At 40.1% G+C, this 68,509-nt stretch overlaps 4 protein-coding genes and 1 long non-coding RNA gene across 13 annotated transcripts; 1 reads left to right on the forward strand and 4 right to left on the reverse strand.

Moving 5' to 3' along the window:
* Window positions 1-8,411: 8,411 nt before the first annotated feature.
* LOC120806438 lies at window positions 8,412-20,369 on the reverse strand. The gene is made up of 3 exons (XR_005709702.1): window positions 20,154-20,369; window positions 8,582-8,666; window positions 8,412-8,506 (listed from the first exon to the last, which is right to left on the reverse strand). It is a non-coding gene; the product is annotated as an uncharacterized LOC120806438 (long non-coding RNA).
* A 3,305-nt stretch (window positions 20,370-23,674) lies between these two features.
* On the reverse strand, window positions 23,675-40,118 carry smad2 (SMAD family member 2). 2 transcript variants are annotated; one of them, XM_040157342.1, is made up of 11 exons: window positions 39,993-40,118; window positions 36,803-37,340; window positions 31,413-31,502; window positions 30,450-30,643; window positions 29,961-30,095; window positions 29,607-29,669; window positions 29,254-29,307; window positions 28,760-28,972; window positions 28,226-28,363; window positions 27,215-27,359; window positions 23,675-25,525 (listed from the first exon to the last, which is right to left on the reverse strand). In XM_040157342.1, exons 2-11 carry the CDS (start codon window positions 37,057-37,059, stop codon window positions 25,402-25,404), a joined length of 1,413 nt encoding a protein of 470 aa, XP_040013276.1. In that variant the 5' UTR covers window positions 37,060-37,340; window positions 39,993-40,118; the 3' UTR covers window positions 23,675-25,401. The 2 variants fall into 2 exon arrangements, with proteins under 2 accessions (XP_040013276.1, XP_040013275.1); XM_040157341.1 differs by having other exon boundaries at window positions 29,595-29,669.
* A 921-nt stretch (window positions 40,119-41,039) lies between these two features.
* Window positions 41,040-46,804, forward strand: LOC120806532 (heat shock protein 30). Of its 8 annotated transcripts, none has more exons than XM_040157811.1 (4): window positions 41,222-41,332; window positions 41,922-43,283; window positions 43,400-43,480; window positions 45,600-45,854. In XM_040157811.1, the coding sequence occupies exons 2-3, from the start codon at window positions 41,951-41,953 to the stop codon at window positions 43,447-43,449; spliced, it is 1,383 nt and encodes a 460-aa protein (XP_040013745.1). In that variant the 5' UTR covers window positions 41,222-41,332; window positions 41,922-41,950; the 3' UTR covers window positions 43,450-43,480; window positions 45,600-45,854. The 8 variants fall into 8 exon arrangements, 6 of the variants coding, with proteins under 6 accessions (XP_040013746.1, XP_040013748.1, XP_040013745.1 ...); XM_040157810.1 differs by lacking the exon at window positions 45,600-45,854 and adding an exon at window positions 43,986-44,569; XM_040157812.1 differs by lacking the exon at window positions 45,600-45,854 and having other exon boundaries at window positions 41,040-41,332; window positions 42,105-43,283; window positions 43,400-43,721.
* Window positions 46,674-48,388, reverse strand: LOC120806533 (heat shock protein 30-like). The gene has a single exon (XM_040157815.1). The coding sequence runs from the start codon at window positions 48,386-48,388 to the stop codon at window positions 47,765-47,767; it is 624 nt and encodes a 207-aa protein (XP_040013749.1). The 3' UTR covers window positions 46,674-47,764.
* A 1,561-nt stretch (window positions 48,389-49,949) lies between these two features.
* On the reverse strand, window positions 49,950-50,845 carry LOC120806493 (heat shock protein 30-like). Its single transcript, XM_040157720.1, has one exon. The coding sequence runs from the start codon at window positions 50,648-50,650 to the stop codon at window positions 50,027-50,029; it is 624 nt and encodes a 207-aa protein (XP_040013654.1). The 5' UTR covers window positions 50,651-50,845; the 3' UTR covers window positions 49,950-50,026.
* Window positions 50,846-68,509: the final 17,664 nt, after the last annotated feature.

The following is a 68,509-nucleotide window of genomic DNA, read 5'->3' on the forward strand; positions in this document are numbered from 1 at the left end:
CTTCTCTTATTAAACTGGTACAATCTGTCTCACTATGTGTAACTAATACCACTTATTTTTGAATACAGAATTCAAAATAAAAAGCGGAAGTGGACCGGAGATATAATCAAAGGTAAATGGTTGCTGTGTTTTTCTATATATTGTACAGTAAAGTGTACTGGTGATGTCCCTCCGGCTCATTTGGCTTCCAGCTCTGTCTGTCTTGTTACATATGTAACTGTACACCACAAAACCACATATACCGCAATCTCAAAACACAGGTACATTTTTAAAATCAATATGTAAATGTCCATGAACTCCTGTAAAGCCCTGGGAGGATAGTGGGCTCATATTCTTGTGAAATCTAAAGAGTAAAAGACATATCAGACTCCCGTGTCTGTGTGTGTCTGCAGAAGGTCATTGATTTCTGACAAAAATAAGATAAAAAAGACCAAGTTTCATCCATAAAAGAGGGATCAAGTATTGGATACTGAAAAGCAAGAAAAGCAAGAGAGGAGATGGTGGAGGATGCATTGGTATCTCCTGTTTGAGCATCTTGCATTTTTTGACCCTTTTATCCTTTTCCCTCTTCTTCTTCTTTCCCTATTTCTTTAACACTTGCTCCATTCTTGCCCCGTCTTTCCTCTTCTCCTTTCTCCCTTCCTCCCATTTCATGTTTCCCCTATTCCTCCCTTTTCTCACCTCCCTTCTCCTTGATCCTTCATATCCTCCTGCTTGCTTTCCTCCCTTCACCCTTCCATCTTTTAGCGACCGTAGGAAGTTAGGTGACGTTGTTACGTAGCGACAAAGTCAATGTAGGGAGGAGGTTGGAGAACAGAACACCGGACTTTGACACAGGAGAATGCTGTTCATTTCCTGTGTAAAACTGACTGAGTAATATTGTTTCTTTTATCCATGACTGTTCGACAACCTTAACCGCATGTTTACTTTTGTAACAATGATGACAAAGGTCCTCTAAACTTAAGGAGGTCCTTATCTGAACCCAAACCACGATCTTTTCCTAAACCTGACCAAGTAGTTTTTGTGTCTAAACCTAAACAAATCGTGACCATTCCATTAGCTTGACTGCATGTTTGTTGTTGTTACCATGACGACAAAGGTCTGGTATGATTGCCGCTGGTAAGCTCCACTGAGGGTAGGGACAAGCAACCCGTATGGTCATTTAGGTTGCAGGACTTGTTGCCTCCTCCTTATTTAACCCTGTCTCCTAATAGTCACATTTATATACAAGTACAACACAACAGCGTCATTATGTTTTCTATTAACATAATGAGGATAAATAGCAAATTCATTGATACGGAACATATCAGTAAATTATTCACACACGATGTATTTGTTTTCCACCAAAATATCTAATGCTTGCAGTACAATATCCACATGGAGTGACTATGGCATTATTACAATTTTTTTATGGTTGTGTTTAGACACTCACAGCACTTTACATTAAATTTAATCAAAAGCAAAATCTTTGCTTAATCTTAACCGAAGTGCTTTTGTTGCCTAAACCTGACCACAGACGGGACCTGTGGATGTGTATCCCGGTCTCTGGTGTGACAGTGGTGTGCCTATGTACACCTGTCATCCACCCAAACCACCTTCTGTTGACTCCACTGTCATTAATAACTGTAGCGCTTCATTCATTCATTTATTAAAAACAAAAGTTGGTTTTGAATGTAGTCCTACCAGGGATTACATTTCCTACAAAAACATATTTGTTGCTGTAGTTTAGTTGCATATAAACGTAATTTATAAGATACAGGGTTGCCCACCCCCCTCCCTTTTTTTTTTTTAAATCTCCTCTCCAACTAATCTGCATCCCTCTCCTTACCTTTCTCATCCTTACACCTCCCTTCTTATAGTCTTTTTAGTTTCTCTCTTCCCTCTCCTCTCCTTCCTTAGTCATGTCTCCTCACCCTCTTCCGTTCCTCCCATCCTTTCCCTCCTCCTCTTTCCCTCCTCTCTTCCTCTGTATCGACAGAAGAGGCATGCATTTGGCTGATGAATCATTGATGTTGCTGTTGAGGTTTCAGTGGCGCAGGGGCAGCCGGATGTAAATAAGTGAGGACTAGGTATGAGGTATAGCTGGCTGATATTCAGCCCTCCCTCTGAAACATTGATGAGACATGCTTGTGTGTGCGCGCATCTGCACACACACACACACTGGTGCAACTGTGAAGGCTATTTAAGAAGGCCAGATATGACAGTTGTTTAAAACTTGAGCCAGACATTGAAGAACTAAAGGAGAAAGGAAGGGCTGATGAGAGAAAGGGGTGAAAGATAGATCAATGTTAGAAAATCAGGAATGGGGGAAGGTAAGGAGGGCGGGAGAGGAAATGGAAGAAAAGAAGCAAGGAAGGAAAAAAGGACGAAAAGAAGTGACGGAAATGAGGGGGTTGTAGATAATGTTACTCGTCTAGGGTACAAGCGTCAGACTACAATGACATGAAGCAGACAGACGTGTCAGGATAACAGACAGCGTGCGCACACACGCACGCACTATTCAACCATACACAATACGCATGCCCATACATACTCCAACATTAATGCAACACACATACCCAAGCAAAGCATTAGCAAAGCAAATATATTTGTAAATTGTACAAGAATTTCATAAGCAATGAGGAGAGGGTTACAGGGACAACAGCATACACAAGCAATTTTACACATAAAGGAGGAACCATCCATGTGACTCTTATATGTTAGTACAAATGTAGGCTCAAGCAAAGACACAAAGTACTGTACATAGACATTTTATGTAAGGGTACTGGTTAGGTTGTAGGAACATTCAAGTATCACTTACAAAATGAAAGCTACTATAGCTTTTACTTGAACCTTTCACCAAAGGAGTAAAGAAGATTCCTATTATGCCTTCAGTTACTGCCAAGACCACAACCGTATTATATGAAGAAATTTATTACAAAAATTAGTGATGTAAAATCAGCCCTTTTGCCTCTGACGGATACAAAATACCTTTGATTTGATTTGACACTGTAGTACTTTCCTTTATAGAAGACCTGAGAGGCCTTGAAAATTGTCCTCACTTGTGATGGATTCCCTGATTGTTCTTCCCATTTTGCCCTCACAAGTAAAGAAATTCAAAAACCCACACAGACACAAACACACACACACACACACACACACACACACACAAACACAAACACACACACACACAATCACTGTTACACACATTCACTTAAAGCACTTTTCGGGGCCTCTTAGTGCATTCCTCCCTCCCTGCATTGAAAACCATTAATACATTCATTTAGTCCTCTAATACATCAGTGTGGTCAGTGCTGTTACATTATGCATCAGTTGGGGTCAGTGCACACTGAACTGTGCTGGTCTTGACTCTAACCACACATTGTAAAGTCATTATCTGTTTCCCACAGAAAACAACACCGACACAGTGGTGAGTGATTTAAGAAGACCTATGCATAGATGTGCCAGTATGTGTGTAGACACACACACACACACACACACACACACACACACACACACACACACCCAGACAGAAACAGACAGAGAGAGAGAGAGAAATGTAAATATGCAGAATTGAGCATTCACACCGATAAATAACAGCATATAAGAGTAAGAGTTTGGGCAACCCTGGGCAAATCGCATATTATTTCTACATTCTTTAAGTGAAAGTAGTAAATACAAGCCCAAATCTTAATGCACTGTTACTTTTTATTTCATCTAACTATAAATGAAGGAAGCTATCCATCTGTATTTCAATTTTCTCAACAACCGTTCATCCGATCAACTTCAAACTTTGATCGACAGGACCCAAGTGCAGTATTGATTGTGAAGATTGGAAAATGCTCTCAAGAAAGCTGCAAGCTGGATTAACACAGGTCCAGCAATCAGCCCCTCCCGTCAAGCACATTTTTAACATGTAGTGAACTTAAAAAAATTTTTTTTTTAAATGGTCGTTAAATGTCTGAAGTATGCAAAGCAACATCTGGATAAGCCAGAAAGTCATTGTGGAGACAAGTGCTATGGACACATTAAGTTAAAATTGAGCTCATTAGCCACAATCACCAAAGCTTCGTTTGGAGAAAAAAAAGGGAGCAGTATTTGATGAAAAGAACGCCTACTGTAACTACTAAGCATGGCAGCAGAAATATCCGCTTTGGTGCTGTGTAGCAGCCACTGGGACAGGAAACACTGCATGGACAGAGGGAAGAGTGGATTCCACTAAACATCAGCAAATTCTGCGTAGAGGCTTCTACAACAGGACAATGATCCAAAGCATACCTCAGAACTCACCATGAACTACTACTACTATAGTGTCAACCCAGGTCGACTGGTCAATATGCTCTCATCGAACCAAATTCAAGTTGTTCAGACAATCGCCAGTGTTACTTTCATATGGAGAAAACTGCTGCATCAATAGCCTTCCAGGATTAATCTAGTATTTTCAGCTGTAGAAGGGACATACTACCTGTGAAGAGGGGGGGTTTACAAATCTAAGGCATTATTATGAATTTATTAAATAGCAACTCAGTATGAGTATGTAAAATTTTCTGCAGTTCAAATGAAATCCCTGCTGGCACTAATACTAAGCATGTAGCGCACACACACACACACACACACACACACACACACACACACACACACACACACACACACACGCCTCTTAACCACATAGTAAAGCCCCATTATATTATAACCACAGAATACAAAAGCACCTTAAGGTTAAAAAACCAAACTCTCTAATGCCCATTAGCTATTCACCGCTGAGCAGAGCACTTTAGACTGGTGTTTTACACTTAACCACTGTTTCTGTAGCACATTACCTACCTACCGCAGTGTGTGTGTGTGTGTCTCCTGTACAGTATGTGTTTGTATCTCATGTTGGCCATGCGCATTGGAACATCTATGTGAGTCCCTGAGTATCTAAGTGTGATTGCATGTTAATGTTTCCTGACTGTGTGTGCGTATGCACACAGGTAATATGACACTTCAATGAAGGGAGAAAAACAGTAGAGTGAAAGAGACAGAGGCATGAGAGAAGAGAGATGACAGAGGAGAACAATACTGAGCAACATAAGCAGGAAAAAACTGCTGATTATAAAACACACACAACAAATGCAGACATCCCGAGACAATACCAAGACTGTGTTACAGTGAGTGATGGAGGGATCAAAAAAGAGAGAAAGGTAGGGAGACTGAAACATATACAGAGATAGTGAGGAAACAAAGGGGAATGAAGAAATACTGATGTTTAGATGTAAGCAAGAAAAAAGAAAGAAAATGAGAGAGGATAGCGGGAAAAGGTAGAAAGAGATACTACACAGGGATATGGAAATATACTGTATATATAACATTGAGATAACAGACAGAAAAGCAGAACAAGAGAACAAAAAATAGGGAAAAGTATTAGGAAAAAAGAGGAGTAGACAGAAGGACTGCAAAATTGAAAGAATGGAAAACAGCAGTTGTGGAGAGGGAGCAGAGTGTGAGAGAAGATTTAAAAAATTTAGGAATTTAAAAAAAAACAAAAAAAAAGAAAAACCTAACCATATTAGATAGATACCTATTTTAATTTTAGCATTTTTAACTGTACATTTGTCCCTCTTTTTTTACTAATATTAGGAATATCATTGTATAGCTTACTTCTTTCGCCTTTTCCATTATTTTTTCTTCTATTACCTCATTATTTAAAAATGATTTCTTTATTACAGCTGCAAAAAATGTCTAATGTAATTACAATAAGTACCACTGAAAATGGAAAGATTGAAAAAAAAGAGGGCAAGAGTGGAATTCAAATGCAAATGAAATAAAACATGGTGAGGGAGACAAACAGAGAGAAAGAGAAGGAAAAGTGAAGGAGAGAGAGTTAACAGTGAAATTCTAATAGAGAAACTGTGAAGAGGCGGCAGCAGTACATCTTGATCAACAGATGACTGATCATATCAGCGCTGGCCATCTTTCACCAGCCGCCGTTTGACGACACAACGTGACCTCATGTACACACACACAATCATACACAAGCACACTTCAACACACATGCACACATCCATTTCCCCCGACGTACCCCGAGGCAGGAGCATCAATAACGTATGGCCTGGCCAGGGGCCTCCATTCTCTCTCTCTCTCTCTCACACACACACACACACACACACACACATTCATTCATTCACACAAATGCACACAAGCATGTGCACAAATACACTCCAATATGTGACAATCTTTCACATATTCATGCATTCATTTGAACACACACGTGTACACACACCCACAAAAGGTGGTAAGGCTTGAGAAGAATAAAAGTGAACACACACACACACACACACACACACACACACACACACACACACACACACACACACACACACACACACACACACCCCACAATATGGCTCTGTGCCCTCAGGCCTGAGGTCTTACCCCCACCCCTGGACCCCGTGTTTTCCTGCTGCCCTAGTGTAGCACCTCTGTGTTTAGTGACAGCCAAAATGAGGAAACAAGAGGTGAATTAACAGGAAAGATAAATGTTTCTATGATGGAAAAAGTGAAATGGAGAGAAGATGAGAGGGGAGCAATAAAAACATATGGAGGGAGTAACAGATATAGGGACAGCAACAAAGAGAGGAATTAGAAAGAAAGACAGAAGCTTGCCTAATATGTTCATGAAAATTTTTGAAAAAATTTGGAAATGTTAGGAAAAAATGTAAAATCAGAAACAGGAAAATACATTTCCTGTATTAAGAAAACAAAATCCACAAGGGGAAAAATCAATTAAAAAATATGTATGAATAAATTTCATGTCTATAAGATTTTTAACATTTTTAACTAATGTGCCATGTTTATTTTGTATATTAGACAGTAAGGTTATATCACAGTGTATAATTCCATCAATAACAATTTCAAAATTATAAAATTTAAATGCAAAATAACTACTGTACTTTTAAATTAAATGATAAGTAGAAAAAATTCCTACTTTCAACTTTATTGTTAACTGGCAAAGTTATTGCCACCTAACATTAATTGCCTTAAGGCTCTCTCTGTCAGTCTGGATGGCTGTCATATCTTTATATGAAACAGAAACACAGTAATGGCGTATGTAATATCTTTCAATGACTTGTTTCATCATGTGACACATCTGTGACTTTAGCAGCACCGCCTGCATTGTGGTTTTTAGTTTCACATAAGTGTTAGAACAGTAACAGTGATTTAACACAATTCACTGAATGCTTTTCAACAGTCCAGAGAGACACGCTGAGAACTTGTTACATTCACCTGTGGGTTATTTGTGTTGTAAAGTACAAACTACATGGCGAAACTTCAAGAAAAGAAAGGGTCACCCCATAATACAAAACACACAAAACATGCCTTATGTTTGTCATGCAATCTGTTTTTTATTCTATTTGTGTGTGTCGAAAATTGCTACATCTTCCCTTTTTTATGGATTTCTCTATTTATGAATGTCGAAGAATACACTTAACACTTCAATATTGTGGTTTGTCAAGACATGACAAAAGTTACTTGGCATCATCAGCATGGACTAAATTTACTTTGCAATTGGAGCAGTCCTCTCACACAGTCATCAACTGAAAGACTCTAAATTGCTGACACATGCACATGAACCCTCCCTACACTTGACTGGAAAAGTGTTTTACTTGTTTGGCTTATTGCTGGTCTTTGTTTCTTATATATTAACTGGAAAAACATGGCACTGTTCTAGAAATGTCACATTAATCCTATAAAGTATCCAACCAATTTGCAGCAAATTAATTAAGATTTATAAGCTGGTGTTTTTCTACCATCAAATTCCTTATCAAATTCCACTCAGCTGCAGTGGGGTCAGGACTGACATACCAAAACGTCTCTGTCCATCTATCTGCAGGAATAAGAAATTTAAACTGTCAAATAGCAAAATTTAAAAAAAAACAAATACCATCTCACAGTGAAAAAAGTTGCAAATTTGTGAGTATCATCAAACTACAGCAGAATTTATTACAATTACTTATTATGAATTTTTGATATAGAATGGATGGAGTCCAAAAAGGAGCATGGGAAGGTTAGAGCTGAAGGCGGATTTAAAAGGGAAGTTAATGAAAGAGCATGAAATTAGATCAGCAGAGGAGAGGAGGTCAGAGGGTGGGAGGACCAAGGATTGGAATTGATAAGATTGACGCCATTGTTTTGCAGTGGGAAAGTGTCAGAAGAACGTGCCGGCATCGATAGAAGGAACTGGTAAGCTTGGAGGTATACAACTCCAATGGGTCAGACAATTTGGAACCCGTTCTCGATTCCCATTCGTAGAGAGCAGGGTGGCTCTGTCTCTGGCCTCGTTTCTGACAACTCCTGAGTCCACCAAATGAAAGCAGACACATATTCATATGAGGTTTTTCACCGTTTATTCTCTCTCTTTCATCTTTTAATTATATTACAGTCTCTGTCTTTTGTTTTGTTATCATTTTTCCGTATTCATTTAAGGTTATTAAACAAACACACCTGATGTCTAGTTACTTGAGGCCACACATGGGTTCTGTGCACTCTTCAAACACAAGAACAGCACTAGATAAATACTTCACAGCACACATCCAATCATCTTACATCTCTCTCTTCTTACCTCTGTGTATGTCTCTTTGTTCAGTGTTTCTCCATGTCCACTTCACTTATAACACTGTTGTCCAGAATGTACAATCAAAGCGGGTCTGGAAAAGAATAGAGAATCAAAGAGAAGAAGGTCACATCTAACTCTGCAAGCGGATGTTGTCATAAACACAAGTAAGTAAATGAATAACAGCCAATCGGAAATTTAGCGGATAAATTATTTTGTGGAATTATTCTTTAATTTAGAGTGCATATACACTGAAATGTATAGGGTTTATATATTTAGCACATGCTAAAAACAACAAATGTCATGTGTACTTATCCTTTTTGAGAATATTTATAAAGTTACTGTTTTAAAAAATTTCCACGGAAAGTATTCTGAAGTGCAAAAATATCACCCTGGCACACTTTCTGGTGATAGATGATCTTATAAGCTACCTCACCACTGCACACCCAAGCCTTTGATACCCACCTTTGTAGCCTGATGTTAATAAAGCTGCTAGCCAGACCTTATGTTTACTAAAACCACACAAAGGTGGGCTTGGTTGCCAAACCTAAACCGACACCTTCAATGGAGTTGTTTTTACTTGCCAATATTTGACCATTATTATCTTTAACACTGTGCTGTGCTTTATTAAGGCTGTAGTCTCCCGGTCCACCAGTCAATTGGTCAATATGCTCTCGTCCGACCAAATTCTCATTGGTCGGACAATCGCTTTGGTGTTACCTTAATAAGGAGAAAAGGGCTACATCAATGGCTTTCCAGGATTATGCCATTATTTTCGGCAGTGGGAGGGACAGACAACCTGTGAAAAGGTGGGGGAGGCCTTACAAATTTAAGGCATTATTATGAATGTATCAAATAGCAACTCAGCATGAGCATGTAAACAGCAGTTTGCATATCACGACTCAACAACCATCATGGCATATCATCTAAAAACAGTAGACTGATTTGTCTGCGTTAGGATGCTTTGACAACTTTTTTTAACATTTGGGGCTTCGTGTTTGAACATATCAGAATTGGCATATTTCGATATGTTCTGCTGCAAATACTAGCTATTCGGGTTTATTTATAATTCATATAAACTAATAAGGCTACCAGGTAGAGTAAGCTCAGTGCACTGTGGCCGCAGTTAATCTACAGTTAACATGCAGATTTTTTCCCCCCGCGACCAATCAATTCGTTGAAGAGTAGGTACGATTTCAGTCGATCTAGATCTTTGGTTGACTACAGCCCTAGATTTTATATTTGGAGTGATGAGTGCTTAGTTGGCATCAGTGTCTACTCTAACATATGGGATTTTTAGATTTCTTGTTTCCAATTATCATTAATACTGTAACACTACCTGATTTACAGCTGTCAATCTAACTGGGAGTTGGAAGTCAGACAAAAGATCTGCACACTGTAGCATAAACCCCCAGTAAATTTAATGTTGTAACATTTCATTCAAATCCAGCATTTTTATCACCACAGAACAGAAAAAAAAAAAAAAAACTTACAGTATACACACAAAGTCACTCTTCACACAGGTGGTTGTGGTCTGCATAATTGAAGGTCAATCTGTTTCCAGACTGGACCAACAGGCCTTGACCACCGCAGACATTTTGACCTGTCAACAGTGCCATCGTTAATAAAAATGTGTTTCAAATATGCTTTTCTAAACGATGGCACTGTTCCATCAAGTGTCCAACTAACCCTTCACAGTAAGCCAGCACGCACAACACCTGGACCGTGGAACTTGCTCACCTAAATCAAATGCAGTCATTTTGAATGTTCACAATAGCCCTTGTGCTTTTCCTGCTATGATATGCCAAAATGTCCGTCTGCTGTGAGAAAGGTCTACAGAAGGTCTATATAACTTTTTCACATTCATCATACCGTATTAGAAAAAGCACAGGTGTTATTAGTAACATTAACGATGGCTCCTTTCTATTCAAGGGTCTCAGTAAGCCACAGCGGGGTAACAGTCCGGCATACACAGTACCAGGACACTGAAAATGAATTAGCTAAATGACGTTAAGTCCTCATCGATTTTATTATTTACAACTGGTCTTTTCCTACTGTGACATATCAAAATATCTTAAGTGAAAGTGCAGTGCTGAAAAAAAAAATCTGATACTCTCCTAGAGTATAAAGAGTGCCTCTATCAAAAGGTCTAAAACGAATAGATAGGAAACAACAGAAAAACAGAATATGAAAATTATTGTGCAAAATACAGAAGATATTGAATCAAAAAACTTCAGTAATCAATGAAATACATGAGGCAAATAAATTATTCAAAAGGAAAGCAACTACCATAAAAAAGGTACACTCGACATTCAAAAACCATGTGATTTGTGATTTATCTGAACTAGTGTAAGGCAGCCAAGTGTAGAAGCGATCGGTAAGTGTGGAGGTTGACCCAGTGTCTCTAAACAGAATGCGCATGTAACTATTTGTACTTGGCATTTACCAAATTTATCACTGATACAGAAACAAATTAAACTGATCTATAGTAGGTCAGGCGCAGGTTCCACTGGGAAGCATGGACCACCCATGACTATTTAATAACAGAAACAAATTTGCTGCACATAAAGCAGTCTCTGCTTCTTAATTGGACTTCTTAGTTATTCCTCTTAATGTTAAATACTGGCAGAGAGAGAGAGTTTAAAGACTCATTAACACACACAGACTCACACTTACACACACCTTAAGGTTGTATGGCTGGGTGAACTATGCACACAGACACAGATACACACACAAAAAACGATGCTGTAGATGAGCTGCTACCACCCACACCCACACACAGGATAATTATTACCTTCATATGCAGACGCCTGCAGTGCCCGCCTGGCAGCCTGACGTTTTTTTAAAGTGTGTACTTTTCTTATTTAATTAATTAAAACAATCATCAATGAACTTTAAATTAGTCCGGCATAAAATAATCATTTTCACCACGTGTGTGTACTGTATGTGTGTGTGAGTGAGTGTGTGTGCATGCGTGTATGTGTTAATAATTAGCAGGCAGTAAAGCGGCTATGTTAATTGCATTTAGGATCCTGCCTGGGGAGAGAGAGATGGGAGGAACAGAGCAAGAGCGAGAGAGTGAGAGAGAGAGAGAGAGAGAGAGAGAGAGAGAGAGAGAGAGAGAGAGAGAGAGAGAGAGAGAGAGAGAGAGAGAGTGAGCGAGAGAGAGAGCGAAAATCTCTCATCTCTTGTTCCTGAAATAGAGAATTCCCATGTATTCTGAGATATAAAATGGAACGTGGAGCCCTGAGGAGCAGAAAAACACACACAGACACACACAGACACACACACAGACACACACACACACACACACACACACACACACACACACACACACACACACACACACACACACACACACACAGCCCCTGGGAGGATGGAGCTAACCTTAATTAGCCTAACACTGTGGTGAAATTGATTGAAATGCAGAACATCAATTATTAAGCCTAACTGTTTTCATAACCCCACATACACCCGCCATGTAGCACATGTAGGGGGAGGGGAGGGATAACAAGGAGGTGGAGGTATGTGTGATGATAAGAAAGGACAGGTGTGAATATACATTTGTGTCTGTGCATGTGTGTGTGTGTGTGTGTGTGTGTGTGTGTATGGGTGTACAAGATAAGGCATTAAAACTTACAATGTATATAGATTTTACGCTGCGTAACAACATCAAGGCAAGCCTCCAGCACATGTTATCAGGATGCAAGGTGATGCTGATCCAGGGACGCTTCAGGTGGCATCATGATCAAGTCCTGGCTAACTTGGTCAAGGTCCTGGGGAGATGCAGGGTAGCAGTAAACAACACCCCAGAAACAGCAAAGCCTACCCCTAAGAGTATTCTTCAAGCCAGGCAGCAAACTCCAAGCACCTGCACAAGAGAGGAACACCATACTCAGACCTGGCAAAAAGTGGCAAATGTTGGCGAACATCAGGCAGGTCTTCCCGAGAGAGATCACTACAACCACTCTCCAGCCAGACATCGTCATATGTTCTGCAGTGGAGAAAAGGGTCCTCATGATCAAGCTTACCATTCCCTGGGAAGAAGGCATGACAGCAGTCCATGAAAGGAAGCAACTCAAGTACTCAGAGCTGGCAGCGGAGTGCCAAGAAGCTGGTTGGAAAGCTAGGATTTACCCCATGGAGGTTGGATGCCGGGGCTTTGTCAGCTAAGCAGTAGTCCAACTGCTTCGTGGTGCTGCGAAAAGCTGTGAAGGAACTGGGATAGGACACAGAGAAAGCCAACTACTGGCTTTGGCTCTGGAGGAAAACCAATGGTTGGGGGCCAACACCCCTGTAAAGTCAGCTGCAGGGGGTTGCGGGGAGACATCCCAATACGGCACTGCCCCCCCCCGCCGGGAGATGTAGTGGTATAGGGGAAACATCAGTGAATGGCGGCCTACAGCTGACCTAATGGCACCGGCAGAGGTGTGACAGGCTGAAATGCCAAAGCAGGAAACATCACCTCACCTGTATAACGATCTACACAGCATAATGTAGTGACACAGACGCACACATGTAACTCTCTTTGCAATAAATCACAAAAATTATTGAATCGACCAATGTCGTCACATGCACTTTTGTGTTTCAGGGAGAGGGATAAAGAAAGGAAAAGGAAAGAAATGAATGAGAGAGCAGAAGATACAACAGAGTAAAGATTAAGGATTACAAAGTTAGTAAGTCCATTAGGGGAAAAAGAAACTAAGGGTTAAAAAAACTAAAAAAGAAAGTTTGTGGAACAAGAATAGGTTGAAGGAAACTACTTCATCTTAAAGGGTAACTGCATAAGGTGCAGTCAAGATGCTCTTTGAGAGGGTTCATGACAAAAGTCTAGTTAATAAGTTTAGATGGTTCTGCAATGGCTGAAATGCATCAGGAGCGTCACTGACACCCACAATCTTGATTTGACTTATGAGTTTAAAGATAAAAAAAATCTTTGTATTATTAAAGTATTATTTAAGCAACACAGGAGGGAGTACTACCATGCCATTTTGCTAATCTATGACTTTTGACCCTGAGCTAATGACTTGAGTGCATTATTGATAAAGCTTTTTCACAACCGACATTTTGGAAATTTCATTTCAAGGAAAGCATGGACTAAACATTAAAGATGGCCACATTCTATTAAAGTGTCCGGGTTCGATGGCCCTAGTGCTGCGCTTGCTGGCTCCCTAGAATTGCCTATTGGAAGATGGCTCTTGGAGAAAAGCCATCATTGATGTTGTTAGTTACACCTTTGCTTTTCCTGCTATCACCAGTCAAAATATCTGCCATGAAAAAGGGCCTCTCATACCACAGTAAACTTGACATGTGTGATAAGACTAGAAGAACTATGGCATAAAAAGTGAGAAAGTGAATTTAGATTTTGCAAAGCGAAGTGCTTCCATATTTCTAGCCAAGTCATCCACATAGTGAGCTGACATAAAAAGATCAAACTTACTACTGTACAACCTCTTCTAAGAGTGGCCTGATCTCCCTAAAGATCCCTGCTGTTATCCAGTGACCTTTTGAACCCAACCTGAGTGCAGATCACGAGCGTGTGGCCGTGATGTCATTTCAACCACAAACACACTTCCTGCTGGTTAATCTTAATGGCTGTGGGTTGTTGAATAATTTTAGGTAAAATATAGTACTCACAGGTGACCAATTAAAAAGAAAAGCGTTTGCACTCCACTGCTCGAATTGATTTGTGGCAAACTCATCTCAAACTATATGAGCTTTTAAAAAAACAAAAAAACAATGCCACAACAATTTGACCATTAGCGTCACAGGCCTGAGGATGTTTGAGTAGTGAGAAGCTTGACTGTTTTTGATTCATCCATTTAGAACTTTGAAGGAGCTGAATGTCACTGAAGTGACAGTGAGTTGTGAGTTACTTAATTGCTTTAATAGTGACACCTCCAGTCCTAAGCCACTGAGTATAGTCCTTTAATATTTTACGATTAATCTCAGAAGCTTAATTTGCAAGTAGGGACAAACAGGCTTGTTTTGAGTGTGACAGCATTGATCTTAACCCTATACTGTTTGCTCCTGTGAGACAAACCTCATTGGTAACTTCAAAAATCGGCTTAATGGGTATAATTACCAGAGTTGGAAGACATACTCTGCACAGATATAGACGCACAACTGCTCTAACAACAGCTGGGGCCTCAGCCTCCCCACCTTTCACAAAAAAAGCCCCTTGTATGAAATTGGGAAAGAGCCTCTGAATCCAACAGTTCTAAGTCATTTGCCATAGACTTTATTCCCACTGTGGATATTTTGAATTGACATCGCTTATGGGAAGTGAATCTTAGATACATATTTCATCCAACCCGCAGTATGTGGCATTTTATAGATTACCTACAGGTTAAACATAGTACAAATTAATACAATCCAAGTTTGGGTTTAAATAACTTGGCCTGATCTCAGCCCCACCCAACACCTTTTGGATCAATTTAAACACTGGCTATGAGGCAGGCCCTGTCAGCTAACATCAGCGCACGACTTTACTAATGTTGTCATGGCTGGGAGTAAATCCCCTGAGCCAGGGTCAAAAATCTTGTGGAAAGCCTTCCCAAAAGAGTGGAGGTTTTTTAGCTGCATATTAATAACAGCTGTATATATAACTGTATAACTTTCAACTTTGGAACACCACTGCTAGACTACTAAACACACTAGCTTCCATAGCTTATGCTTACAATCCTGCCCACGTTTCCTTTTTCCTGTACCTTCTCCTTTTTGTCTCAATAAATGAGTAAATTTCACCAGGCGAAATCCAGGCTGACCGCGTCTCCTTAATTTGCAACCTCTCCCTCCAGTTGTTTTTCTACAAAATCAGCAAACAGACAGACAGTGAATTTTTGGAATGTCCCCTGCTGAAGTACAAGGCACAGCCTGTTGCACTTTTAGACTGAGAATTTTGAAACTGAACAGACTGCTGAATGCTCAGATTTTAATCCTACCGGTCAAACAGTAGTTCAAACAGGCCTTTTTCACAGCAAACATTTTTATTTTTCACAGCAGGAAAAGCACAGGTGTTACTAGTAACATTAATAATGGCTCAATTCTACTCGTGAGTCCAAGTTAGCCATGACAGTGTGACAATTAACCAGCATGCATAGTACCAAGATTCTGAAACCAAAGCAGCTAATTCAGCCATCCTTAATTTTATTGTATACACCTGTGTGCTTTTCCTACCGTGATCTGTCAAAATATCTATCATGAAAAAGGCCAATTAGGAATAAAAAGTGACATCCATGGTACATGTCCAAATAGCCCTGATAAGAACTCTAATCAGCTGCAATAAGTGAAATCAGTTGTGTAGGTGTACCGTGGATGTGCAGAGCATTTAATTGAGAGAGTTATGGAAAGTTTTTCTCCGCAGCTCCACACAAAATAAAGCTGGTAAGATGGATGTTTCATTCACATACAATATCTATTTGTACAGCTCTAACAACAGTAATAAAACTGGTATTGTGCATTTCCCATGAAAACCTTCGGTTCCCTTACTGTGCCTCCTCTCTTCTTTTGACCACATGCCCTGACTCCCTGACTCAATGACTCCCTGACCTCCAGTCTATCTTTGCCCCAGTGCTGCATCGCCACGACCCACTGACTCAGTGGAAAACTCATTTAGGCCTAATTACATGGGCCAGGCTTCTGCCTCGCTTTTACTTTCTTTCACTGAAGAGGCACTTTCTTTCTTTCACCCCTTCTCTTTTCTCCTTCGCTTTCTCACTGTCCTTTTCTCTCTGCTCTCTCGTTTCTTCTTTCCTCATGCTCCAGTTACCAGATCATGGTAGCCCTGCACTACCAGCCAGCCAGAACACACACACACACACACACACACACACACACACACACACACACACACACACACACACACACACACACACACACACACACACACACACACAGGACATCCAACACTCTACTGTGGCCAAGAGGCCACAGGTACACAGCTACAAAGGCTTTTAGATGGTGCATTGTTATTTCCTCGGGGTCAGCCATAGGTTAGGGACCAGTCTTAATTAGTTGACATAACTTATACATGATAACCCCTCTTTAGGTCCTATGGCCCCCAAACACACACACACACACACACACACACACACACACACACACACACACACACACACACACACACACACACACAGTCTAAGACCTAAAGCCAAGTAGTAAAAAGGGTTTGTCCACACATATCTTCTCACATATCTCATGATCCACTTAACCCTGTCTTGGAACACACAAACAGGAGAGAGTTAAAAAAAAAACAAAAAAAAAAAAAAACACACACGCACGCACGCACATACACCTGTCTAAGGTTTAGAATCAAGGGGTCTGGTAGATGAAATATAAGGAATCTTACCCCAGGACGTCAGACAGCACAAAAAAACGTCAGAAATGAAAGTCATTAATGATAGATGACCGTCAGGGTCAGCACTCAGGTCGTATGTCAGAACCTACGTTGCTATGTCACTGGGAATCAAAAATAGCAGACAGAGAGAGTTCGATGTGTTTTTAAAACCGTGTGTGACATGTAGGATTTTTGCCTTTTAGAAAAGACAATAATGATAGATAGAGAGATGAGTTGCAATAGATAACACCAACACATTACAAATAAAGCAAAGAATTGTAATCTATTTACTGAAATGTGTGATATAAGATGATCAGTAAAGCTTCGTAAAAATCGGAAAACTACTGGCAAAAAACTGAAAAAAAAAAAAAAAAAAAAAAAAATATATATATATATATATATATATATATATATATATATATATATATATATATATATATATATATATATATATATATATATATATATATATATGTGTGTGTGCAAAATGATAAACCAAAAAAGTTAACAGCAATTCCTAAGAATGTATCTTCTGAAAATGTTGCAGTCTTATTTCTTTAACACAGACAGCAATGAAATCCCATAATTACACTCTACTAATCTATTGTTCATGCGATATGGTATTGACAGGTTCTAATCTCTTTACTGGTAAGCATCTGCTCCTGAAGGAGAGAATTTTTCTGCCATCACTCCTCTGGTCCAGACAGCCTCATGTTCATATGAAATCCATAATAAACTGTAGCCCAGCAGGCTCATGTATGCTCAGTGCTGCAAAATGTACGCTCTTGACTGTAATTTAACAACCTGAACTACTCTCACAGTTATTGGAAAGCATTTTGCATTTGCAGCCATTGCACGAGACGGAATGGTTACAGCACGTCCGATCGATACCTAGCCCATAAAGTAGACGCCACAGTCACAGGAATTAACATGCTTGTGTCTACAAACCATTCAGAAACATAAAGATAAACTGAAATCCGTTCTGCAACCACAAGAGATAAAAATGACTGCAACCATTACCAGTCTATATTACACTTCCAGAAAGTTTAGGTACACTCAGGATATGGTATTAATTTGTTTGGGAAATGCTTACTGCTCTGTACTGTAATAGTTCTCAGGGGAACGGATGAGATCCAAGGCCAAACCATAAGGAAGGAGGGCAAGCATCAACAACAACAACTTAATGGTGCTCTGGTAATGGAGCACAAGTGAGTCACTTAGAAAGAGTACTCACTCTGGCAGGCAAAAACACACTTTGTACACACATGGCAGTATGTATACTAACACAGAGGAGTGAAGACACAGTGAAGACCCAGTAGGTACCAAGGATTTGTACATACAACAAGCATATGCCTAAAATATGTAAGTGCAGGAGCACATCCAGACTGACAATCCAGGGACTGCAGATGAAAATGAGCAATTTTGCTAAATTTGGTACATTTACATCATAATGACATCAATTAATGTGCCTGTTCCTGAAAGTGAATGAACGACACCCATACACCCATACACCCACACACACACACAGTCTCTTCAATTTCAAAGACCGTTCACTCTAAGTACACCAAACCTTTTAACTGCAAAGGTTTTAATGTGTTTTAATGTCTCTGAGATGTTTAACTATGAGGCTGTCATTTCGCTAAGTAGCCTGCTGCAATGTGAACAGAAGGGAGGAGTTAAAGGTTTCACTTGCTGACAGTAAACAAATCTAAATAATTCAGAAGGAGAAATTAAGATTTTATTTGTTTGTTATTTATCAATTGCTTTTTCAGGGTTGTGATCCAATGTCAGTGTATGTATGCACGTTAGTGTGGGCATATATAGGAGGGTAAATTCAACAATAATTGACTGACAAATACGTTTCAATTAAAGGTGGAATTACAGCAAGATTGGATTTTTCAGATCCCTGTTATTTATCTTTGCTGAATCTGCTTTTAACGTGATTTCTGCTTTTTACAAAAGCAACCTAACCTAATTGGTTCAGGATGTGACCCCCCCCCCCCCAAAAAAAACCCCTTATAAACAGACTTTTTAAATCCAGATTACGATTGCTCAAGCGTGTTAGTCTGCCATAGAGGAACTGAAAAGATTTTGTCACAAAAGGAGAACTCTCTCTCCTCAACAAAAATTTACCACACTGAACAAAAAGATGGATATTGCTAAAGTGAAAAAATTTAAAACAGTAGGAGTTAATGTAGAGAGATAACACTGACAACATATAGAAACAGGATACACCCCTTAAACATTCTTGAGAGATTTTAGGATTTAAAGTTATGTTTTCAACACATCTGAAAAATATAATATAGGATAAATATTACACAACATTTAAGGAAAAGCTTTGTTAGACAATCTGAAATGTGGGTTTAGAAAAAAAAAAGTTCCAAATCAACACATTTACAGATTAATAATCATGCAGACTGTTTGAATTAAGAGTATGAACACTCCCCGAACTGTGTAGGCTTTTAAACTTTATGGATACAGGGCTGCTTATGCAGAGGCCTTTCATTGGTGTGCTTCTACCTCCCTCTACCGTCTATTGAAATGTATTACATTTAGCACCACGAATACAACAGTACACGCAGTGCCACCGCTGCCACCGATTGTGGTTCTCCTGTTGTGGGTGTATAGATTGGATTCAACTGTATAACTTGGAGCTTCTTTTGTGTTTTTAAAACGAAAGGATAGGCCGTCATAATAATTCCTAAACTGTGCATCTATTCATGGGATTCGGCTGTTACACGTAGAGCAAGGCACTGACACTTAACACTTTTTCTTTTTTTTTTGCTTATCTCTACACCAAACATGTGAAGAGAGCTGAAGTACCCTTGCAGGACTTTGTGAATAAAACGGGCGTTTCCCCTTGTGCTGTTTAGAATAGAATTGCGAATGAAACCGTAATGATGAGTGCGCGATCCCAGCTTGGTAATGTAGACATCTGAGGTCCTAGCCCCGGACAGTCTGGCCCCTCCTGTAGCAGTTATGCCGATAGGTGACAGGCACAAACTGCGGTTGCTAAAGTCCAGTGGATATAATACACAGCTCTGGGAATTAACCTATTAAGAGCATAGTGTCATTTTTAGTGAAGAAGTGTAATTATTATTATTATTATTATTATTTTGTAGTGTAATAGTCTGCTGTATCCACTCATGTCGTGTTAGGTTGTTTGTTAACATAAACCCTGCGTGTATCTCGTGTGGCTCTGTTGTTTATGGAGGGAGGCTGGAAGGTTGTTTTTGGGCTCACCTCGATCTGTGGACCCCAACAGACAGCCAAACCCCGCAGGGTGTGTGTGTGTGTCGTCCTTCAAGTTTGCTGTTGTTGAACTCACTCCAAAAGAAGAAACAAACTTTTGGTCAATGCTCGAACAAAAAAAGTCCACCACAAATCGGAGGCGGACAGTGGTGGCTCCAGTTAAGGTTGCCCGCTAGCTTAAGCCAGGTGTCAGCCCAAAGTGCGCGCGAAAGGCGCCCTCGCGTTCTTCTCTACCGCACCTGGTTCCTGCCGAATTGATCGAGAAGCCCCGCCCTCTACAGGTCCGCCATTAGTAGATCTAAGAGAAGAGGGGAAAAACGTGAGAACAGTAACAGCGACATGGACACATTTAAATGTGGCTACAGTGACACGTGGACGCATATTTAAAAGGACCCTCTGCTTTTTAAAATCCCGTCAGCTTCAATGGGGAAGAATTCCTAATTCACTGATTAAAAAAAAAAAAAAAAAAGTAAGAGAAAAATTTCCACGTAAAAAGGATGAGGTAAATTAAAAAGAGTTGTTACATGAAAGTATTTCAACTGTTCCTCTGTCAGAAGAACAATGGGAATGTTTCTATTCTAAATCCTTGCTAGAGAAGTTCATCTGCTACCACTTACAACCGTTATAGTCTTGCAATGAGTGTCTTAACAACACTCAGGATAGAGGCTGGTTAACATAGGACTTATGATGGCTCAATAAAAATAGGAAAGGTGCTGTTCTGTCTTTTCCAAGATAAACAAACTGGATTAGGCCTATGTGCTGATCACTCAACCTAATGACTGCAAAAGTGATTTTCAGGTTCGGACGTGCAACACAAACATGAGACAATTTTCAGTTGAATTAAAACAGCTTTATTAGTGTACACTGTAAGAAGTTGTATGTATATGTAGAATAGTTGGAAAGCCTATGAAGATCATCATCAGTGTTTGAAAAAGACAGAAATCCTAACAGCTTGTTGTCTAATGGAATATGCTCTGCTGATAGCAAGAAAAAGCATGTATGGTAAAATCAAAGTAAAACTATACAATAACACTACTAGTGACATGTAGGAACTTCACTTTCTCCAAAAAGCTACCTTCTTGTAAATTCATCAGAAAGAGGCTTTTTTTGGGGTTACACAATTGTGATCACAATTTTAAAAAAGAAAAAAAGAAAAAAAGTGATCTGTAAATAGGAATGTGGACACTCAGAATGTGTAGATGTAGCCTAAATGAAACCTCATTTTGTCTTATGTTCCATCTGCAGAACACAGAGTCTTCATAATGTGAGAAGAGGCGGTTGCTTTGAGGGTAAGATTTTAGGTGGCAATCATTTAAAGAAAAAAAGTAGATACAAAGGCTTTAGCTGGACCCTGGCAATATATTTAGAACAGTATGTCTAGCCATTAGAAAGTACACTATGTATATAATGGGGAAATGTGTGTGAGAATACAGTCCAAACAATTTGACTGCATAGAAGAGAACAAAAATGTGAGTTAGCAATGATACAACAACCTGAAAGGAACCACTACATTTTCATTTAAGCATTTGTGCACTGACCTTTGCAAAGTAAAGTCAACTTTTTCCCTAATAAATGCTGAAAAAGGAGAAGAAAAAAAAAAAAAAAGAATAAAACCACCAGCAAAAAGACAGGACAGACAGGTGGACAGATACATACACATACAGAGACAAACATCATTGCATTTGGCTGGTTTTGTTTGGTTACAAGTGAGTATGGTAGGGTCTTCAAAAAAAAAAAAAAAAAAAAAAAAAAAGTACATTTCATAATTTGCCTGGGTCAATCCAACATGAAAACACCTTGTCCTGCAGGACCATAGTTTCCTTTCGAGATTTTTCAAAAGTGTCAATCTTTCGCTTTGGTCAGAGTACATCACCCTGTAGGAAAGGATGTCATCTAACAAGTGTGTATCAAATGCAAATTTTGTCTTCTTAACTCTCTGCAGGATCTACAATGTCTGATTAAAGTTCAGCATTTCTGGACTGTTCTACATCTGATTTTCAAACGTACATTTTCCCCACATGTTGCAGTAGTGAGCAGTTGAGATAGAAAAGGTGAACATGTTTACATGCGCCAGCATCACTGTGCACCAAGTTAAGACCTTTGCAAGTTTTTTGTCACAGTTTGGAGAAAGTAAAACAAGTTATCTGGAATGTGACAGTATGAGCCAAGATGATGGCGCAAGTATACACCTAGTCCCATTTACTGTACATATATTTACATGTCCCATTTACAATCCCATTTTTCATGGTAACATTCTGCTTATGTATTCATTGCTGGGATACACATGAGGAATACACTTACAGTAAAGAGGCCTCAACTGGGATATAATATAATACCGGTGTGCATGTAAACACGCTCATTGTAAATTGACAGTTTCCAACCATAGTGAGAATCAAACAGCTACAGTGCTGAAATTGGCGGCAGCTTTTACACTGTGTACTGGAATGTCCTAGGTTGCTTAAATAAGACAGATTTCAACAAATTCGACTTCCAAAGTCAGAGATTTTGAAATTAATACCCACCGCTGTGAAACGTAAAATGGATACTATATTGTCCAGCTGCTGGATTAATTTATAATATCTCCAAAAAGTCAGAATTTTTGTTATTTAAACAGCTTCATTTTCTAATAACTCTGGTATACTGAAACTAAGCATGTTTTTAAGAAAGTATCTTCGTTTGTAGAGCTATGCAACTAACCAAACCTCATAAGGACATTGGCAAGTTTAAATATGAACGTCGAGCCAATAAAATGCAAGACCTGAAGAGTGGTACTATTAGGTTTTCATTAGCAGTTAGGTTTTTGACACAGTGGATGTGCAGTGTACAGGACAGACTGTAAATACATGCATTCAGTCTTTGGGACAGCACTATCATAATTTGGATCACACCCAAAGAGCTGAAAAAGTAGTATTAGTAAGGCAAGAAATTTCTTTTTCAACAGCTATAACAGCTGACAGATTCCAAAACTCAAAAGCCACTTTTACCATTTAAGCAGCCAAATGAGGTTTTGAAGAAAGGAGAATGGTAATCATGATGACTCTCGGCCATTCAGCACACAACTGGCATGGGGGAACTGTTTTCAGCGGTAAATGTTATATCCTATGCTACATACTTCACAAATCATCATCAAGCTGTGATCATTTCAAACAGAGGGCATATTCTAAAAAAATATTGAATTCTAATAAAAAGGAAGAAAGCTTTGAAGATCTTAAATAGATTTATATATAAAAAAATACATGAAAATACAAAAATGTAGCTAAAAGAATGTGTAAAGAAAATAATAACTGTGTAGTATAACTAGCTTGTCAAATACTTAAAGCTTAAATACTTTGAGTTGAAAAGATTTGGACTCTAAAATACCAATGTAGGTACCAGCTGGCTTTTAGATCAGAGCAAGAAATCTCATTAAAATCGAATGAATGCTCCAGACACTTACAATTGGCCAATTCAGACAATATAAGGACAAAATCTTAATAGTGAATATTCTAAAAATATGAAAGATCTTATTGTAATTTTTTTTTTTTTTTTTTTTTTTTTTTACTTCAAATGGGATTTTCAACATTCCTATCTGTACATTTCAAAGCATATTTTGCTGTATTTTACATCAAAGGCATCTTTCTTATGGGTGCTTGATTTGGGGCAGTGCAAGTACAGTTCAGGGGCAATATTTAAAGTCCCACACTGCAGGACTTTTCCTATAAATAAAATGTCAATGGAGAAAACCGCGCATCAGTCCAAGTATATAATAAAGAGAGACTTGCACATTTTCTGCATCAGTGAAACGTTAAGTGATGACCGTTTATCTTTTTGTCTTCTAAACAGCAGGGGGCGACACTGAAGTTTTGACTCTTGGGTTTACACTGAGTCCTGATCCTGACTAAGGCTGACATAGGACTCCCCTCCATATACAAGATGAGATAATTGGAAAAATGGAGACAATGGGAGAGAGAGAGCAAAAACATGCAGGAGAGAAAGAGAGATAGTGTATCCTTTTGGGCCCAGAAAACTATCTGTGGATAACTCCTTCTGCATGTATTAGTTTCTAAAAGTTGAAAGATTTAAGCTGGAGTTCCACAAGGGTGACATGTCATACGCTCTTACTCTGATGATTCCTTAGCTTAATCATTCCAGTTATCTGTGCTGGTTAGCAAATGTCCACACTTTAAAATTAAAAATTCCTCACAGAAGAATAAAAGTCATAGTCCTTTTGTTTCAGCTCTGATCCACGCTCAAACATCTGCCCAACTGCACACTTTTAGTTGAATAGCACCAATCGACATTTAGCACAAAGAGGAAATTCATTTTTGTTATGTCAAAACAATCGTGTTAAAATAGCTAGTTAAGTGATGTATGAACTGCAAAAGTGTCTGTTACAGTATGTGTGTGCACGTGAACATGTGAAGGCGGGGTACGTGATATTAATTACAGACATAAACTTGTTGTCCCAGTGGACACCCCTCTAAGAACTGAAGACCGTGCAGTCCGTCGTAGTCAGATCTGTGGTCACGACAACCTACGACTGATTGGGAGAGAAGCAAGAAAAGTGGATATAAGAATGGACAGGAAGTTTGGTCACCAAAACCGAGAAATGCTAAGAAATTCATGATTCAGGTGTGAAGTTGACTTTGGTTGAACGCGACCCTGGAGTGGCAGTACTTCTTTTAGTCAAACTTGTGTGAGCGGAAATATTGATGCCGAGTCAAAGCTTGTGCTATGGTAGGTGTGAAGAGGCAAGGTGGACTAGTGGTTCGAGACACTGTCCTGTAACTAAAAAGGTCACATGGTCAATCCCAGAAACAGCCTTTGATGTGTCATTGAGGAGGACACTAGAGCCCGGCCCTGCTTTGTGTTTCTGAATCAGAGCCTCGGTCAAATAATTAAAACATCAATGCAGTCCGGTCCGTTACGACATGACTCTCGTCATTTTGATACTGCAGGGTGATTTCAATTATTATTAGGTCCATGATTACTGGAATGTCAGCCTGACGTTGATCCAACAGAGCCAAAGGTAATCAGGTCCAGTGTGACATCACTCTTAACATTCCACTATTGTCCATTAGTCCTGTCATTCACTCATCTCCCGGTCCATTGTGTAATCATTTTTTGTTTGTTTTTGTTTTGTTTTCAAAATGCTGTTAGTACATCAGTTTAAGACCGCATGGTTGTCTCCTTTAGGACATACTGTTCAAACATTGTGAAATGTCAGTCTGACTTTCCGTCCGCATCAGCAGGACCCTGTTTATGACATGCTGGAGCAGCGCACTGAAGGTGAGCCCATCTGGGTCAGCACTTTATCCAACCACTGGAGGGGGCCATTAAGATGCAGCTCAATCCAACAAGGGGTGCTGGTTACTGTCTGACGTCTGTGGGGATAAAATACAGCATAAGGGTAAAGACAAACTTTCCATTAGTTCTGTTTTGTCCAACTGTGGCTACAAGTGGATTGGTATGTCGTATGAGATGGGCCTTTATTAATTATAATGATATCAGTAACATTTAAAGATAATAACAGGATATCCCTATTTCATATTGGTATTAATTACTTAATAGAAACAGTCGCAGCCTAATGCAAGAAGAAGTAGTATGTTAAATGTGTGAGTAGTAGCAGAGCACTTTTCCTAAAGCGATTAACAACAAATAAATAAAACGTTAATGGGAGCTTGCATTGCCCAGGTCTGAACAGATGATCAAACACAGCTGACTGCTCTGTGGTCCTGCCAGGCTTGGCATGGGCTCTACAAACAGCAGAGACACTGACTGTTAACCAGACAGGCTACACAGCAGCTTAACCGTGGCCAGTGAGGACAAGCCAAAACGCCCACACAAACACTGCTGTTTAGCTCCTGGGACGGTACAGCGCAAACCCGAGCCAGGAAAAGAGCCAGATGTTTGCTGAATGGATGGTTGGACGGCCACAGAGACAGAGCGATAAAGATAAATGCCCTGTAATCGCTCACATTTTGCAACACAAGGAGGAATATAATAGAGATTAGGTTAAGTTTTATCTGTTCAAAGGAAGTGATGATTCAGAATCTTAATTGTCTCTTTAGCATCACAGATCATGTAATCTATACCTGACCCTTATGGGATCCTGCCAAGGCCTAAGGATTCAGCTTGATTTGGATGTTGAGTAACTTCTCATCACTTTCTCTAAATTGATTTTAAAACCGTCTACAAATAGAGTTTTGTGAGTGTATTTATTTAGGTTTAAGCAGTTGTTCCCTTTTCTCAAAGATGCTGCTAATATATTTGTAGTCCTACTTGAGTTCAGTCCATTAAGCTGAAGGCTTATGACATCGGCCTGTGAGTCAGTGTTCAGGGCAGATGATACAGTTTCTCTATGCACCAAGCTGCATTAGGCGAGTCTCCAGGCATTGCTGTGATCTAGCCACAGCGACTTAAGCTCGGCCAGTCCAGGATTTAATATTATGATGACAGTTTCAAAAGTTGCCTTTTGCTGCCATTTAGAGCTGCCAGCAAACCTGTTTTCTTCACAAGCATGTTGCAGTAACTAAAAGACTTAAATAATCTTTGTTTCCTTTCACACAAAAGTTACAACTTAACAAAGAAAGGATGCAGTTCCCATACACAGATAAATGCTATTAAGCCTCAGTCACACCAGGATTCATAACAGCAACAGTTTGGAACACAGTCAATCAATTTCAAAGGAATTGCCATGATCACTGGTTTTGTACACAGAGGCAACTAAATCTGAGTTGTATCCAAACAGGGGGGAAGGTCATATTGCCTGTTTTGCACCATCCAATTTTATATAAGTCTACTTTGCCAAAGGAGAAGACATAGATCAGGTGATTTATATTTCATATCAATTTTGCCGAACAAAAAACAAACAAAACTAGATACAACCAACACTAGCCACTGCAGAGACAGCAAGAAGTCATTATGTCACCAAGCTTCTAGCACAACCCTTTCACAAGGATGCGCAAATGAATTTCTCTGTACCACCTTCTGGTCTAATCGGACCACTACAACCCTCCATTAATCACGGTTGATAGTAAAGGAGGGAATGATGTGCTTAGAGTGCAACACACCTGTACTCTGCTCCCCAGCCCTTGACGAAGCTCATCCTGATGGTGCACATCCTGGTTAGCTGGTAGACTGCCTCGAACCCCTGATTGACTGACTGAGCCAGGAGTGCAGCAAACTCTTGGTTGTTAAAAATCTTCAGATTACAGCCTAAAAAAAGAAATAATAGGTGAGAGTCATAGACTGGTCATCACCACCAGAGAGAGTTAACTCAGACATTTAAAAAAAAAAAAAAAAAAACAAACAAAAAAAAAACTTTCTTAATCTTGGTAGTGGAAGGGGGACTATGAAAACACCAAGGACAATAATGGAGATACTTGCAGGTCTCTGATCAAAACTGATATGTTTGTATTTTATACATTTATTAAAAGGGTTGTTCGAACACTAAACCCAAAAGTTAACTATGAATTATCGTACAACAACGTATATTTTCAAAACCTAACTGACAGATTTACTTCCGATGTCTTTGAAGATAACTTAAAAGCATCAAGCAGAGGCGTTGTGAATCTTGAGGTGTGGGTGTATTGTATGTTGTTGATTATTCTTCACACAGCTGACAAGTCCAACCCCTGAATGTCTACAAGATCCTTGTGTTTCTTTTCAGTACAATTCTGTGTCTCAGTAATGATACGTTTCACATTGCTCATTTTGCCAGAAATGAAATGTTCAAAGCTACATGGGTACAGATGAGTCAGTGTGTGTGTGGTTGAGACTCTGAGAAAAACCGTCACATTGTGGAGGGCATTAGTTCTCTCCAAAATGTAGTCCTCAGTCAGGACTATTTTCTTCATAAAGGTAAGCCTTTATGCACCAAGAGTTTTGAAATTTGGTTTGGTGGTACTGACTCTGAAGTTTCCAGATAAAAGTCTCAGTAGGAACTCAATCTACTTTGACAATAAACGTCAACATTGCAAATATATCTTGGTGGCAAACCAGACAGGAGGCTTTTTGTCAGATGTATAGCATTCATCTGGCCCAAGAGAAAAAGGAAGAAAATACTATTTATTTGTATTAACCTGGTGGTATCTTGCAGACTGTGGCAGGATGCCATCCGTATCGCTGGTTGCAGTTAGGACTCTGGACAAAAATGGCACTGTCGCTCAGGCACTCGGCGAACACCTCCCCTCCGATGTAATACAACCTCACACCGCGACCTGCAGAGTGTGAGGAAAGATTGTGAAGATAACGGGACCAAAAAGGAAGGGAGAAAGCCATAAATCATGAACAAGGCTTACAGGTAGGGTCGGAACATGTATGAATGAAAATCATTTGTCATTTATCCAGCAGTATGTCTGTAATAAATTGATTTTAGAAAGCTGTTATTGTGACAAGAACTGTATTTCTAATAAGCTTGACACCCCAGAGCCCTGGCCTTGATCCCAAAACCTTCTTTTATCTCTACAAGTTTTGTCCTCTAAGGAATCAGAAAAATCTTTATGCTGAAAAAGAGAGCTATAACATCTTCCCTGTGAAAATCTGTGAATCTTTTGTATTGATAATAACTGATTAATTGCACCTTTATGTACGTGTAGAAGTGTGTGTGCTTGTACCTATATGTCTCCTTGTCATTTCAACAGTTGCGTTCCTGTTCACATTGCTGAGAAGCCCTAAACAGAAGCGTTCAGAGTTGGAGGGGTCGGTGAAACCATCGACTGTCAGAGATGGCTGTGAGGCATGGAATGTCTCTCCAACCCGCTGGTTTAGCTCATAGTAGGCTATAGAGCACCAGAATGCTGGTTCACTGTAGGTGACCGGCTGAAGGTCTGAGAAAAAAAAACAACAAAAAACAGGGAGGAAACATTTTACATGTCGTACTTTTGAAATCCTTGGCTGTTTCTATTTTTTTTATTTCCCAAATTCTTAGCTTTTTCCGGCCTTAATTTCTGGACAGAATTTTAGATTTTACACTATCACTACCTTCTACAATTAATCAATCAATTTATCACATTTTTTTCTTTTTTTAAACTTTCAAGGGCTATATATTGTCTTACATAAGTTTAAAGAAAACCGATAAAAGATACATGTACATATAAAGCAGTCTCACCCAGGCCATGACTGACAGGCGACAGGGTGCTTGGTGACATTTCTGCTGGTGAGCCTGAAAAAAAAGATACACCAAATAACATCTTTTTGTCATCTGTATTACATCTGATATAGAATGTGTAAACAGTGCTTTCTAATGTGTCTGATACTGTTTGTAGTTAATATGTTCACTGCTGCAATGATGCACGTGTCTTTGTCAACACAAGAAAATACTCCACAAGTGTGGCACTGAGTATCAGTTTAAGTTGTCGAAACTTATCTACTGACCGTTGTAGTGCGTCTTTCTCTGAGTAGTGAGATACACAACAGCATGTACACTACCATAACACTAAACTAGTCTACCTGATTCCATACTTTGATTCATCTGCTGGTCGCTGGTCTCTCCATCCTCACTGATGTAGCCAGGTGGAGGAGTCTCTGTACACACAAACATGAAATAAGATTACATTTTACACAACGCATTGTTGTATATACGAGACAGAACTGTTGTCTTTGTGTGTTCTTGAAAATCAATGAGGGTTAAAAGCGTGTATGATCATATGTAAAGGGGAAAATAATGGCCACGGTGGTAATCTTACCTTTAATTAACAATCTTCTATTAAAAATAAATCTAGCTGGCTTGTATGACAGAAAACCCAATAATTGAATGAAAAGTGAAAATTAAAAAAAAAAAAAAAAAACCTTTTCCTTCCTGCCCTGCATACAGACCTGGTATATAGTTATTAGGAGGGTCTATACCAGCAGGAAAGTTGGTATTTTCAGGGATGGAGTTTGTAAAGTCATCTAGAGGCGGAAGCTCTGTCAGAATCTCTGTATGGCGTGGCACCAACACTGGAGGCAGAACTAGAGAGAGAAGGAGTGTAATTGGCAAAGGCAAATATCATTTGGTATACATATCAAAATTGTATAATTAAATGCACTTCTTCCCAAGCAATTGTGCGCAACAAGGTTCTGCTTCTTATACACACATGAAACACATAAAATAAATAAACACATCTAGACTGATTTCCACAGCACAAACTGAGTGAAAGTGATAATGAAGCCGAAATCGTTTGTTAGAGGGCCATTTGAAGATCACAGCCAGCAGTGCTCAGAGTAAAAGCATTTCTCTCACTCACAAACGAACGCACGGATGCAGATGCACGTGCACACACACACGTGCAGATGCACGCACACACAGTTCCAAAGGATCATTACCAGGCGTCTCCACTCTCTGGTAATGGTACGGATTGACACAGACTTCATCCTTCTTGAGATTGAAGGCGTACTGGCAGGTGTCAATGGCCCTCAGCTCATGGTGGCTGTGAAGGTCAGGCCATCTCCACAGGCGGCAGTAGATGACGTGTGGCAGGCCCTTACGATGGGACACCTGAAGACGCCCGTCCAGTGACCTGAGAGGGTTTGGAGAGATAATGGCTAACAGCTCAGTGATGCGCACAAGTCTTGACAGCAGGCTGTAATTTAAGGGGAGAGGTGCTTTTGCTTTCTTTTGTATGTGGTTTGGTACTGTAATAGGTAGGCAATATCCAAATACATACAAACAAGAAGGACCACTAGCTCACCATCCACTGGAGTGCAGGATGATAACAATGTCTTATGGCTAAACCTTGTTTTTTGAGACTTTTCAGCACAATGAGACACTGCACAGTCAGAATGATCTCTAAAACTAGTACCTTGCAAAAAACAAAAACACGTTAATCTTTTATGTTATTTGTAAATCTAAGTTATAATTGACCAGCCTTGTTTTACAGAAAAACTTATTTTTAATATCGTAAAATAGAAAGCATCTCTATTAAAATCACCATGAAACTGATCTTTATTGAAGTATTTTTGTCACTTGATCTGATAGCACAGCCAGTGAGCATCACTCATAATGTGTGTTAAATGTAATAGATTTTTCTTATTGCAACTATTTCTACCAGGTGAATCCACTTATTACATTTACATTTTGTTATATGGCTCAAATATGTTCTTATTGCCTGTATCATATTATGCAGTAATACAATGTTGCCCATGATACAGCTGTATTATGAATGGCAATAAACAGAAATGCCCAGACAAATGCATTACCGTTTTCAGTGTGTAACTCTTGCAGCAATGAAGAGATGTATCAACAGTTGTTGACTCACTGTGTGTTTGTGTGCATGTGAGTGTATTCACCTGCTGTGGTCAGGGTATCCGTACATGCCTGCAGAGTCCCACTGCTCTATCGTGTGGCCTGAGCCTAGACCCCATAGATCTGAGCAATTGCTACAGACATACAAACACACAAACACACAAACACACACACACGCACACACACACACAGACACACAGACACACACACAAACACACACACACACACACACACAAAAGACATGCATACACATGTACACATACAAACACAGACACAGGACAAGTGCAAAAAGGATAAAAATAAAAGCAAACAGATGGTAAACATGAGATGTTTCATTCCAAATTAGTAGGATGAAATCACAAGTATTTACAGTTGGTCTCTTATTGATATGAAGGAAGGCAAAAAAGATGCACCCCTTCTCTCTTCAATAAGAGACTATAACTGGATGATAGGTGATCATATGAAAAATCCAAATCTGACAGTGACGTGGTGTAATCAGGTGATGCAGGGGGCTAGACAGGATTAAATTGCCGCGGCCTGTTAAAACTTTTAGATGAAAGGTGATACCAGGATGAAATAATCTTTGATGCTCACATGTGATCTTACTCACACTTTAGAAAGATATGAAAACGAATAAAAGTCTAATTATTCTACTTGTTTTTGAGGGGCTTTAAGGTTAAGCAAGCTCCTGCAATGCCTGACTGCACATATCTGAACTACACATACATTCATGATTCATATTTCTGCGTATTATTTCTAAGCGTGATGTGAAGCAACAAGTCACACAGGAAATATATGCATCTGAACAACAATATGTGAATGAAGAAAGAAATTCAATAGACTACACAAAATGTGTCAAGACATGACAACAGGAAAAAAAAAAAAAAAAAAAAAAACAGACAAAACAAATGTGTGTATACAAATACAAAATGTGTGTATGACTGAGTAAAGCACACGTCTGACTGTTGCTAACTTTTTCTCTAAAGCTCTTGTGATTCTGCTGTCTGATCAGAGCGAAGTAATTGCCAGACCTGTCTGTACAAGACCTGTTATCTCGACACTTATCAGCCTACTCAAAGAATTCTACAAATACAAGCTCCAAGTATGCTATCTCCAGACACAGCTAATGCCTTGCCTTCTTCCTTTCTCACTTAAAAAGGTCACCAGTGCAAATCACTACAGTGTCGGTCTGTCAAAAGCTTTTTCTGAGCTCTTGATCCTGATATACTCACCTGTAAGTCAGTCTGGATAAAAGCTAAAAAGCTAGAATTGTAAATTAAAGTTGTTTAGTTATCAGCTAAACTGGATTATTTGGAAAACATCATGAGGATATTTTCACTCCAGAGTCAATGCATACGGTTTGTGAAACCTTCATCTTTCTCTGAGGTCATCCAGTTACCCATGCCTGCTATCTCTAGATACAGAGATAGCAGGCTGTTGCATTCTTCCTCCGTCATATCCGCTCAAACAGAAATCTACAAAGCCCTACACCTGCTATCTCTTGACAATCCTCCAGACACCATTCTGACATCCTCCACCACCCAAAAAAAAAAAAAAAAAAAACAAGAACCACAAGAGCAAGAGCAATTTATCTCAGATTTTTTATCAACCTCACTTCTCTGTGTTCAAAGGGAAGCGAGCTGTGCATCAAAATGCATGGAATGCTATCTCCCAAAGACTGCTGAGTACTGTCAAACAATTCATCCAGGCCTCCAACTTCATGGCAGGGTTTCCCCTAACATGTAGCCATTTTATATCCGAGCCACCATCAATCCTTGAAAAACACTAATTTTGCAGAAAGCCATAATTCAATTTAAACTCATTACCACTGTTTGTCAGCTGATTAACACCGGACAGACTATGTCGCTCTTTTAATTTAAAAATGATCTACTACATCAAGATAATGCAAGAAAACAAAATTCTATAGCTACAAACCCTGAAATCATGTGGTTAAAAAATGGTTCTTCCTCCTAGACGGAGGACAGCAGCAGTATTTAAGCAAATGTCTAAAAAGAACCACCATCATCTTATCAGTACCACTTCAGAAGCTATTGGGACTACATTCCTCTGAGTGAAGAAGCAGAGAGAGGCCTGCCATCAGACTATTTAATCTCAGATGGTTCCACTTCTGCACTTTCTATCCTTTTTACCATTTCCCCCAGCTCGTTATATTTACAGTAGCTTTCCGCTATTCTCATCTACACTCTTAACTTCCTACTATTTCCTCATCAATCCAAGCAGTTAAGAGATATACTGTTCAGTATACAATCTGTAACCACATACTGTGCCTGTCTATGTCGTCATATATGCTGTACTGTCATCCTAGATGAATATCAACCATGTGTTAACCTTCATTATTTGAGGTTTCATGTTAGTCTAGCACCGCCCTGCTTCATACTTTATTTACACAATTTCACAGCACTCATGTATTGGGAGCTACCGGCAGTACCAGCAATTCTTTAACTTAAATATTAAGACGTATTATGTAGTATATCGACGCAAGGATGTAAATCTGCACAGCTTGCATTAAGAGTGTAATGTGATTAGATCTGTCAGACCTCAGCCAGCTATCCATACAGAGTGCATTGGTGAGAAAGGAACCACCTACCAAGAACCTCATCATCCGATATTACTAGACTCATAGAAGATGAACCCTTCCATGATTGAACAAAAGTAAACACACGCCTGCATATGCCATGTTTATTTTTCTGTCACCGCTCCAGCTTCTCATCATGTCATAAATTGTGCAAAACAATTAGGTCGACACAATGATGTAAATGAAAGTACACTATTGGACAACTGTCTAGACAGATGCATACCACATTTACTAAGACTGCATTATAATGCCAGGTACAAATGAAGTCTTCCCCATGTTTGTTCCTATCTGTCAAAAATTAACCTGAGGAAACATGGCGGTGCAGTGATCAGGAATAGTATCCTTAAAGTGAAAGATCAGGGTGCAAAACACCATTTAAAAAACAGCAGGAGACCAAATGCAGCTTATTTGTGGTTTACATGATTGTGAAGATGGACTTTTCCCTCTGTGGCAATGAAATCTATTATTCATACTTTATAATTAAAGGAAACTAAGGGAGACAGAGAGAGAGAAAGAAAGGAGAGAAAGGGTAGCTTACATAGAAAGTTTGAGAAGGGAGGCTTATAAAATCTTCACAAAGCAGCCTAGTTATTTCCCCTTTCTGTTGATCCTCAGTGGACTGATTGATGTTAATCACATGCTTTTCATGGGGTTCCCTTGACTTTGCCACTTTAGTAATGATAAGGTTTCACCTCGTCTGGTGACCTGGCTCATGTAACTTATCATGCGACACAAGAGAAATCTATACTGATAGACACATGAACCATTCAGGCCAAGTATCTACAGCATTAGCATGTTAGGGTGCACAAAGTTGTTTTCAGAAAAAAAAAAATAATACTTCAAAAGAAAAGAAATTTAAGCATAGTGTATTTCCAAGTTTGGTAGGTGAGTTTTTCCTGTGAAAAAATGAAGATCTAATGCAATTTGAGGTCAAGGTTTTCTGTTTTAAGAGAGTATGTACAGATATACAGATACAATGGATGAAAGGTTTTTTTCCCCTCGGTATCTTTGCTCCTTCTTGAGAACCTTTGCAAAGACTCTGAAGTGATAAAAAGACAGTCTTCACATTAAATGACTTCTTGTGATACATCATGCATCAGCAAAACAGCACAGCTATGCATTGTTTGTATCTTTAAGTATTAATTCTTTGTTTCAGTACTTCTCTCTATTGCTTTGTCTAAGGTCTTAGACTTCCATTTTTTGATAACAGTGCACACCTTCAACCTTAAACAGTCTATGTGATGAAGGGGGATGGTGCGTGCCCCAAAGCAAAAGTACAGTATAACACCATGCTAAACTGTTCTTGGCCATCAGCCATCAACAACCATTCAGATTGCCTTGTTTCTTTGTCTCTTTACTTAAATATTTTGTTTACTAGATACTACGTCTGCCTAATAAATGCAAGCTTTCTATTTTACTTCCAAGTAGAGATCCACCAATAGCATTTCAGAACTGATTCAGGCACCAAGTACTTCACTAAATGGAGTGACGATGCTGAGGACCAAATGAAACACTTAATTAGTCACTCATGCTGCTGTCAGGAGTTACACATTTGTGTTAAAAAAAAATGTGCGGCATCCGTAAGACACACCAGCATTTAGCACATTCCATTCTGCATTTGCCTTGAAACAGTAGATGTTTATTATGCCAAAGAACATTTCTGAAAATATCATAGTATCTTAACAAACTTCATTTGCAGAATGGCACAGAGACTGATGCTGTAAAGTATTGGTGCATCTCTAAACTTAAAACTATTTTAATACACATACTGTTGGAGTCTGCGACAAGCAGATGATAAGTCATTTAACTGAATTCCATTTGATTAGATTCCTCTGATCTTAATCTAACTGGCACTTTTAACCAGTTGTGTCAACCTACCTAATCAACGTAATAGGATGAAAACTGAAACAAAGTTTTTATAGCTGCAAAAAATGATAACATACAGAAGATATGGTTAGAGCCTTTCCCACTTCCAGCGACTGATCAGAGAAACATCAACAACGCTGCACACAGTGCAAAGGCATACATTTGCTGCGTATAGTCAACACAAAACAAGTTTGGTTGGCATCATGTGTTGGACATTGTTTCCTCCAATTAGGTTTCACTTCTGCTGCCTTGATAACTTATGGCACAACAGAATGGGGAAGTGGTCCCATTGTTGCACAACAGAGTTTTTTCTTTCTGCAAGCCTGTGGTTGCCTGTCATCCTCCTGCTTAGGTTCATGTGTGTCGACACACCTCATTGTGCTGATCCGTATTGGTAGTATTGTGGTATACCGGGCATACAGACTGTGGATGTGTTAATGTGAGCACAACTTAAAGTGCGCTGAAACTATAAGTCAGTTAATAGAATAGTTTTGATCATCAAGCAATTTTGATGATCAATTAATCATTTAAGACATTTAACAAAAAAAATTTTCGCCCATTTGTTGGCTTAAGTTTATCAAATGTGAGACTTTTTTCTGTTTTAAATTATTTTTAAGTTAGGTTTTGGACTGCTGATGGGACAAAACAAGCAAGTGGAAGGCATCATCTTTGCCTGAGAGAGTCAGAATAGGCATTTTCCCATATCTTTAGACATTTCATAGACCTAAGGATTATTTAAAGAAATACTTGGCAGATTAATCTAAATTGTGTCTCCTACACATAGACATGTATAGGAAAGAACATCTGTTTATGTTACCTGGGTATAATGACAAACTTGCTATTGGCAAGTTTACACGTGTGTGTGTGTGTGTGTGTGTGTGTGTGTGTGTGTGTGTGTGTGTGTGTGTGTGTGTGTGTAAGTACAGAGCAGAGCCAGAGAAACAGAGGGTTGTGTGTGTGTCCTCGACTCACCTAGGTATGGTGACACACTTTGTGTTGCTGTTCTGTGTGCTGATGGCTTTCTCTAGCTCATCCAGCTGACCCGTCTTCTTCAACTTCTTCACCAGGCTCTTCACAGCTTTTTCACACCATTTCTCCTCCTGTCCTCCTCCATTCTGCTCCCCTACTCCTCCTATGCCTCCTCCTGCTCCCCCGCTACCTGTTGGAGTCTTCTTCCATCCGAGGAGGCGTTTCACTACTGGGGGAGTGAAAGGAAGGATGGAGGACATGGTGGCCTATCTATGTGTGTGCGTATGTTTGGACCAAAGTGTGTTCTGATGCTCCTCTTAATCTGATGTGAAGAAGAGGGACAGGGGAAGAAGGGTGATACAGGTGATGGTTGTCACCTGAATTCCTATCAGAAATTTATAAAGCTATATATACAGAATATATGTACGTATTTTTAAATAATGTCCAATCAGAACTAAGGCATAGATCTTGAGGAGTCTTTGGAAATATCAGATGGAAAGCACAGAACATAGGGAGCGGAGAGCAGCACATCCAAAAAAACCTAAGAAATGGGGGAAAGAGAGACAGCACACAACACCACTTTTGAGAATAAGACAGGACAGATAAGAAGATGCAGTCGGATTAAAAAAAAAAAAAAAAACATTAAATTTCTGTAATGATGACATCAATTGTGCCCACACATCCAGATTCATGAAATGTTTATTTGCCCAGAGCCATGACTATGATATCTATCATAGCCCCCCACTGCTAACTCTCCCATCATGTACCGTATTGTATGTCAATCAGGCTAGCAGCCGTTGAACTACGCACCCTGTGCACGGTTTTGAAGAAGACTGACTGTGTGTCATATTCAGCATTTGTTGACTATACTTTACTGCTGGCGCACACTTAGCTGCGCACTTGTACTTCTCATTCTTAATAACAAAATTAAGCTCTCCTATTTGCAGAAACATGTTTGTTATCTTGCAAAACCACTTGGCAACACTAACTCTTTAGATCCTGTATCACAACAACCTATCTTTTGGGGCTGCGTGACACATCAGTCAACTTACTGTAGCTGTCCAATAACTGCTTACAAACTGTATACCATGGTAATCTATTTAAATGTCACAATTACAAGCCAGTATTGAATAAGAAAAGTTCTAGTTTCCTGTGCATTTTTGAAAACTTAGGTGATGGTTAAAGGGAGCAAATTTATTCTTTATTTACAAAAAAATAAAATGGTTTTACTAGGTGTAACATGGTGACAGGTATATCCTCAACCAGCATTTCACAATATATACCAGACTCTTGGATCACAGGTCAGGTACTTAACCTCACAAATACTGTTCATAGAACTGCAGCTCTGCACAAATCAGATATAAAAATCAGATATAAAACATTCAAAGTATTCCAGACCTTGTATATTAAGTTTTTCTTCTTTATTTGGCCCACCTTTAAAAATGTAATGAAAATGACTTAGAATTGGCAAATCTATGTCAGTATCTATATTAATTCTAAACTAATCCTATAGTAAAACTGTCCCATCACTGTTCACCTCTCATGGGAAAGCTGGGCAGTGTCAAACCATGCAAAACCCTGATCGGAAGCAGGGTCTTAAAGCCTTACTAGATGAAATGTGCTGCCCCATTCACACTAACTGCTTATCTTCTACGTTTCACAGATCCTTCCTTCAGACGAACAACCATTTTAACAGGTGAGAAATTCCCGTTTTTAAATTCATATTGGTGCTAATGAAATGTGGAATTTCAATGGCCACAACACACACTAAACAGTTAGTTCTGGGTGGAGACATGAGCTCTGACTTGCATATGTGACCTTATACTATATTATATAGTTCTCATTTTATTGCCATGATCCATTTCCCAGCCTAATGAGCAAACACATGCCAGACAGAGCAAATTCAGAAAGGACCAAGAGAGAATACGCCAAATGAATTATTAAATCAAATTTGAAAACTTATCTTTCTCCCTGTATCCAGTCCCCTCAACACAAAAACATTTTTGTTGTGTGTACATTAGTGCAGCAGATTATTGATCAGTGAGTCTTAGACAGATAGAGACAGAACCACTCAGTGATGCAGATTTTTCAACTCAGCCGCCAGTGAGGAAGGGCTGACTATTCTCAGCATGTTACCTTGAAAGTCCAAGCTCCTTCTAAGAATTAATTTCACAGGCTTAACCCTTGGACTGCTTACTATTAGTGCAAGTGTATGAATGGCTTTCAGAGCAAGTCAGACCATTCCTAATAATTACCTACAAAAAAAAATTACCTACAGTCTTGGTCCCTGCAGTTCCTTGATATGGTCTAAACATCCAAGCATGCTATCCATTACAGCCATCATACTCTACACAAATAATAGCTTTTGGGAGAAGGCTTTGATGCCAGCATAAGAGACAGACGCTGGGGGAAAAAAGGATGTGCGAGTAAAATATAGTACGTTGTTCAATACTTATTTGGGTCCTTGGAAAGTGATTCTTTAGCAAAACAGCGGATAAAAAAATAACTTGAATTCGGAATTGTGGTTGTTCATTTTGCCAAAGGTTGATGCATAAAGGAGACGCTGGAACAAACTCCTAAAAGAGCCAAAGCTGATGGATTGCTGATGGATTGCTGATTGGGGGGGGGGGGCAGGAACAGAATACTGTCGTATGCGGGAGCCTTTCGAAGTGAACAGAAAGTCTTAACGTAAGGAACAAAAAGCACAAAACGTGCTGATATGGCCACAAAGCATATGTCTACTTGAAATGCTGACCACGGCTATCAGGGCCTTGTGGGCAAAATAAGCAACCTTATTTTGTCTAAAACGTCTTGTCTTTTGGTGAGAAACTGCCTGTTTGGGTTACTTCTCCTCCGAAACCATATACATAACTAATGCACGGTTTGAAGAATAAGCTAACGCTACTAACTGTGATTCAGACTAAACAGCCAGCGATTGTAGACTTTGACAAGCCACAAAAAGCAACTCGATTTCACTGCTGGGTGTCATTTGCTGTGATATGCATACACAGTGAAAATATTCAGGCTTCTTTTGTCTCGAAATGACTGATAGTTCCCCCTCTCCTCCTCCCCTCGCCTCCAAAAAAAATCCGCTAGCAAGCTTGCTACTTTGTGTCACAGACAAATAAACAGGTCTGTTGCATGTTTTCTCGCTTGCAAATCAAATCTGTTTCTTTGTTTAAAATGCACTTACCAAACGAGGAGATGAAAGGACACCGAACGGTCACTCGGGTACCTGTCAGAAAAGCCTGCTTGTTCATCATAAATGCATTCAGAGAGACTTTAAACAGTATTTTCCACATCCGAGCCGCCGGGATGATGATGGCCCCTCATTCAAAGCTCAACCAAACGTGTATAGCAAAACATAAACTGCAACCGACGTCACCACATCCCGCCTTCTCTGTCTTCCCATTGGCTGAGATCCGGGGTTCAGCCGAGAAACCTGTTGCCAGACTGGTCTTCTACTGGCTTGACGTCGTGTCTGTTATACGTTGTTACGTACGAAGGTATGTCGGTGATGTTTATCGGTGGGTACCTTGATTGTCCTTTCAGAATTGCATAATACAGTAGCCAGTCGAAAGAGTAGAATAGAGAAATGGAGCGCAATAGATAGAATATTAAAATAAAACATAGCACGTTTTTTGTTTACAATGTTTCCTAAATAACTGTGGTTTAACCCCCCTGCACCGACCACATGATAATAAAGATAAAGACAACAAATTATACATCACCCTAAACTCTATTAAGATGATGTAATTCATTCATGCTGTACATGTATATATGTCGTAAATAATAGCAGATACAAGGTATATATATATATATATATATATACAGTATAAGCTATTCAGTGGTTACTGAACTGGGTAAATGAAAGCTGAACATAAAAAACATATTTCTTCTTAGATGTTTAAAAAAAAAAATTTCCGTTCAATGATTCAATAATACATACAAATGTGTGAAGCTAAATAAAGTATAGAGCAATATAATGTATCATAGTACATTAGGTGTACTGAAGTACTTTTTCATGTTACATGTTTAATGTCAACGGCTTATCATTTTTGATATGATTGACCAGAAGGTTTGCGTTTGAGTCAAACAAAATCATGCAAATATGCCGACGAGCACCTGCAGCACCTGCGTGCAAAGGCAACTCTCTTTCTCTCTGTGGAGAAATCACTGCCTGGTGAAGCTGCTTCCTCTGTCAGCAGGAGGTCGCAGCCTACGTAAATACTCTGGGTACTTCCCTCATCATACACCACCGTGTCAATGGAGCCAGACGCGCATGCTCCGTGCGCACAGTCCGCTTCACCTGAGACCTGTTGCTCAGCTGCGCACGTTACTGTGAGGACGCCTCGTGTAGATTTAAGTGATGCCTCTCTTCATCCTTCATCGTTATGGACATGAGTGATGCGCCACAGACCTGCCATGTTATAACCAAGCCGGATGAAAAAAGGAAAACAAAAGGGTGGACACCCCAAGTCAGTGGGTCCTTTATCTCAGTCGGCTCAACCAACGAGAGAAGTTCACTCACTTGTAAGTCATTTTTATGCTCTGTCTTTCAGTCATTGGTTTAATTAGTAAGGGTCCTGCAGTTGATCTATGTAAGAACCACTGTCAGTAGACTCCATAGCAAATTGTTACAACTTCATGCTGTAAGGCCTATCGAGCAAATGTATGTTAGACACAGGGAAGACTATTTTTCTGCTCTGACAGTCCATATTTATTCACGCAGTGGATTTAGGTCATTTAAAAACATTCAAAGGTCTGCAGTCTTTTTTCCCAATCTTTAAAGAGCGAAGGAAAGAGGGAGTTAATCCACTTCGCTGGCTATTACATGTTCCACACAGTGTCTACAGGGGCTGGGTGCCTGGTGGCAAGTAGGTACAGGATGATACTCTGAGTGTGTAGACAAGAACAGATAATAACCCTCACTGGACCATCACCAAGGAGACAGAAACTCCAGAGGGTTGACTGCAGTGTTTGCTATAAAAAAATCTCTTAGATAGACCCATGCCACTGCAGTGGTCTGTATTCAGAAAGACAGGAGTGCAATTGAAATGTTTTCTCCATTATGAGTTTTAAAAAATCTTCTCCTTATGTGCTATTTGTTGCCTGTGTGCAGGTGTGTGTCTGATTTGATCACTGCAGGCAATGGGCAAATGCTGCAAATGCAACAGGAGACTGCTGTGCATGTGCCTGCTGCCTTGCATGATGACCGGCCACCTTCTGATTTATATCATGGTGTCCATATTCGTCACCATCTCCTACACTCCTCCAAAAATAACTATCCACTATATTGCCCCAGGGTTTTCTGCTAACTCTTCTGCTTTGGCCTCTCACCCGATTGGCCCTTTCTGGAACCTTCGTCTGGAGGACGGTGCACTGTGGAACCAGTTGCAGCACGTTTGGGATCGTCAGCACAATCCGATACTGCGAGGAAACACAACTGGGGTGATAAGGAAGCCAAGAGCTAAGCTTTTGACAGAAATCGAGGATGAATGCCTTTCTGACTGCAGGTCACACAAGTGTTCGGTCCCTCGTATGCATGACCTAAACAGCCTGCCAGAACAAATGAGGGCATTCATCAGGTCAATGCACTGCAGGGAGTATCCACTCCTTATCAATCAGCCTGGTATGTGTAGGAGGAACAACGGTAGCTTTGGTCTGGAAGCTCCCATGCTCCTCATGGCTATTAAATCTCAAGTGGGGAACTTTGAAAACAGGCAGGCCATCCGTGAAACGTGGGGACGCAGTGGTCTGGTGAAGGGGGAATCAAATAGGAAAGGCGAATTAGTGTACACAGTGTTTCTACTTGGAAGGCAGGACTCAAGTACAGGTCCTCATCCAGACCTCAAAAACCTCCTGGATCTCGAGAACCAGAAATATGGGGATATCCTACAGTGGGATTTTAGAGACACTTTCTTTAACCTGACCCTAAAGGACTTGCTGTTCTGGCACTGGCTCCAGCAATACTGCCCCACTGCCATCTTTGTGTTCAAAGGCGATGATGATGTCTTTGTTCGAACAGGTGCCCTCCTGGATTACCTGCACAAGCAGTGGGATGAGCACAACCTGTGGAGAGCCTATACAAATGAAACTGGCATGGATTTGTTTGTGGGGGATGTAATCAATAACGCAATGCCAAACCGTGAACCATCCACCAAATACTACATACCAGAACGTTTCTACAAAGGCATATACCCGCCCTACGCAGGTGGAGGAGGGGTGGTGTATTCTGGCTCACTTGCATTACGACTGAAAGAGGTGTCTGAGAGGGTGCGCCTTTTCCCAATAGACGATGTGTATCTGGGCATGTGCCTGCACAAACTTGGGCTCTCTCCACACCATCACCCGGGTTTTTTAACATTTGATCTCCCAGAGACAGACAAGGGCAATCCTTGTGCTTACAGATCTGTTCTGCTGGTTCACAGACGGAGTCCCAAGGAGATGCTGATGCTGTGGAGGCAGCTCCAGAATCTGCCCGGTCAGTGCTGAGGCTCATTTGCATGCCAAATAGGAATCATTGAGTACAGGATGAATGCTGCCGCCACACTCGGTTGAAAAACCTCCACACTGTGACTGCGTCTTCTTGTCAAGCAGGCCCTATGAAAGTCGCAAGAAATGTACCTTTCCTCCAAAGATTTCCGTAACACTGGGGAGGAGACTGATCTACCTCAAAGGGTACTTTTATTTAGAGGGCATTACACAATTTTTCTTTTTTTTTAAATCAATACTGATATGTATTTGTACTATTTCAGTTTAAAAGTTTTATTTTACTACCATATAAAGAAAATATAAATATAATACCTTACATATTGCTTCATAATGTTTGAAGAGAATACTGTAGATATCTTCGTTATATGTTACTGGTGAACATATAACGAAGATATCAAAGAAAACATAATTAATTTATGTTTTCTCATGTTTTACTCATTTTCTTTAAGTCAGCAGTTCCAACCAAGAGTAAATTTCAAAAAAGTCTCACATCTGCTTTGATCCTGATCAAATTGATAGTTTTTATGTGCGGTAAATTTGGTAATAACTTTTAGCAGTGCCTGACTCTGACAGTGGTTTTCCTTAGCAGGAAAGGTGCAATGTTTATAAGAATTGTTTAGTTTGATTTCAGAATGTTCTTGTACTGACAAAAAAAAAAAGTTAATGCAGTTTTTTTTTTTCTCCTGCACAGATGCAGATTAAAAGAGGGGCCTTTAGATATTACAAATTGTTTTTCACTAATGGTTACTGAAGACAAACGTTCACAAAGATTTACTTTTTTTAATGTTATGCAGTTGATTTGTTATTGAATGATTTTGTCTTCAAATTGGCAGGAGTGGGGTATTACTGAACATGCACCAACGTGAATATTATTTGTTGCTGTTATTTGTTGCTGTCCTCAAGGATTGATATAAAAACCTGTGATCTTCTTGGGTAAATACATTTTTCTGTCTAAGAACATACTTTTATTCAATATCACTTATTCATGGTGTTATGATTAAATTTGATTTTAATAGCAACAAGACTTAAAAATAGGATGATCCACTAACCATAATATCTCTTTAAAAAGGCAGATATGGAGTCAAAATGAAGGGGAAGCATTATGCAGCTAATAAATCGGCAGCCTTGCAAGCACAGCAGAGTGATCAAATTTAAGTGAATATTTACTCAGAGCATTTACAGTCTGACCTTTGGAGAGTTCATGGGGTCAGTCATGTAGATTGTCTGGCTAAGGGCAAAATACAATACTTACTGTTTTTTTTTTTATGTCTGGAATGTATGATAAATATACCAAGTTTTGCTTTGTTTATAGTCATACAACTAGAATTCCCCCTCATAAAATTCCATTCAAACATTGCACAGGCCCCTTGGTATTCTGTAGAAATAGTCATAACCCAAAACATATTGCAAAGCTCAAACATCCCATCTTCCGTATTTGTTTAAAAACCCACATGCAAATCAGAACATCGCTGCTGTGACCAAGACTGAAGTGCAATATCGAACACTCTGTCCAATAACTTTTTTAAATGCATACGCACACGACTGTGGGCTGCGTTTGTGTATTGTACAACGATGCAGCAAAGTTACATTAAAACGGAGGAAGAAACATCTTCCTGGAAGATGAAGAGGAAGAGATGGGAAATGAAATCCCGGGAGATGAATCTTCTCCAGATAGACTGAAAGTTGTCACAGAAAAACGCCCAACAAAAAGAGAGGACAGATGAGAGACTGAGTGTCACTGTGTCCACACTGAGCAATTTTAAAACGGGTAAATTATAAACTGAATATTAATTCTTGAATTACAAGGGTGATATATACAGTACCTAGAAAAGTGTGTGCTTCTATCCTCTCCTCTTCTCTTTATTATATTAAAATCTCGTCTTCTCTGGTCTCCATCATTGATTTTGGTACTAATAGGCAGACAGTGGCTTCAGAGTAATGTGATTGCAGAAGAGGCAAAGTCTATCTAAGGACAACAGGACAAAGATTACTGAGCTGCTGAACACTAATGAGGTGGAGTGAAGAGATGGGGGCAAGGTGAATTGATTTTTAATGTAGTTATAATTAAATTTACCTGCAAACTACATGCGAAAACTGCTCTAAACAGGCTTAAAAACAACCACTACTACCTCTACTAGTACTGCTACTAGTAGTAGAGACTACAAATGATCTTTTATGGCTTTAACTACAAGTTTTTCCATCCAATTGTATCTAGCATGGCTAGCTACCCTCTTAGGTAAGTGAGACTATATGATTATTGCACTTTGGTTGAAGTTACTCATTAATATAATGATACGGGTTTCAGTGACATCTAGTGTTGAAGTGCTGAAAATGCAGGAGGTTTCCTGAAAACACGGGAACGGTCCAGTAAAGGCAGGAGTCGTGAGTAACAGCTCCACCCAGTGGAGGGCTGTGGTGACGACAGGAAAGTTCCCGAAGACTCTGGACCTCCTCCAGTTAGAATATAAGAGCTGGGACAGTCCCACTGCTGAGACAGAAAGCAACAGCAGCAACACAGAAGAGAACTGACGCCTCAACAGCGTTTCATCTCACAACCAGAGGACCCAACACTAAACACACACTGAAGATGCTGTGCTCTCATGGATTCCAGTCCGGCCTCAGGCCATTCACGGACTGCTACTGGCCCGTACGCAGTCTGTGGCCAGAGGTCAAACCTCTGCTCCACCGGCAGCATCTGCTGCAGAGGCACCTACAGGAGCTGCGCAGCGGTCTGGAGCTGATGGACAAACTTCAACACGAGATCCTGGAGGAGACGGAGCCTTTCCAAACCGGTGTGGCCGCGCAGCCAGTCTCCTGCCAGCTGGAGAAAGAGGGAGAGCACTTTGGACTGACCCTGGACGCTCAAGGATTTTCCCCAGAGGAGCTGTCTGTCAGGCAGGTGGGCAGGAAGCTGAGAGTCAGCGGGAAGACAGAGAAGAAGCAGGAGGACGGGAAAGGCTCCTACTCTTACAGACTCCAGGAGTTCAGACGGGAGTTGGATCTGCCCCAAGGGCTGAACCCTGAAGCCGTCACCTGCTGCCTGGCTCCGGACGGGAAGCTCCACATCCAGGCAGCCAGAGCTCCGTGTGCGGAGGAGGCTGAGAGAGAGCTGACTATCAAGAGGAGCTTGGAGGAGAAAACACAGCAGAGTGTGTGTTCACACACAGAGACAGACAACAACACACAGGACAAACCTGGACACATGGACTGAACTATGTGTTGTCCCAATGTACAGGAATTTTTTTTTGACACAAATGTTAAATGATAATTGTGTTTTCTTTTTATAGTTCAAGTGTAATCAATAAATGTATTGATATTTAAAATATTTTTTTTTAAATTTTATTACTATTATTCAGTTTTTCTATTAGAACTTAAAAGTGTAGAAATGACACTTTTTGACCTGTGAATAGTTTGAACTGGAATAAATTGTGAATTGAAATAAGTTTTTTAGGACTGGACAATTATTCTATAACTTTGATCTACTTACTTTCATGACTGTTGGGATGTAATGTTACGTTTACTGGATACGTTACTCTGTCTTTCCTGTTTTACTCTTCATGCTTGAGATAATGGGTCATGTTTTGAATTCCAACACACTGGCTTCACCGTAGACGGTGTGCTCTGTAAGTTACCGCTGTTGGATGTGGCTTTGACGTCAGTTAAAATGTGGCCCGATCATTTTCTCTTCCCAGTCAGATGAAGGTTACATGTGACTCATCATTTTTAATCTGTTGTCACAGCAAAAAACAGGAATTTGAGCAGAGGCCAATTATGCATGATTAAGAAAGATTTAACAAACAATAATTCTAAAAATGCTTCTCGCTCAGTGTCAGCTGGGTTTGGCTTCACCCCCCCAAAAAGATAAGTGGTATAGCTAATGGATAGATGGATAATTTTAAAAATAGTTTTACAAGTCAAGATTGCATGGGTTTCATCATAACTGATTGTAAAATGGTAAAATCACTTCTGTTATTTTTCATAGTGATATCACCTGCGTAAAGATTTGCTGACTGTCTGTATTCAGCAGCTATAATGTTTACATCAGTTTCTATAAGGAATGAAAACTCTTGAGCAGTCAAAAAGAATCTGGTAAAATAAGCATTCATGAGTAACAGCATGATCCACTGAAGAGCTGTGGTCAACTCTCAGAGTCAGTACAGATGCCTATGGTACATATGGCACAATTTTTTCATCATCATAAATCAATATTATGCATGTGAGATAATTAATGTACGTACTGTACAAAGTACAATATCCATATTATCATTATTGTTTCTCAAACTGGGATATGAGATATTTTTGCAAAGAAAAGAATTAAAATTTAAAAAGGTAAGAGAAAATCGCAATTTCAATTTAAATACGTCTTTATTATTTGCAGTTATTAACATACCAGAGCAGATACCATCATCATCATCATCATTTAACACTAATATTAAAAAAAAATTCCTGTACATTGGGACAACACATAGTTCAGTCCATGTGTCCAGGTTTGTCCTGTGTGTTGTTGTCTGTCTCTGTGTGTGAACACACACTCTGCTGTGTTTTCTCCTCCAAGCTCCTCTTGATAGTCAGCTCTCTCTCAGCCTCCTCCGCACACGGAGCTCTGGCTGCCTGGATGTGGAGCTTCCCGTCCGGAGCCAGGCAGCAGGTGACGGCTTCAGGGTTCAGCCCTTGGGGCAGATCCAACTCCCGTCTGAACTCCTGGAGTCTGTAAGAGTAGGAGCCTTTCCCGTCCTCCTGCTTCTTCTCTGTCTTCCCGCTGACTCTCAGCTTCCTGCCCACCTGCCTGACAGACAGCTCCTCTGGGGAAAATCCTTGAGCGTCCAGGGTCAGTCCAAAGTGCTCTCCCTCTTTCTCCAGCTGGCAGGAGACTGGCTGCGCGGCCACACCGGTTTGGAAAGGCTCCGTCTCCTCCAGGATCTCGTGTTGAAGTTTGTCCATCAGCTCCAGACCGCTGCGCAGCTCCTGTAGGTGCCTCTGCAGCAGATGCTGCCGGTGGAGCAGAGGTTTGACCTCTGGCCACAGACTGCGTACGGGCCAGTAGCAGTCCGTGAATGGCCTGAGGTTGGACTGGAATCCATGAGAGCACAGCATCTTCAGTGTGTGTTTAGTGTTGGGTCCTCTGGTTGTGAGATGAAACGCTGTTGAGGCGTCAGTTCTCTTCTGTGTTGCTGCTGTTGCTTTCTGTCTCAGCAGTGGGACTGTCCCAGCTCTTATATTCTAACTGGAGGAGGTCCAGAGTCTTCGGGAACTTTCCTGTCGTCACCACAGCCCTCCACTGGGTGGAGCTGTTACTCAAGACTCCTGACTTAACTGGATCGTTCCTGTTTTTCAGGAAGTTTCCTTTCAGGCGGATGAAGGCAGTAAACATAAGTTTACTGGTTTGAAATCAATGTGTGTGGTAAATTCTCAAAGGTGACTCTAGACAGCTATTAATTGTCATTTCAAATTAACTTCATGTTTACATTTGTACTACAATGGCTTGGAGGAATATTCTTCTACCAATTTTTATTGAAGCTCTTCTTTAAAGTTGTCTTCTTAAGTTATGCATGCGGCCATTGATTTCTCATGTCATCCGTAAGAGTGCAGAGTGAATGACATGCATTTCATTCTGTGTGGGAGAGAAAAAAACTTCATCACATTCAGACAAAGATTACACAGAGATTAAACATAAACTAGGTCTGGACTGGAGGGCTCACAATGGAGATATTCAAATGCACTTTAATTTTTTGGGGAGACCAATGTTGACTTTGTCCATTCTACGCTTTCAGTGTGATCTGCTCCCTATGATCCATCCTGTATAAGCAGGAGGGGTCAGCTTGTTAAAATAAAGCCAGCGTTGAAAACACGCAGTCTGGTCGGATAAAATGTAATGCAAACATTTAATCAATTTTTCAAATTGATAGATTCCCAATCAAGTTAGTGTACTTTTAGTTTACATTGAAGAGTTTTCTATCCTTCCTAAGTTTTGTGATAGTTTTGATCAATAACAATGTACTGTTTAGATATGTGTGTAGGTTTGATCAGTTCTACAAACAGCAGTGATGCAGACATGATCCATCCTCTAAACATCCAAGCAGAATAACATCTGTAGCTAATAAGATATATTTCATTGATTACAGCCATAAGACAACAATCATGCCAGAGAAAGCGTAAAACTGGAATTTGTTTATGGAATTTGAAGTAGACTTTCCATTGAAACCCTTTCTATGTTGCAACTCTGTCTTTTTTTTATTTTATTTTTTTTTTTACGTATTTTACAATTTTTTTGTTGAATACTTTACTAATATTTTCCAGATAGGTTACTTATTTTCGTTGGATATTTTACCAATATGTTCCAGATACTTCACCAGTATTTTTTCAGATACTTTACTAATTTTTGTTGGATATTTACAGGTGCTTGGGGGAAATTTCACTAATGTTATGTATGTTTTACTGAGATTTTTTTTTCACATATTTTATACATTTTTGTCAGCTATATCAACTATATGTTTTGGACATTTTACTAATGGGAAGTGTTTCTCCTGTCCTTTCATGTTCATTTGCTTTTTTGTAAAAGTTACCTGCACATATTTGTGGCAAAAGAAAATGATAAAAACACCAAAGAAACTAATAATTATGTTGTAATACATTTATTTAATCATGTTCAGGTCTACAAACACACATACAAAAGAATATATGATCATCATTCATCCATATAATTGACTTCTCACTGAAACAACAACACATAGTTCAGTCCATGTGTCCAGGTTTGTCCTGTGTGTTGTTGTCTGTCTCTGTGTGTGAACACACACTCTGCTGTGTTTTCTCCTCCAAGCTCCTCCTGATAGTCAGCTCTCTCTCAGCCTCCTCCGCACACGGAGCTCTGGCTGCCTGGATGTGGAGCTTCCCGTCCGGAGCCAGGCAGCAGGTGACGGCTTCAGGGTTCAGCCCTTGGGGCAGATCCAACTCCCGTCTGAACTCCTGGAGTCTGTAAGAGTAGGAGCCTTTCCCGTCCTCCTGCTTCTTCTCTGTCTTCCCGCTGACTCTCAGCTTCCTGCCCACCTGCCTGACAGACAGCTCCTCTGGGGAAAATCCTTGAGCGTCCAGGGTCAGTCCAAAGTGCTCTCCCTCTTTCTCCAGCTGGCAGGAGACTGGCTGCGCGGCCACACCGGTTTGGAAAGGCTCCGTCTCCTCCAGGATCTCGTGTTGAAGTTTGTCCATCAGCTCCAGACCGCTGCGCAGCTCCTGTAGGTGCCTCTGCAGTAGATGCTGCCGGTGGAGCAGAGGTTTGACCTCTGGCCACAGACTGCGTACGGGCCAGTAGCAGTCCGTGAATGGCCTGAGGCCGGACTGGAATCCATGAGAGCACAGCATCTTCAGTGTGTGTTTAGTGTTGGGTCCTCTGGTTGTGAGATGAAACGCTGTTGAGGCGTCAGTTCTCTTCTGTGTTGCTGCTGTTGCTTTCTGTCTCAGCAGTGGGACTGTCCCAGCTCTTATATTCTAACTGGAGGAGGTCCAGAGTCTTCGGGAACTTTCCTGTCGTCACCACAGCCCTCCACTGGGTGGAGCTGTTACTCAAGACTCCTCCTCAGGACATCGGTGGATCGTTCCTGTTTTTTCAGGAAGTTTGCTGTTTGAAATATTGTTATCATTAATACAAATCAAGATCTGACATGCAATAAAGAATCAGTCTTTAACGTTTGTATCAGTGTCACATAAAGCAGTTAAGAAACTACAGTTTTTGGAACATACACTGGTGTCGGCATCATGCGCTTTCTTTCCAGAGTGTCTTTGGGAACTTTTCCTCTAGATGATAATGATTATGAATAAAGATAATCTGCTCATATCATTTTTATAATCCACATATCATTGTCAGCACTCTCTTGTGTGTTTCTCTGCTTGTTTATTCTTTTTTTCTTTTTGGAAAAATGGTTACATTCAGTGGACTGAAGCAAACAAAGTACTCTTAAAATTGGTCTAAAATTTCAAAGATGCAACATAACAGGTTAGTCTTTGTGTCCCTTGACTAAAACACACAAGCAAATGGGAAATTTAAGAAATATGCGGCACAGTAAAACATATCAGTGAGTTATCTTTTAATAGAGACATGTTTTTTCCCTATCATAGCTGAATGTATTTTTTGAGTTATTACTCATCTCAGCCCGAGAATGTCCGACTGTCCTGAGCGTGGAGCTTTCAAAATTTCTCTGACCCTCCCCTGTAATACAGACATCTCTCCTGCAGGTGGCAGCCTTTCCTCCCACCCTTCCACTCACTTTTACCAGCCGAGTTCGGCTCCAAGCCCCCGGTGACTTCCCTGCTATCTCAGCACTGCGCCGCTAGTCGTCATCCTACTTCAACAAAAACCAAAAAACCAAAATGAACACACTAACACACACGAAAAAGCCTCACTGTTCACCGGTATTTTCAGTCAAGCAGAGCGTCTAATTAATGTGGTTACTGCTCATTTGTAATTAATTTACTTATTAATGCCACCCTCTGTCATTATATCATTATTCTTGTGACATATACTGATTTTAGTTTTGATCAAAGATGAACAACGCAACCAATATCGACGCTGCAACACATGACCACAACATAGGGATTGAAGGGTGTGCTGTCCGTGTCTGATCTCCCTCCAATGAAAAGAGATCATTAATGTGAATGACTTAATCTGGATGCACAGCTGTAAAATTAAGTTAAACAGAAATAAAATTGGGAAAATGGGGAAAAAAAAAGAAACAACACACTTAACAGATAAGTTATTCCCAATAAGTTCTTGGCTGGCCTTGTAGTATTCATTAGTAATAATGGGCCATCACTGTAGATATTATTTTATTCATCTGTTAATAATAGCTTAAACCTCTCATGCCAGGATTCTACTTATTTATCCAGACAGTGTAGAGCAAAGACTGATATGGAGGATTGTGCAGAGAAGTAGGACAAGAACAACACAGAAGGCAGGATTTAAACCCACAGTCTTCATTTCAACATATTCTAGCTCTCAAAACAAGAATGGATGATGAAACCTGGATTTGCAAACACAGTGCACTGCTGCTCGGGGATATTGTGTCAAGGCTGGTGTCAATATTTTTGACACAAAAAGAGAATGTATGAATTTTTTTGGGGAGGGGAGAGATCTTTTTTTTTTTTTTTGTTCACCTTTGGATGAACTCCCCAAAGTGAAGGCACGATAGAAGTACGGAGGAGGAGGAGAACAAAAGGTAACGAAAATAGAGGAAGGATGAGGAGGAGGAGGACAAGGAGGAGAAAGCAAGGCTCAGCTCCATGTAAGTCATCTTCATTGTTCGCCTGATGCTGCTTTTATGCACCAACATACACATTCATTGAAGCTGTCGGCACAGCATCAAACACACATGCACACGCGCGCACACACGCACGCAAAGAGAATTTTGGCCACAAACTTGCACTTCCTTGTTCCTGTCTTAGTTTGTCCCTCGTGGAGATGGTTTTTAATGCGCCATAATCCCCCTCTTTCCCCAGAACACATAAAAGAGATATCTTTCTATCTGTGTAAGTGGTTCTGACGGCCACCAGCTCATCACAAACACACACGCACACATAGACACACATATGTAGAGCCGCCAGCTCATCAGCATGCAGTTATTCCTTTGGCACTGGATCGCAGGTTGTTAATTGGCTGCCTAGCAGAATGTGTGTGTTTTCTGTGCGTGTGTGTGTATGTGTGTGTGTGTGTGTGTGTGCGTGCGTGCGCGCGCTTGTGTCTGTACTGCAGAGCTGGGGTTGCTTAGGCATTCCCGTCACGTCTCTGAGCCTCGATTAAGACGTTGCTCCAGTTTTGAACAGACAGACACGTGGGGAGGAAGGGAGGAGGGGAAGAGAGTTGGGTGGGTGTGAGGAGGGGGGTTACAGCAGGGGGGGAGAAAGATGAGGGAACGCAAGAGGAGTGGGAAAAGAGAACGAGAGGTGATGAGGCGGGACTCGGCAAAGGGGAAAAAAAGTGAAGGACAAGTGAGAGAGAGGTTGTGAAATGCTGCAGTGTTTCTGTAGGACCTGGAAGTGATGACTCTCCTGTTATGCTCTCCTTATCTCTACTATTGAGTTGCAAGGTAGGAGGAGGTATTTCAGGCAACCAGAGTTCCAGCAGTGGAAGTTCTGTTTATTTTCTGCATAGACAAACTAGAGGCCATATTGCGATGGGATCAGATCAGCCGTGACGCGGGTAAACATGTTGGCGTTCTGACCCATCAGGACTCAGTAGTCATTGCTACATTATTACATGAGTACTCAGTACTCATGGGTCGGACCACACCCATCTTCATAGTTGGCGTTCAATGTGATCTCAACTACCACACCTATAAAGTTTTGTGACTGTATCTTGCACAGTTGTGGTGCTATCACAGTGACAATATCTCTCCACAGACAGACAGACAGACAGAGAGACAGACACCCGCCAAATTACTCAAAAACGCTTCTGTAGTAGTTCCTGCTACAGTAGGATTCTCCAGGACCACATTTTACCATGATGACATGATATCTCACACACGGCCACACACACACACGGACTCACAAGGTACAATACCAGCCAACCTTCCGTGGCTGGTAATAAGGGAGCAACACAAACTGATGACTCCCAAGACCAATGACAGCATCAGTTGTTTCCAAGTTCCCAAAAACGACGTGTTTATGCTCAAGTGAGAAAGCCCTCTAGCCGCTGTAGGAATTATGAAGTTGTGTGAAATTGTTATAGAGCCACAAAGACCAAAAAGGGAGGGGGTCGGGGTAGTTGGATGGGTCAACAAAATGCCAGACTTTAACACAGTAGACCACAGTTTGTTTCCGGTTTCCTGGACGTTGGTTTCTTTTAAACATCACTGCAGTCGTTCCCTGATAATAACCAGGTGGTTATTATTGTAACCATGATGACGACGATCCCCTAACCCTAACCAAGTATTAACTTTAACTTAAACCTAATTTTAGCCTAACCCTAACCAAATCTTAACCATACTGGGGTCAGATAAAGCGGAATGAGATCATAAATACTCTTAAGCTGTGACTTGGAACAGTTTTGACTGGCAAAGGATGCTGGGACGTCAGATATATTGTTGTTAAAGTTTGAGGAGTGGTTGCGCATGGCAAGTTTCAAAACACCAACAGCCAGGTTCTTTACCTTGAATACTTCTTCTGTCTGAATGGATGCGGAATGAACGAATGATATTTGAGTAATGCATCCCGTGTGTGTTCAACAGGTGCTAAACGATGCAACACTACATGATGCTGCCAATGAATCTTGGTATGAGAATAGAAGAAAAAAGAAGAAAAAGTGAGCAAAACATTAGCACAAAGAAGACACACGCAGGGTGGGAGTAGAGCGATAATTTCAAGGTTATAGATTCAATTTATGCCCTAATGAAGCCATGAGAGACTGGTCGACATTTCTGGGTCACACATACGCACTTAGTCACACGATACACAAACTCGCTCTCACTACTCTAGACACACATACACAACACACAGAACCTCCTGCAGATAGCCTGTTATGTCATCATGCCAGAAACGGAGACAGAGTTAGAGAGAGGACAGGCACCCCAGCCTAATCAGACACCAACACACACACACACACACACACACACACACACACACACACACACACACACACACACACACACACACACACACACGCACCAACAACACACACACACTTCTCACAGCTGTCTGTAAGACACTGACAGTTGATGTGTTGCTCTTTCCCAGCTGCAGCATCCAAACTGCTTGTTTTGGTTTGGTGTTGACAAGTCATCATATGTATAAATCTTTTGATTTCAACCAGAACAAGTGCTCACTTGCTTTGTCAAAGACATAAACAAAGCTTGATATTCAAACGGACCATTAGTAAGGTATTTAATCAGATAAATCAAATAGTACTATCTTGCCTAACTGGCCACATTTGTAACCTTTTTTTACTTTCTGTTCTCCTCTTAAAGGTCAGAGGGTTAATTATAGAAGCTAATCTTTGCTCTTCTGTGAATACATTTGTTTTTCTCTGCTTTGATGACCTTGATTCTCCCTTATTTTCTGTGACAGTAAAAGTGACTCTGTACATTTGTGTAGTCTGTCTCTCTCTCTCTGTCTCGCGTGTTTTGGTGTGTGTAAGGGTGTGTGTTTGTGTGGAGGACCGGGGGCTAAGTGACCTCAAGGTGCTATCATGTTTGTTTGATGGAGGATAATTAAATAGGTAATAGAAACCACCCTGCTCTCATCAGTATTGATTCAATTTGCAGCACATATGCATGCAAACGCAGACACACGCACATGCACACGCACACACACAAAGACACACACCCAATACCCTAAAGCCTCTGGTCCCTAAGAGGAGATGTCTGATACCCACACATCAGCTATCAACAACCTTTCATGTTTTAATGGGTCTGTTTGACCTAATCCGCACTAGCCCCCATCTTCCAGCCCCACCCCCACAAATTCTTAACATCAGTGGCAGTCCAAATCCATACACTGAGTCCTTCAGTGAAAAGTGAAATCAAACAAATAATCCTGCAAGAGACCCATCCTCCATCACAAGCTTTCTCTGTTCTCTAAATCCATGAATCTGAAGCTAAACCACAAAAAGGCGATCAAGTCAGAAAGGGCGGAACACATCTCGAAACTAGAAGACTTTCACTGCAAATTAAACTGTGGCAACAATTCTGAATAATAAGGCTGTTGCTGTGTGACAAAGCTGAATTTTGCATTTTTACAAACTGCTGTTGACGGGTCTGTGCAAATGTCAGTGATTCTTGGCGAGAACAGATCTGATTCACAAGTTCCACATTGGAGTAAACGAAAACATAATAATGGATGACCAGCCAGTCATCACTTTGGCGATGGAAACAAAAATCAATGCCGGCAATTATTTTTGGAGAAACTGGCTTTTGTGAGCTCCTATTTTATTCACAGATCCACGAGCCATTTAGGACTAGGTGACCGCCTGTGGTGTTATTTAATTTAATCTGGAATGAACATAGGGTAGAAGGTGCTTTTTGGAGAGGAAAAATAGGAGAAGTAAAGTAGCACAAAAAACCCTGTTGGGGTGGCAACAGAAGTTTCAGTGGTAAATATCTTAAAACCTCAGCACATAAAATGAACATTATCTGCATGGCCTTATGCCTCTACATGTACTTTGTTTTTTGTTGATTTGGATGAAATGATCCTGTAAATGATTTTACTATAGCCCCAGATTTCCTTTTACTCCAAGATCAATGTTGATGTTTCACTCTATGTACTTTGTTTCCTACAGTTTCACTAACTGGAACAGGTCCGGCTTGTGGCATAGGCAACACAGACAGTTGCCTAGGACACAGAATGTCAGGGGAGCACCAAAAGAGCAGAATATGCCACTAACATAATTTTATTAACCATGGTTACGGTAACAACGTTATCAACGAAAAACAAACCTTTAATTACAATGATAAACATCCTGCACTCGCTGAACTTTCAGTCAGTGGACACTGGGGGGGAACAAATCCTAATCTCTCCTAGGGTACCAAAATGGCTACGGCCGGCCCCGAACAGGAATCCCTGAACACACAAACATATTTATTTACATTTTATGTTTATACATTTTGCATGTGGCATCTGTTTCAGTGACGAAATAAAGCCTTGGTCATGTTTTCCTTATCAAAGCACATCATTTAATTTAACGCAAGCATCATAAACCGCAACATGTTTCTCTGCTCGATGTGCGCCTTTGTTCTCCCTAATGTGTATTGTTTGTCTGTGTCTCTGCATGACAATGATTAGCTGTGATGGATGATAGTGACCCAATAATTGTGACAAGGACACAACATTAACATTGAGGCGGGGACAATGGCAGTGCAGCTGTGTGGGATCTGCATTATTCAGACGGGATGGATGGATGGAGAAAAAGGGAAAGGGGAGAAAATGGGGAGTGGGAACAAGAGGGGACAGGAAGGAAGGATGAGATGAGAGAGGGAAAATGGGGATGATAGAGTAGCGGAGAGAGGGAGGGAGGGCAGATGGATGTATTGAACAGAGGGGTGTTTATAATGGAGGAAGCATAGGTGGACAGGTTTGGAATGTACTTACAAAAAGAACAGAGTTGGATATGTCTGGAAGGGTTCTCCAGCCATATAGTGCTAAAGGCATTAGTCCGAATTCACAGCCCTTGAAGGAGGCATTAAATATATGGAGAAAAAGGTGTCCTACACTGAAGGGGTTTACTTTTTTCTGCAGGGTGATTCATGACATGAAGTTGATGATTCAGTGTATCTAGAATAAAAAAGATGAATTCTGTAAATGAGTATACAATACGCTTAATCTCATTTCTGTTCTGTTTAAGAGTCTTGTCCATAAAAAAATCTTTCTCGCTTTCACAAAAAACCAAGTCTGTTATTTATAGGATATAATAACTGTACGCCATGTGATTAAACCAACCCAAATGTGGCCATGGAGATTTTGCGGGTACAGTATATGACAAAAGTGCATATTTGTGGTTATTTTCTAAAACACAGGGAACTTGCTTTTCAGAGGGTGCAATACAAATATTTATGTAATTCATATAATCATGATTTAATATGACATTAACCACTGTGAGAGTACATTTTAAAATTTTATTTGATCTAATTTTGTGTCATTCTCAGATTGGAAAAGGACTCGTTAATGTGATAAACTACAGTTACTGTGGCAACCCTTTATTTCACCTCTTCACCAGTGGTTGGCCGGCACATCCGGAGAAGATGTATTAAAAGAACACATACCACCCAGCCCCCAGCATCAGCAACTATTAGCAGAAACACTATGGGGACACATATATAAAGGCTCTCATTGCCAGAGTACTAATCTGTAATCACTGCTTTCTTTTAACAACGAATAAGGCAAACTGGGCCCTGAGGACTGGTTCATTGATCCTAAAGCAGTGTCTGTTCACTCCATCTCTGCGGTGTCAAGAAAAATTTGTACTGAGTGTAAAATATCATGTTTACATTACTGTCTAGACTTCATTTTCATGTGTTTTTCCCCCCCGTTTAAATAGCCAAAAGAGACTAACTTTACTTGATATCCGAGAGAGAATTATAAGTAGTCAAACTTGCTTGTAAAAACATTAATATTTACTTATTTTTTGGCATTATAGACAAGGTTAGAAGGCTTTTGGCCAAGGAGGTCAGGAGGTTCAGTATTGCAGCTCCTGTTTTTGGTCCTATCGTGGTCTATTTTAAGTTTTGCTCTATGTTAGAATTTGTTCCGTCTTGCCTTTGGTGTCAGCGAGCTGATAAAATATGCATGGTTTGGACTTTTCACCTTTCCGATTTTTATTCCTTGTATAAATCAAAGGAAAATGGAGCCTTTTATGGTTGGAGCTCATCCATGTTTGATGTGCAGCCAGGAGGGAGACCTAGATAATAGAAGCTATCAGAGACATACAGTGCTCTGAGTGTATGTGTATATGTGCGTGGGAGTGTGTGTGTGCATGGATGTGTGTGTATGTGTGTGTTTTTTCAGATTCTGTTTCACTTGAATGTATTACCACATACACTTTCAGAAGGTCTGACACTGAGCTAAATGGGTTAACACACACATGCACACACATATACACATGTACATGTGTGTATTTAATAACCATATTAAATTATTTGACTGCAGTAGAATCCAACAACGTAAGACAGAATCAGCCACTGCACCAAATGAGGTCAAGCAGTCAAGAATTTCTTTTCCCTCTATTTCAGACAGATGTCAAAAAGCAGAAAGACATTTGAAATGTGCTCATAAATGTACTTGTCTTAACCTTATACATCATTCATTCATTTATTTTTCATTCAGACAAATTAATCCATTCAAAGTAATTTAAACATTCATTGATTTTTCTGCCAGGGAAGACGAAAAATACCTCTAGGGGAATATCACTAAGGGAAAAGCACAAAGTGATCAAAAAGTACAACGAAGTGATTCATCATCGGCTATGGATGATAACTGATCATCTGCAGGGATTGTCCTTATAGAAACTTCACTCATATTTTCATCTGTGCATTTTGTCTTGGCCCTTGGCAGCTTGCTCTCGCTGTGGGATAAAATCAATACTCGTTTTAGAAACATGACTTAATAATGACTTATTACACACTGTAGTGAGCACGACTGATGGAGTGAAGGTCAGACTAAGATATCATGCTTCGGAGATTTATGTCCATTTGCAACTAATTTGCATTAGCTAAATATTTTTGGCCACCAGGGGAATTTTTTTAACCAACATGACAGCAAAATCTTCATTTTGAACATATCTGCAAACTGCATTTTGGAATTTCATTCAGGAAAGACACAAATTAACATGAATGCAGAAACTTTATCTATCAAAGACTTTGGCATTGACCCCCTTGATTAAGGCGATGTATGGATGTAGAGCCATATGACTAGCAGCCAATCTGAGATCCCCCCCAAAAGTGAAAATTAAATTTTACTTACCATAATTAAAATTAAACAAAGGAATTAGTCTCAGATGAGCACTTTAATTGTTTATAAGTGAAAAAATAGAAGAGGGTAAAACATGAATCAGAAATAACAAAGATTGGGGAGTAGGACAGCGATTGGTGCCATGCCAAGAGGCACAAAATTTTAGTCTAAGACTGCAAGTAAACTGAAGATACATTATGAAAAGCATCAGAGGAATGAATGGGTAATGGTAGATGAAGTCCAGAAAATACAAAATGCGTATTGGTAGATGAAAGCCACTGAATAGCTATTTATAAATATAACACAATAATGTGTCAGTGTGAGAGAGTAGATGAATGATTGATTGTGAATGACAGTAAGCACGAGTCATACCACCAGTTAGATGCATGATACTCACTGGATATAAGTTTGTTACATAATGGCCTCAGAGACCGTGGGGCAGTGAGCATGGCCAAAAGGTCTGGTCAACTATATGAAGAAAATGCGGAAGAGGAACAGTGGCCCAATTGCTGCATGGAGGCCGAAGACACACCTCACATTGCTGCTGAGGTAGTAGCACCAATTCAAAAAGAGTGCCCAGAGTATTGGTGCAGAGGGATATTGCATCTTTTAAGCAAAGCAGTGAGATGGGAATGAAACCAGGCTTTGGACATGGGTTTCAAATAAGGTAGAAGAAATTGAGGAGAGTAAGAACTAATGATAGGTCTCAGTTTTAAAAATTTTAGCATGAATTACAATGTTTCAAGGATACGTTTAAGGCTTTCCAGCGGGAGTAAGGCTATCATATCAGCAAAGTCTTGGCTGATACCCATGAATTTCAGAGAAGTGGCTGGACCAGCTGTGTTTTTTGGCAGATAGAGGGATACCTAAACGCCAGATAGTATTTCTTAATCAGCTGACAGTCTGGAGATGAGATAACTAACAAAAATCTGATCAGGATAGGACTACAGATCAATGGCTTGAATGTGAAGAGAACGGAAGTTGATGTATGCTGTTGCAAAATTTCTTTGGAACATTTCTCTCTTGCTTCTGGGATGGATTTTGAGGACCTACCTAGGCTAATGGCCATTGCTGTCGAGTTGGGGTGAATGTGAAGGTTTGGACAGTGGAGGAGGTTTAGGTACATTCAGGTTGGGGATAGCTGAGGGGGATTTGACTGCAGCTTTTGGGCATAGCGGGGTGGAGTGTCCTTAAAGGCCCCAGTCTGTACAAGTAATGAGAGCGCATCCTTTGTTAACTAAAATAAGGGTTTATGTGTCCAGAACTGACCAGTGAGGGTACAGGTTGAATTGAGCGATGTAGATTGCAGCTTTGCTTGAAAAGGGTTTGTGATATTGGTAGAATATGTTTTTTTTCCATATTTCAGTTTCAGATCGCCATTTAATACCATATAAGTTACCAGTTATTGGGATCAGCAGATTTGAAGATGGCCATGATTTCATTAGATGATGTGATGTTTTGATTGTTTTTCTGATGAAGGCAGAATAAGGTGTAACAGATTAATATCCTTTCCCTGTAAGATTTTTGATCTCAGCCTAGAGGATATACTGTAGTAGTGACCGAAGAAATGCATGGCCTACCTGTGGCAGATGCCAAGAAGTAGTGCATGGGAAGCGCTTGGCTGGAATGCCTGATTGAAATGGCTGCAAGATGTGGTGCTTATAGAGATCTGATGAGCTAATTTGACAAAGAAGATGAGGTGTTTTCCATTGCTTGGCGGATCCATGTTGGATATGAGCTAGTGGATTGCTGACCAGAGAGCCGACTGGACAGATGGAGGATTGGAGATGGACCTTTTGTGCTTGGGGAAGTGGAGATGACTTTTTTGTGCACTTGGGATCTCAGGCTCGAGTTGGTGCTGGGGTGTCTTCAACCAGGGGCTGACTACCCAACAAAACCCGAAACCATGGACAGATCCATGCCAGGTGCCACATTCAGAACGTTTTCGGCTAAAAGGCTGATCAGCTGGGCTTCCTTGGATTGTTGGAGATGATCGTCTGGGATGCTGCTTGCTAAATGCTGGCTTCTCCATGGAATAAGGGATGTGTGTCTGGCAGGTTTTTATGATATGCTGAAAGTTCAGCAGGATCTGCTAGGCCCTCGTCACTATTGGATGTTCTGAAGGTGGGTAAGGCAGATATCAGCAAGATCAGGCAGAAAAACGGGATCATTCGTGACAGAATTGGTGAAGTTGCAAGCTGCATAGACTGCAATGACAGCAGAGAGACACAACATAGGTAAGATCATCTTAGTTAAATATTATTAAACTAAGATGACTGTTGGATGATAGGGAAACGCACAAAAGCTGGTGAAATCATTAGATTATAGTGGAGTGGTGGAGCCTCAGTGGGATGATGAGATATGGCTGAGATAAGGATCTTTGAGATTTCTGCCGCCATCCCAAAATAATGGAAGTTAATGGAATTGCACTCAGGATAAGTCACAGGACTTAATGTGCATCAGCCAGTGAACGTACCCCACAATTGAAATTCAGTGTAGAGGCATGAAAATCCAAGGAGACAGGGTTTCAATGAGAGCCACTTCATACACATATATGAAGCATTACACATGCAGTATGTGATATTAACAAATGTGCAACAGAGAAACAGGGAGACTGAAAGAAAGAAAAAATGTCACATAGTGGTAGACACATACACACGCACACACACACTATTTTATTGAAATACAATTTCCAGGTGATGCATTGCAGTCATTAGTTTGTCTATGCTGAGCACAGTAAATATTAAGACAAATGGTCTATTTTTCTCAGACACACATTCTCACAGCCATTAACTCAAGTTTATACATATCTGAGGAAAACCACAATTTTTCATATCATGTACCACAAAAAGTGGTGGTCCTGTTTTTTTGTGTGTGTAAAATGTACAGAATTGCCACCCTACATATAATCCTGCTCCATTGTGAGTTGAAGAATTTTGATTGAACTCAAATTTGAAAATGTGAGCCTAGCCATCTTCTGTACCAACTCTTTCTTGGATCAAAACATTTTATTCATTTACTGATTTGATTTGAATTTAACTGAATTACACTGATCTGATTGTAATGAACAGAAATTAACCTATTACACTCTAAACTAAAATGAGCTGAATTAAGAGAATATGCAGATTTAAATCTCCTGAATGATAAAGCTCCATTGATTAACTACTTAAAAAGGAAAGTGCATTTTATATTTGTAACTTCACAAATCAAAAATGTTGTAATTTAATCAAACTGTGAGAAACACCTTGCCCTGCTGTCCCACAGGACTTTTTCACTGTGGGTAGCTGCTGCTTTGTATTACTGTAATCAACATGTTAAACCCAGGCAGAAGGTAGTAGGTAAATTGTGCAAGCGTCACTGTGAGGGACAAGGTTAATAAACAATGTTGGAACAATGCGGGAGCAGCAGTATTGTGGTGAATCTGATGTAAAGAAGGGCAAGAACATCTGTCGTGAAGCCTTCAGCCCAGTTATTTGTAGGTGTTTTAGTGATTTTTCTCCATCATATATTGAAACAGAAGATCCTGCATCCAAGACCAATGTTGCCACACTCCAGCACTGCTGTTTTGTTGCTAAACTGCCTTACTTATTACTAAATAATAGATTGCCTTGATTGGTGACACTACTCATTACATCATGTTTGCGAATCATCATAAAACAATTGTGCTAGGCTATTATCGGTTATAAGCTCAATTAATGCCAAAGCTGTCAAAGTAATTAATGACGTAAAGCATTTCTATTGGTTTTTAATAAAAATAATAAAGCCTGCGTTCTGAATTGTAGAATTTGATATGTAACTATAATATCATTACTTAAATTGAATCATGCATCTTTATTACAGCAAAAAATAAAGTGGCTGTGGTCCATTTGTAACATGTTATCCCCAACACACACATTTTGTACTCATGCACAAATTTATCCATGCATGGCGGGGCTGATTATGGAGAATGTATGGCAAGCAGACACTGTTGAGGATAATTCCCTTCCAGCTCTCAGTGGGTAATGTCAAAATAATTATCGGATGAGACAGCTCAGTGGGAAAGCAGCACCTCTTCATTATGGAGCAAGGTTGAGGGGGCCAACAACCTCCAAATGTGGCAGTGCACACCATGCAAGGTCTGACATGAAACTCTTCAAATTCTTTTCACCTTTATCCATAGCTCTTACTGCTCTTTTTTTTAGCACTGCTCTTACATGATTGTTTAGTGCAAAGCATTACATCACAGCAGTACAACTTTGTCTCTTGGACTTCTCATTCTACGTTCACCCTAAGTATGAATTTTGGTTTGGTCACCAGGTAAAGTCAGTGCTGTTGAGACACAGGTATCAAGGCTTGTAGGACCTGTTAAAGATTCAAATACAGATAAGTCTTTCAAAATATATTTTAATAAAATATCACCAATTTCTATATATTTGAACTGATTCTGTACTATACACCATTCATCCACAACATTCAAACTGGTAACTGGTTTTAATATTCACCACTAATATATCGGTGTATATTGGGACCACATAATCAGGTCAAGGACTACTGAAGGTTGTGAAAATCCTGTTTTAAAGAATAGTAGTTAAGGATTTATGTTCTTAGTTGACAAAGGATAAAACCGACAGACTGGATCATTTAATAGAAGGATAATATGATAAATATGATACACATTACATATCATTTAAAAAGAAATGCAGAAATAAATATTCAATTAATTTAGCTTTATTAAGGGGTATTGCAGCTCTGGCTACAGAGTGACCTGAGTCTTTTTTAACAGTTCTGACACATTAGCAATAATCATAACGCGTCATAGGACATCCATTTTCATAAGGTTATTGCAGTTGATTTCATCACTAATTATGGAAACTGGTTTGTGAGCAACCAAGAGAATTGTGAATGAACTTGGGTCGGATGAAGATGCTTGATATTGTTTTTATGGAGGAAATAGGAACACAGAGTATGTGCCCAGTGAAGTCAGTTAAGATCTGTGTGTGTTTGTGTTTGTGTGAGTGACAGACCTCATTAGACCAGAGAAATGGCTACTGTGTGTGTCTGTGTGTGTGTGTGTGTGTGTGTGTTTGTGCGCGTGTGTGTGTGTGCTTGTTTGTGCGCGTGTGTGCGCCTGTGTGTGCGTTGTGTTCAAGGTATTGTAGTTGTTATTAATATACTACCTTCTTTGGTAACTGCACTTTCATCTCACCTTGATCGACCTTCCTCACACACATGCATGGATGCACATACACAAACTTAAACACACACATAGAGCCACTGCACCATAGGGACTTCACATTAGGGACATTTCTGCTCATATGATTGACTGCTTCGAATAAAGGACCTTGGAAAAACATCTGGGCGAGTGACAAATATGTCCCTCTGGCTGCCTTTCTGTGAAGGAGACAGATACTGTGGGAGAGAGAGAGAGAGAGAGAGAGAGAGAGAAACAAAGAGAGAAGCCAATGTGTGTGTTGCGTTATCTCCACTGCTACACAAAGACCTGCCAGACTGCTACCGCTGGCGAGGTTTCTCTCTCTGTGTGTGTGTGTGTGTGTGTAAATGTGTGTCCTTGCCAGCCACTTGACATCACACAGCCCTCTCATTGCAGGCTTCTCGGATCAGTAGCAGAATGGATAAGGCTATTTACCAGCAGCTTATTTGGTCCGGGTCAGACCTCTAGTAACGGTTTAATGGGTGTTGAGGGTGGCTGCTACACGGAGAGAGAGCAGCTTTATCTGTCCATATGCACCTTGAGCTTGCATCTGCATGAAAAGTGATTGAAAAAATTACAATTTGACATCTAGGAGGCCAGGAACTGGACATCAGAAAAACATAAATCTTGGAGAATATGAGGAAATTATGTATCTTTAATTAAATTTTAAATGTGGAAATTAGAATTTAATATAAATATCAATATCATCACCTAAATACTTCCCATACTTAAACTTTTTTTTAATGCTGACAGATGTTCCAACCCAGTATCAGACTTCAGAGACACTCATTTAATTTTCGCATTCAACTGATTATATGCATCAGTGAGCAAGCTATGTAAGCTTTGTCTAAACACTGCTGGGATTTCAAGTTATAATTATGTAAATTAAATAAATACATCCAATTTTTTGAGTGTTTAAAGGTTATTTAAAAGAACACTGCATTTCACAAGTACGTACTGTTATTGAGATTTTAATTCAAGGAAATTGTTCTAATGGGCCTTTTTACAATAGTCTACACAATATGCAAGCATGCACACTCGTAAACCTGCACACACGCACACAAGCTAAAGTATTTCAGCTCTGTGAATGATTCCATCTTGGAAAAACCAATAAAAGTTTGCGGTGACCGTAACCCCATGAAGTTTATAATTTCCCTGCAAGTTTCAGAATTTTAAAAAGGTTCAAATCTGCTTTACAACAGTACTGCCATTTCGAACACCCAGACCACTAGAAAATCTGCACCAGCACCAGCTTTTGACTGCACAGTACTTCCTGCACCCCTTTCCTGCCTGGCTCTTATGACAACTTTTTTCTTTAGACAAACACATTTCATAAAAATATAATAATAATATCAGCACACCCAAATCAAACATCCAGTACAGAAGTCCTTTGTACATACAGTACAAAAACATACAGACAGAGAAATGTATGCATATACCCACAGACATGCTTACATTCTCACATACTTACACAAATACCCGTCGATTCACAGACACCCACACAATCACACCTAAACTGACAGCTAAGGTTCTGCTGAAGGTCATTCATAATGATTAAATAGGCGTCTCTGCAATGATTTTCAAATGACCCTTGGGACGCCTCGACCACTGACACCTCTTCAAGAGAAAATTACTTTATTTTGCCCTGGGATACCTGACTTTAGACTGACATAGTGACAGTCTAATAGACAGCGAGAGAGTAAAGAGCGGCAGACTGGGAGAGTGATGTAAAGGCAAACAGAAAGCCAGACGGGAAGACCTAATGGAGTCACAAAATGAATGTCATGCAGATATGGAGATGTAGAGTACAAGTGTGTAACAGTAAAGCAGACGGAGTTGGTCAAAGCAAAGAGAGGCAAACAAGCAGGCAGGTATGTGAAGACATGCATAGAGAGAGACAGTCAGGCTAGTCCATCCATCCAAGAACAATCATAGTCAGCACCTCAACACACACACACACACACACACCCACACACCCACACACACACACACACACACACACACACACACACACACACACACACACACACACACACACACACACACACCCTGCAGCTCTTTTCTTCAAGCCGCTGATACAGAGGTTTTGGTAATAGCCACGCTGATTGTGTGATGGCTAATTTCACCTTCATGCACTTTATGTGTGTGTGAGTGTAATAATCACCTTGAGCAATACAGGCAGTGGATTCCCCAAGAGATCAGCTAGGCCTGATTTGAAATCATAACACACACACACACACACACACACACACACACACAGCCGTTTGGTGATGATATTTACATACAAACTACTGCAGCAGCGTAAGAACTGAGCATCACCTGCACACATAAGTCAAGGTTATTGCAAGAAACATGAAAAGATGTGTAAATTAGGGATTTTTTATGTATTGAAAATGAGATTGAGCAAATCATTTTCTGTTGTAAAATCTGTTTTAAGAATTCAAAGAAAAAATACTCCATAATGAATGTTCACTATATTCTGTATATGATTTTGTAAATCAAATCAGATATACTAGTCTTGCATATTACACTAATTGTTAGCAAGTGTCTAACATTATTGACTCTTTTGTAGGAGCGCGATCACACATAACACACATAACATGAGCTGCTGACATCAGCAACTAATTGCACTGCATCTGAAAGACACATCATTGCCTGGGCTTGCATCATGAGGTTTTAAAACATCATGCAATTTACAGAACCTCACAGTTCATTACCACTATAACCCAGCAATGAACTGTATTCTGCTTGAATACCACGATGCACCTTGGAAAATTATTTTTAACACATAGCTCAGCACAAAGATTATTTAGGGTGACTCTCTTTTCTCATATTTTCTCAAGTTTCTGAAAAAAGAAACCAGAAACTGTCTCTGGTTTCATTTACCCATTTATCTCCATCTCTTCCTCCCTCCCACTCTCTATAAGGACAAAGAGAAAAACTGCTAACTAGTTCTCTTGTTACCCTGACAATTGGTGTCTCAACCAATAAACCTTGTCTAATTGAATTGCAGGGAAACCTCTTATAGCAAATAAATTGCTTTGCTAAAGTAGCTCATTACATAGAATGGTAAAAGGTAAATGGACTGCACTTATATAGCGCTTTTCTAGTTTTATCCACCACTCAAACTGCTTTACACTACATGCCACATTCAACCGTTCATACAGTGCTTTCTATACACACACACACGTACTCACATACTCACACACCGATGATACATCGGGGGCAATTTGGGGTTCAGTAACTTGCCCAAGGACACTGCGGCAGGCAGACTGGAGGAGCCGGGGACTGAACTAATGACCTTCCAGTTAATGGATGACCCGCTCTGCCTCCTGAGCCACAGCCGAAACCAACAAGGCATATAAACAGAAAAAAATCACAAATTCTTACAAAGTCCTTTACCATAAAATTCACAACCTGTAGGTTGGTCTGTTGACTGGTGTAGATGAACAGCAATAACAGTAAGAAGCTACAATGCGCTAAGCTGTATATACAGTATAAAACATGTCATTACTAACATGCTCATGATGAAAATATTAACATGCCTGTGTTTAGCAGATGATGCTAACCTCGTTTACCATCTTAGTGTGTTAGCATGCTAA

The sequence above is a fragment of the Xiphias gladius genome, chromosome 20, assembly GCF_016859285.1.
Source record: "Xiphias gladius isolate SHS-SW01 ecotype Sanya breed wild chromosome 20, ASM1685928v1, whole genome shotgun sequence".
Taxonomy (NCBI): Eukaryota; Metazoa; Chordata; class Actinopteri; order Istiophoriformes; family Xiphiidae; genus Xiphias; species Xiphias gladius.

Coding starts and splice junctions, on each gene's coding strand:
- smad2 (XM_040157341.1), bottom strand. CDS start 37,059: ATGTCCTCCATCCTTCCTTTCACTCCCCCAGTAGTGAAACGCCTCCTC. Junction 27,360..28,225: donor AGTCTGCAAGATACCACCAG/GTTAATACAAAT, acceptor TTCTTTTTTTAG/GCTGTAATCTGAAGATTTTT. Junction 25,526..27,214: donor GGCTGGGGAGCAGAGTACAG/GTGTGTTGCACT, acceptor TTATCCCCACAG/ACGTCAGACAGTAACCAGCA.
- LOC120806532 (XM_040157811.1), top strand. CDS start 41,951: ATGGGCAAATGCTGCAAATGCAACAGGAGACTGCTGTGCATGTGCCTG. Junction 43,284..43,399: donor GCAGCTCCAGAATCTGCCCG/GTCAGTGCTGAG, acceptor CTTGTCAAGCAG/GCCCTATGAAAGTCGCAAGA.
- LOC120806533 (XM_040157815.1), bottom strand. CDS start 48,388: ATGCTGTGCTCTCATGGATTCCAGTCCAACCTCAGGCCATTCACGGAC.
- LOC120806493 (XM_040157720.1), bottom strand. CDS start 50,650: ATGCTGTGCTCTCATGGATTCCAGTCCGGCCTCAGGCCATTCACGGAC.